This window comes from Pseudochaenichthys georgianus, unplaced genomic scaffold (genome assembly GCF_902827115.2).
Source record: "Pseudochaenichthys georgianus unplaced genomic scaffold, fPseGeo1.2 scaffold_615_arrow_ctg1, whole genome shotgun sequence".
NCBI classification, from domain to species: Eukaryota; Metazoa; Chordata; class Actinopteri; order Perciformes; family Channichthyidae; genus Pseudochaenichthys; species Pseudochaenichthys georgianus.
Window position 1 is genome coordinate 58,069 of NW_027263173.1, and position 72,089 is coordinate 130,157.

The following is a 72,089-nucleotide window of genomic DNA, read 5'->3' on the forward strand; positions in this document are numbered from 1 at the left end:
TGCATTTTGCATGATAGGTCCCCTTTAAGGGACTCTCTGAGGGTTTAGATAGCTCACTTTAGTCTAAGTCAGGGGTGGCCAACCCGCGGCTCTCGAGCCGCATGCGGCTCTTTGCCTAGTTTCATGTGGCTTTTCAGTTCATATCGAATTTTATGTGTGAGTTTGGGGGAGAGACACTGACTCCTGACTAGTGTTGCACGGTGTACCGATACTTGAAAGGTATACCGCGATACCCTGCCGTTAAAATCGTTACGATTCCTCCGTTTCATTAGTATCGGTACTTTAAGAATGACGGGGGAAAGTACTCCGGTGAGAAAGCGCCGTTTCAATAAGAGCCGTGTGTGTTCAGCGCTCTGCTTTCACTCCCTGCACTGCAGCTGTGCCTGCAGTCCCCTCTCAAGTCCCTCCCCTCTCTCGTGCACGCGCTAGCTGCCAGAGCATGTGAGAAAACGAGAAGCATGGCTGCAAGTGGGAGTGCAACTGCCGCTGCGCCTCGGCTTGTTGACAAAAAAAGACGCCAGAAGCGAAATTTGGAAGTATTTGAGCGATATCTCTGACAGTGAGGGCAAGCCTGCGGACACCACGAGGCCTGTGTGTGAGACATGTATTAATTTGATTTAATACGAATTCTTGTCATTTATTTTATTTATTGTTCTCATTGTTTAAAAGTTTGTGTTATGGTTCTGGTTCTGGTGTGAAATAAAGCACAATAATTACATTTAAAACTGTTTCCCTCTTTTTAAGAAAAGTATCGAAAAATAATCGGAATCGCAATTCTTGACTTGGTATCGAAACCAAAATGTTGGTATCGTATGTGTGTGTGTCAGGTGTCAGTATGAGAGGATGACAGCGCGTCTAATTTTGATGTGGCCCAAGAGCCAATCACAATAATACCTGTGATGCAGTGAACCAATCACCTTTGAGGGGGGGGGGGAACCTATCGTTGATTAAACACTACCAACCATTGTCTTGGAGGGGCGCTGCGCCCCGCCAACGGAGCCCCGCGCCCCCCCTGAAATTCAACATGTTTAAAAAAAAATATATATATATTATTTAATTTTTTTAAATATATATAGCACTAAATTGCAAATAATCTATGACTACTGTCACTTTTCACATTGAACATGTGCTCTTTTATTAAATAAACTAAACGCTTTCATTTTAAGTTGTGAGTTCAGTGTTTTTGACCCTAAGAAACACTGATGCATTAATCAATAACAGTAATCCACAGCGCCTCTGTTACGTTCCCACTTGGCGATAGGGGTACAAACGGGAAACGACCAGATTAGTATAATTATAGGTGATTTATTTATAAAGCAAGGTGTAACAAAATGGCAGGCAGGCAGCCTGAAACAAACAAAAGGGCACAGGTTGACAGATAACCAAACTAAGGGAGGACTCAAAGGAGTCTAAAGGCATAGGGAGAATACATACTACTATACTAAATACTGAACGAAACAAAACCTCACTTCAAGAGTGGTACAACTAACAAATGGAGTCTACACAAAACACACAGCTAACCTAAAGGCAACAGTCACAAATCCTAACGATACTCTAAACACTAACTAACCTACTCTACACTCTACTAACACACAATATCACACGGAGATAAACGCACCAGATTAACCACAGAATGAAGAGCAAAATGCGAGAGGCGTCTGTTCACTCAGCAGAGCCTCCAGAGTGACGATTGTCCACAGCTTTGTAGTCCTCTCCAGCAGGTGTGCGCGGGGCTTGCACAGGGATTGGAGAACGTCGGGCCCGGCGTGCTCCAATCAGTGTCCTCGGAAGTGGACCAGGAGATGACAGCCAATGATGTTGGGGCAACCACACAGCTCATTTGCATAATCCCACACACAGCTGAAAACACTCAGGCAGATTAAAGAGCAGACAAACAGTATCCGTAACAGCCTCTCTCTGCTCCAGAGGATTTAAAAAATATATATCCCAATGCCACACAAATGCATCAGTGACGTTGAAATCTCGTCTCCAGAAAACAAAAAACTGAAACAAGCGGCATCAGTGACTGTTTGATGTGGCTCTTTGCAGTAACAGAGAAAAAATGTGGCTCTTAACCTCTGGCTGGTTGGCCACCCCTGGTCTAGAACTTGTACCGGCATTTGATTTGATTGGCTGGCGCTTCCGTCGTCGCTTGAAAAGTTGAACTTTTCTCAACTTTCGAAGCGAGCAACGGAGGCAAAGCGCCGCGAAGGACCCACAATGCAGTTCGGGTCACTCCATTCAAAGTGAATGGGAAGCGTCTCCGTTGAAGCTGCCGTGTGGACGGGCCGGTAACGCCCTGAGATCTGCTGTTAAAACACTCTGGCCAGTTATCCAACACAAAAGATAGATGACGTGAATAATCTGACTTTTTTCAACACTCAGAGGATTTTGTATAAAAAAATCCCCAAAATGTATGTTATAGAAATATATTTGCACCCGTCGGCCACCGTACTTAACTTTTAAACGTACTTACAAAATAACACCATATGTCAAATGACATGTAAACACAAATAAGTCATATGCAAATTGTCTTTAGACACTCTTGAAAAATAATTAAATATACGACATACATGTTCATTATAATACATGGAGATGAAGTCCAGGGGAGGACTCTTTAAAGTAGAGACACTACATGCTGATATACACCTGAACATCAGCAGGAGAGGACTCTTTAAAGTAGAGACACTACACACTGATATACACCTGAACATCAGCAGGAGAGGACTCTTTAAAGTAGAGACACTACATACTGATATACACCTGAACATCAGCAGCAGAGGACTCTTTAAAGTAGAGACACTACATACTGATATACACCTGAACATCAGCAGGAGAGGACTCTTTAAAGTAGAGACACTACACACTGATATACACCTGAACATCAGCAGGAGAGGACTCTTTAAAGTAGAGACACTACATACTGATATACACCTGAACATCAGCAGGAGAGGACTCTTTAAAGTAGAGACACTACATACTGATATACACCTGAACATCAGCAGGAGAGGACTCTTTAAAGTAGAGACACTACATACTGATATACACTTGAACATCAGCAGGAGAGGACTCTTTAAAGTAGAGACACAACATACTGATATACACCTGAACATCAGCAGGAGAGGACTCTTTTAAAGTAGAGACACTACATACTGATATACACCTGAACATCAGCAGGAGAGGACTCTTTAAAGTAGAGACACTACGTACTGATATACACCTGAACATCAGCAGGAGAGGACTCTTTAAAGTAGAGACACTACATACTGATATACACCTGAACATCAGCAGGAGAGGACTCTTTAAAGTAGAGACACTACATATACACCTGAACATCAGCAAGAGAGGACTCTTTAAAGTAGAGACACTACATACTGATATACACCTGAACATCAGCAGGAGAGGACTCTTTAAAGTAGAGACACTACATACTGATATACACCTGAACATCAGCAGGAGAGGACTCTTTAAAGTAGAGACACTACATACTGATATACACCTGAACATCAGCAGGAGAGGACTCTTTAAAGTAGAGACACTACACACTGATATACACCTGAACATCAGCAGGAGAGGACTCTTTAAAGTAGAGACACTACGTACTGATATACACCTGAACATCAGCAGGAGAGGACTCTTTAAAGTAGAGACACTACATACTGATATACACCTGAACATCAGCAGGAGAGGACTCTTTAAAGTAGAGACACTACATATACACCTGAACATCAGCAAGAGAGGACTCTTTAAAGTAGAGACACGGGGACATCAGTAAAAGAAGAACGACACGCTGGTTTTCATTCAACTGATATTTTATTGGTTTGAATGTCGAGATGAGCGGAGAGCCAGAGCGAAGCAGCCGGAGCAGGAAGACGATCCAAACTGGATTTAAATCATAATTTAAAGGAGAATAAACTCGTTCTGCACAAACAGGAGGTGAATTAAAAAGGTGCACTGTGGAGTAAACAACAATAACAATAGTGTTGAATAATAGCTTGTAGTGCTGCACCTGATTATTTCTTTTGTTGTATTGATCGATTAACCTGCTTATTTTATCGATAAAATGTCAGAAACAGTGAAATCGAAGTCCAAACCGTGAAAACGCCTAAATACGGTCTCTTTAATGCGACGTAAGAGAACAGTGGGAAATACGAGGGTTGAAAAACATGAAAAACAGATTAATCGAGTAATGAAATGTAGCAGCTGTAGCTTGCCGTCTTCTTCTCTGCCTTGTATTCCTGCGTGTGCCATCAAATCAGCAGGAGAAGAAGAAAACAGTGTTTAAAAGAAACTCCACAGGGAACCTTTAAGTTTGTGCGTTTAATGAATAAGGCAGAATTACCATAACGGGAAAAGAAAAAGAGTTCCTTAAATGTCGTGTTTTTAGCGTTTGTGTTGCTGCAAAGGAGTGCGTTCTTTATTTTAATATCATCAGCTTTGGAACACATGGATTTTGACTGAAACTAGTTTGAAAGAAAGTAGTCCTTAAAAAACATTTCCCTAACGATTTAATTAATTTAGATTTTGTTTCCTTTCTTTTGCAACTTTTCCTTCTAGTATTTGTTGTTCCGGCAAATTAAAAATAAAGAATTGAAGCAGAAATACAGCAAAAAATAATGCATGAAATGCAGAATTCGGGCGCTAATTTCTCGCCTATTCAATTGAAACTCGTCTTGTGATTAAACCTCGAGTCCATCGAACCCGTAAAGCGTGCGTCTTCCTGCTCTGATCACACGTCGCTTTCGTCATGTTACATTCTGTTCCTTTGAGAGAGGAAGAACAGCGACCGGCAGAAAGTAATAATAATATTTATAACTCTATGTTCGGTAAATAAGTGGTGATGTTCTGCAGTGAGACTGATCTGAGGTCAGTCTCACTGCTCTCTGTAAACACTGCAGAGAGCAGAGAGACTGATCTGAGGTCAGCGCTCGGGCCTCTTTTATTGAGAGAACATTTAAATAACACAGGTCTCCTCGTTATTTACACTGAAGGGAAGACAACGGGATTAAAAGTTGATGGCTTTCCCAGTTGAGGCGGCGATGTTCGCTTCTCTGAAGGCCTCCGACACCGTCTGAGGAGGAGGAGGAGGAGGAGGAGGAGGAGGAGGAGGAGGAGGAGGAGGAACAAAAATGTCAGTGATTTTTAACATTTGATACCGTAAACAGATGTTAATAGCAAAATGACTGTATATCTATTATGGTGTGTGTGTGTGTGTGTGTGTGTGTGTGTGTGTGTGTGTGTGTGTGTGTGTGTGTGTGTGTGTGTGTGTGTGTGTGTGTGTGTGTGACGTACAGGATGTGCGTGGCAGACTCTGGCGATGTCCTCACAGGAAGCTCCGTACTCCATCGCCAGGCAAGCTTCATTAATAATCTCTCCTGCCCCCTGGTGGGAGCACACAGTATTACATCACATTAAAATACATTTACTGGAGCTTTTATTCACATCAACTCTAGACCTTCTGCAGATTGTGCTTCACTCTACGGTCATTCAGCCTTTAAACACTGACTAACTAGAACACAATGCTCTCACCGTCCCCACGATGTGAGCTCCCAGCATCCTGTCCGTCTCCTTGTGGCTGAGGATCTTCACCATGCCGTCAGTGTCGTTGTTGGTCTTCGCTCGGCTGTTAGCGGCGAAGGGGAATTTTCCCACTTTGTACGGGACGCCCTGAAGAGGAAGAGGAGGAAGAGATGTTAAAAAACACTGCTGGACTCAAGGCAGTAAAACCCTGGGATATATATGTAAGAGTTAAGGGGTCTTAAAAACCCTTCCTTTATAGCCCAACATTAGCCTCCTTTAGCTTAGCGGTGGTGACGTGAAGTCATGTGACCGTGCTGTAGTTCCTTTATAGCCCAACATTAGCCTCCTTTAGCTTAGCGGTGGTGACGTGAAGTCATGTGACCGTGCTGTAGTTCCTTTATAGCCCAACATTAGCCACCTTTAGCTTAGCGGTGGTGACGTGAAGTCATGTGACCGTGCTGTAGTTCCTTTATAGCCCAACATTAGCCACCTTTAGCTTAGCGGTGGTGATGTGAAGTCATGTGACCGTGCTGTAGTTCCTTTATAGCCCAACATTAGCCACCTTTAGCTTAGCGGTGGTGACGTGAAGTCATGTGACCGTGCTGTAGTTCCTTTATAGCCCAACATTAGCCGCCTTTAGCTTAGCGGTGGGGACGTGAAGTCATGTGACCGTGCTGTAGTTCCTTTATAGCCCAACATTAGCCACCTTTAGCTTAGCGGTGGTGACGTGAAGTCATGTGACCGTGCTGTAGTTGCTTTATAGCCCAACATTAGCCTCCTTTAGCTTAGCGGTGGGGACGTGAAGTCATGTGCCCGTGCTGTAGTTCCTTTATAGCCCAACATTAGCCGCCTTTAGCTTAGCGGTGGTGACGTGAAGTCATGTGACCGTGCTGTAGTTCCTTTATAGCCCAACATTAGCCTCCTTTAGCTTAGCGGTGGTGAACTGAAGTCATGTGACCGTGCTGTAGTTCCTTTATAGCCCAACATTAGCCTCCTTTAGCTTAGCGGTGGTGACGTGAAGTCATGTGACCGTGCTGTAGTTCCTTTATAGCCCAACATTAGCCACCTTTAGCTTAACGGTGGTGACATGAAGTCATGTGACCGTGCTGTAGTTCCTTTATAGCCCAACATTAGCCTCCTTTAGCTTAGCGGTGGTGACGTGAAGTCATGTGCCCGTGCTGTAGTTCCTTTATAGCCCAACATTAGCCGCCTTTAGCTTAGCGGTGGTGACGTGAAGTCATGTGACCGTGCTGTAGTTCCTTTATAGCCCAACATTAGCCTCCTTTAGCTTAGCGGTGGTGAACTGAAGTCATGTGACCGTGCTGTAGTTCCTTTATAGCCCAACATTAGCCTCCTTTAGCTTAGCGGTGGTGACGTGAAGTCATGTGACCGTGCTGTAGTTCCTTTATAGCCCAACATTAGCCACCTTTAGCTTAGCGGAGGTGACGTGAAGTCATGTGACCGTGCTGCAGTTCCTTTATAGCCCAACATTAGCCTCCTTTAGCTTAGCGGTGGTGACGTGAAGTCATGTGACCGTGCTGCAGTTCCTCTATAGCCGAGCATTAGCCTCCTTTAGCTTAGCGGTGGTGACGTGAAGTCATGTGACCGTGCTGTAGTTCCTTTATAGCCCAACATTAGCCTCCTTTAGCTTAGCGGTGGTGACGTGAAGTCATGTGACCGTGCTGTAGTTCCTTTATAGCCCAACATTAGCCACCTTTAGCATAGCGGTGGTGACGTGAAGTCATGTGACCGTGCTGTAGTTCCTTTATAGCCTATCGTTAGCTTTTTACTTCAGAAATCATAAAGTGGTGTTAGTATGCGGAGATTATCCTGCTAAACGTGTAAGTATCATAAACGATGCTGCCTTCAGGGTACATCACTACTGATATATCTCCCAGTTCTTCCCCCTCACCTCCTCTTTGAGCTGCTCCTCAGTCTTGCCCACCCAGGCCACCTCGGGGTGGGTGTAGATGACGGAGGGGACGCAGTTGTAGTCGATGTGCACGGCTCCGCCCGCCATGCCCTCCACGCAGATGATGCCCTCGTCCTCTGCTTTGTGGGCCAACATCGGGCCGGCGATCACATCCCCGATCGCAAAAATACTGAGAGAGAGAGAGAGAGAGAGAGAGAGAGAGAAAAAAACATTAAAATGTGCCTTTTGCATCATAGGAGACCTTTAAATAACACGTAGCTATCGGGTACCTGGGCACGCTGGTCTGGAAGCGCCCGTTGACGGGGATTCTTCCTCTGTTGTCCAGCTCGATGCCCACAGAGTCCAGGCCGAGGCTCTGAGTGAACGGCCGTCTGCCGACACACACCAGCAGCACGTCGCAGGTCAGGGTCTGGTTCTTCCCCCCAGCTGCTGCCTCCACTCTGAAACAAACACACAGGGTCACAACATGGCTGCTACCGACCTCCTGCTGCACACTACCTTATGTGTTGGTATTCTGAAATTGTTCTCAAAATCTCGAATATTTTTCACAACATTCTGACTTCTTTCTATAAATCTCACTTTTCCGAAAATCTCAAAATTCAGATGTTTTTCTAAAAATGTCAAAATTCTGACTTTTTCCTCAAAATGTCAAAATTCTGACTTTTTCTCAAAATGGAGAAATGTTTTCTGTATATTGACCTCTGTCTTCTGTCATATTATAAAATGCCCACATATCAGATTTGACTGTCATAAGTCACCCTGCAGTCACGAACCATCCCATCACCTCAGTGCAGCTTAGAATGAACCCATATACAATTCTTCACAAAAGCTGCTGGTTCTAAACCGGGAAGAACTAAGACATAAACCATGTGAACAGGAAGTGGGGAAAGGGGGCGGGGCTACAGAAGGAGTTGGACTCACGCCACGTCGATCTTGCCGTCGGGCCGGCGCGTGGCGCCCATCACTTTCGTGCTGAGTTTGAACTTCAGGCCCTGTTTCTGCAAAATCCTCTGGAAGGTCTTAGACATCTCCATATCGATCCCCATGCCGCCAACGTGGGCCAGAAACTCCACCGCCGTCACTTTAGAGCCCAGACGCTGCCACACTGACCCCTGCAGGACGGGAGGGGAACACACAGAGTCAGGGAGGGGAACGCACAGACCCTAACCCTAACACAGAGTCAGGGAGGGGAACGCACAGACCCTAACCCTAACACAGAGTCAAAACCTCAGATTTTTTGAAAAAAGTCTGATTTCTTTTGAAATGTCTGTTTGTCGTCCATTTTTTTTTTATAAGTCTGATTTTTTGAAAGAAATCTGAATCTTTGACTAAAAGTCATAATTTTGAGATTTTTAGTCAATTCTGTTTTAAAAAAGTCAGTATTTTTGTCAGTAAGTCGTTCATTAGAACAAATCAGATCGTGCATCCTTATGTCCGAAACACGAGGATTAAACGCCTGCGAGGTTATCAACTCCTTTTTTTGATGCCGCCATGTTTTTCTGACGAATTGCAAAAAGGAGCCAAAATAAGTTTTGTGCACGTTAATAATAATTGTACCTACCCCCCTTTTGTGTGGTATTCCACAAAAGCGGTCATTTCTCGTAAAATGTGCCCGACATTTGTAACATCCTGGTTTACGTTATAAAAGCACGATAAAAGCTCTAAAATACTTATAATTGTTTGTGTGTGTTTTTAGGCTCAGATTTGATGTTTTTTCTCAGTTCAAAAAGGAGACGCTAACCAGCTCCACTCCGATGACTCCGGCTCCGATCACGATCATCTCCTCGGGAACTTTGTTCAGAGACAACGCTCCCGTCGACGACACCACGGTCTCCTCATCGATCTAAAGTAAACACACAAAACTGTCAAACAGGCTTACAGTTTCTCACCTTCCTTTCTGCTTCACTTTGTATGATCGATCGAGCGTACCAGTATCCCGGGGAAAGGCGTGACCTCGGAGCCGGTGGCGATCAGGATGTTTTTGGAGTTGATGACCTGCTCGCTGCCGTCAGCCGCCACCGCCGTCACCTGGTTTTTCCCCGAAATCCGCCCATATCCGTTCACATGGGTCACCTGACGGAGAGAAGAGAACATATCAGAACATGTGTCCCCTTAAGGACACACTGGACCATCCTTTAGGAAAGGAAAGGAGGAAAAGCTGTCGCGTGTTTAAAGTGACAAAACATTTCATAGAAACCGAGAAACGCAGATCATGAAAGATACGCTGCTTATTCAGCATTTTACATCTTATTGTTATTTAATACTAAGTTTCCTTTGTCTTATGCAAGGAAGGAAAGGAGTGCAAAGTGTGCAAAGTGAGTCTGGTTAGATGATCAGACTCTTGATGAGATGAGTGAACAACAGTTGGAGGGGAATGGAGTCTGACCTTGTTCTGTTTGAAGAGATGAGCGATTCCTCCGGTCAGAGCCTTGACCGCTCCGCTCTTCTGAGCCATCATCTTCTCCAGGTTCAACGTGAGGCCTGCAACTGAACACAGCACGACACTCATCAATACATTTTCATTAGCAGTCCAGATGGTCAGTGTATCGGCTGTGGCTCTACTCTCTCATTAGTCAAATAAACCGACCATTAAAAATATAGACCGTTCATTTCTTTGTAAGGGGGTAAACCTCAGTGCTGAACCGTCAGGGCCTTCAATGTATTCAGAATACCCTGGAACACTCAAAACATCGATTTAATTATATAAATAAAATGTATATAAAACAGAATGGTATCTGTGTCGTTGATCTGTAATATCACAGTGTTACGTTGATTTGTTTGTCCTTCTCGGACCATGCTACGCATTTCAGTGGGTTTGTGTTAGAAAAGAAAGCAACCAATCAGATCTCGTTCTGGGTCTCTGGGTAGAATCTCCTTCAACAAGGTATTCTACATCCTTGATCGAAGGCCCTGGCCGTTGCACTGAATGAGAGCGCACGTTTGGACTGACAGTTTGATCAACCAATCAGATATTGATGTGTAGCCAATGGGCGTGTTCTTTCAGAGTTCCCCTCGGTTCCAGGTGCTCTAGCGCAGTGCTTCTCAAACTATGTTCAGTAATGCACCCCCTTTGAAACATTTTCTCGGCCAAGTACCCCCTGACCGACCCCGAACATTTTTGATCGAAAAACCCTATACAAATAATTCCAATATAGTGATGTTCCACTACAAAATGATATATTATGCAAAACTATACAATACACAGATTTAATATTCCTCGAACCACCCCCTCGGTGGTTCTAGGAATATTTTATATAAAATTGTGTTTTCTATTTAACTTATTGTACTAAGATTATTTTTGTAATCATGCATGGTATTTTTTTAATTCACTTTTTTTTTTTTTTTTAAATCTCACGTACCCCCTGCAGTACCCCAACGTACCCCTAGGGGTCCGCGTACCCCCATTTGAGAATCACTGCTCTAGAAGGCCCGCTAGTTAACTGGCTCGAGACAGAGGATCTAGAATGAATGCGACGAAGCAATTCATGCCGTTTTATTGTTTTTAACGTTGAAATGTGCAACAGGTGCAGATGAAGTTGTTGCGGAGTTGTTGTGAGTACCCTTTTCAAGACGACAATCAGTGAAAAGACGGACATTATAATGCCGCGGAGGGGGGGGTGGGTGTCTACAGAAGGTCCATGTGATAGCCACAGTTCGCCACTGGTAAACCTCCACAATCGGAAAGGGATCAAATACTTATTTCCTCCACTGTCGGTCGCTTTGGGAAAAAGCGTCTAACAGTCGAATGCAATCATTCTTAAAACCATTCAACATGAACGACATATATATTTACATTTGAATTAAAAGCCGCGTGTAGTTCAATGGAGAGACATGTTATTGGCTGATAATGACTGTATTTACTTAATTTAAAGAGGTCACATATTCACGATGTGCCGAGTCTTAAAATCATAATTAGTTTTCTATTCAAATGGAAAAAAATGTTTATTGGCTAATTATCAATTAGTTTTTTGTTGTGAATAATAAATATACAATTATATTACATCGTAATAAAGTCATTAAGTCATTAGTGAGAGATTTTTGTAAAACATGATCATATCGTGAAAACACAACTCCACTAGAAAAATACTGAACAATCAAATCTATCAATGAGCAGAAACCAAAACAGTGTACTGGATTACAGCTAAGTCACCCGTCTTCCTATTTAGTTATTTAATAATTGTATTCATACTTCATTCCTATTATGAAACTTATGTCACTTAAGTCGTTTATAGACTTTAGCTAAGGGAGAGTGTAAAGGACATTTTCCACACTTTTATAGCAGTGTTCATTTTAGTCTTAAGACGAAAAATGTTATTAGTTTGCATTTTAGTCCTTTTTATCCTTCATAGTTTTAGTCTAAATGTTTTCTCTCTTTAAACCAATTCAGTTCGGCAAATACAGGAATCTGAAATTGGAATCAAGGCGAAAGTCGTAAAGCAACATTTCACTCTCTTAACACTTGTGTAATATCTAGGGATGGGTATCGTTAAGGTTTTCAACGGTAATACTACTCTGTAAAATCTGTGTGCACGCCGCTGCAGCGTGTCTGTTAGGCCCCGCCCCCCAGAGAGAGGCCCCGCCCCCCACACGCAGAGAGAGAGAGGCCCCACCCCCCACACACAGAGAGAGAGAGGCCCCGCCCCCCGCACACAGAGAGAGAGAGGCCCCGCCCCCCTCACACAGAGAGAGAGAGGCCCCGCTCCCCACACACACAGAGAGAGGCCCCGCCCCCCACACGCAGAGAGAGAGAGGCTCCGCCCCCCACACACAGAGAGAGAGGCCCTGCACCCCGCACACAGAGAGAGAGGCCCCGCCCCCCGCACACAGAGAGAGAGGCCCCGCCCCCCGCACACAGAGAGAGAGAGGCCCCGCCCCCCACACACAGAGACACAGGGAGATCGCTCTCGGAATATAATGATATTGCAAGTTAGAAACGTAAGATGCATTTTGACAGACAAGACGGACCCTTGGTGGCGAAATACCCTGCATTTTGAATGTCCACCATTAACCCCTTAGTCCCGTCTCGTCAACAAAAACTAAATATGCATTTCGTCATAGTTTTCGTTATCAAGAATCTATTTTTATCTCGTCATCGCCTCGTCTCAGTCGTGTAAAAAAGATCGTTAACGAACATTTTTCGTCATATTTTCGTTGACGAAATGAACACTGTTTTACAGACAACACTATCTGAGAGCTTCCTCGGGTTAAACTGAATTATTGTAAACATGTTGGTGAGGTTTCTTACTTTCGATGCCTCTGCTCTCAAAGTCCTTGCCGTGAGCCATGTGGTACAGATAGGAGTTATTCAGCAGAGCCTGCGAACACAACACATCCGTTAAGGAACTTTTCCGTCATATTTATTCTGTCGTTCGATGCATCTCATGAGTGTGTATAACTCTTCCGGACGTGCTTTAACGGATACTTCCTGGTTTTGCTGCATCTCAGAGCACAGATTAAACATTGAATGGAAATAAAGTCAGTGGGTTACCTTGGAGGGGATGCAGCCCACGTTCAGACAGGTCCCTCCCAGCGTGGCATTTTTCTCCACACAGACCGTCTGTCAGAGGGAGAGGCGCGGTACACATGTAGACGTTTAATAGGAAGGCAGGTAGGACTGACTTGTTTGTTTTGAAGCACCAATATTCTCATTCTGACGGTAACAGACGTGGTGTTTGTTTTCTTTTTACCTTGAAGCCGAGCTGTGCCGCTTTGATGGCGGCGACGTACCCTCCGGGCCCTGAACCCACCACCGTGACGTCTGCATCGACTACAGACACACAGATACTCATCAGTAATCCGTAACATCACATGACAAAACAGGCTTTGATGTGATTGGTCAACAGCTCAGAGATGTCCCGCCCCTTAACCTATCAGGTACAATGTGTTGGAGCGCATGAGTGATGTAAGATAAGACTTACTTTAAGATATTTATTTGTGTTTAATAGATTAAAGTAAATGAAAACGACTTTATAAAGATAAAGACGTTTCCACGACTTATTCCTTTACAGAACGACTCACAGAAATTGACTATTTAGTACATTGTAGACCTTTTAAACTAGACGGATGAATAATGGACATTTCTGTTACAAAAAACGGAGTAATAGTGATTCTGATAAAGAGAAACTCCTCAGGCGCTGGCCCGTTGACAAGCAAACATGTTGACAATGTGGGAAATGTTTGCGTTGCATAAAAAGCCAAGGCATTGCACATACAACAGGGTTCATACACTTTTCCCCCATGCTTCTCCAGGACCTTTTTTCCATGACTAAAAAAAAATACTTTCTCAGCGTACGACTGACATGGTTTATTTGAACACGGAACAGGAAATCAGGTCTGAAACATGTTGCGCCTAAAACAAATCAAATAGGCGAACTAGCTTCACGCTAACGCAACTCAAATCTCTCACCAGCAAAACACCTCGTCAGCTAAAAGCCATTTCACGTTTCATTACTAGGCTGCAACAAACGACTCATTTGATAGTCGATGAATCGATCGATTAATGAAACGATTAATCGACTATTCGCACTATTACTGTACGCCTTGCACCATTTCTCAAAAGCTCTGATTTAGCCTTCATCAACTTTTAGATGTAGCTTGAGGTTGTTTTAGGCATGTGGAAACTATGAAGACAATACAGATGAATGCTTGATTCAAAAATACATATATTATTAAATTAACTTAACACATTGTTTACAAAACTAACATTGCTTTTTATTTAAATTAAATAAATAATATGTCCAATAAAAGACCAATAACGTTGGAGCTTAACGGCGCGGAAAACACACGTGATGACCTCACCAACGAATCGACGACTGACTGATTAGTTGGCAACTAATTTTAATCGATGAAGTCGATTAGTTGTTGTCCCTATTCATTACGATACAGTATTTATTATCATTATAGTATTACATATATATATATATATATATATATATTCCGTGAATAGCTGCTACTTCTTCCGAACTGTTACAGGCTGCGTACTTTTGTATTTTGTGTAATTCTTTTATCTTTAATATTTGTTTTTGATGTATACTTCTTGTTAAACATTAAACTGTTTTTGGCTCTTTGTCTGCTGGAACTAAAGTACATTCCCCCTCTGTGGGACGAATACAGGTTGATGTAGAAGAGACATGAAGAAGAGGGGACACATGTTTATGTAGAAGAGACATGAAGAAGAGGGGACACGTGTTGATGTAGAAGAGACATGAAGAAGAGGGGACACATGTTGATGTAGAAGAGACATGAAGAAGAGGGGACACATGTTGATGTAGAAGAGACATGAAGAAGAGGGGACACATGTTGATGTAGAAGAGACATGGAGAAGAGGGGACACATGTTGATGTGGAAGAGACATGGAGAAGAGGGGACACATGTTGATGTAGAAGAGACATGGAGAAGAGGGGACACATGTTGATGAAGAAGAGACATAAGGAAGAGGGGACACATGTTGATGTAGAAGAGACATGGAGAAGAGGGGACACATGTTGATGTGGAAGAGACATGGAGAAGAGGGGACACATGTTGATGAAGAAGAGACATGAGGAAGAGGGGACACATGTTGATGAAGAAGAGACATGAAGAAGAGGGGACACATGTTGATGTGGAAGAGACATGGAGAAGAGGGGACACATGTTGATGTGGAAGAGACATGGAGACGGTGAGACACTCGGTTTTCTTACTTGCAGCTTTGTCGGCGTAGCTTCTGACGGACAGCGCTGCCGCTCCGTGCAGTTTGCAGGGAAGCTGGTGGCTCCGCTGAGACGCACGAGGAAAGAAGTGAGAAAAATAACATTTCAAAGTTTGTGAAAAACACAAAACAATCCAGGGTCACGACCCGAACACGTGTTGTTCTGTTAATGGATGGTTTATTTGTCAGTTGGCAGCGTGGAGCCTCTCAGACGTGACAACAGACTGCTTTTTATTTATTTTGTGCATTTCCTTGACTTTGACTTCCTCCTGCAGCCGCCCAGAGACTTGTTTCCTCCATTACAGGGACATTAAATGGACTTGAAATGTATCATTCCTGTCTGGGACATCTCCTGATCCTCAAGCGAGTCCTCAGAAAATAAAACGTGAAACAAGCTTTTAAAAATCATGCATTTCCGTGACAGAAACGATCAGTAATCAGTGTCACCTAATGGATATCACTTCCTCACGAGGCAACAGTGAGGACAGGTGTAAAATACTATATTTATCTGTAGACTATAAGTAGAATCTGCGTGTTTAATAGATTAAAGTCAATTAAAACGACTTCATAAAGAAACAAACGTATCCACGACTTGTTCCTTTACAGAAATCGACTATTTTGTAAATGTTAGACCTTTTTATACACTGAAACTAATCCAAGACAGATAATCTGTTACAAAAATCGGATTAATAATGAGTCTGATTCAAAGAAACCTCAACCTCAAGCAAACATAAATGAAATTTAAATATTTGACAGTAATAATGAATATAGCTGACAAATACAGGAATAAAGTGTTATATTGAGGGCATGTGAGGACACAGCTTCTTCAAAGAAGGCCCAGGACCCCCGCCGACACCTCAGCCACTCTATAGACTTGATATATATTACATTAATACACTTTTTTGTTTGTATTCCTTTTATTTAAGAAGTGCCAGTTCTGCAACACCCTATATATGTTGTTATTTGTACACAAGCTACCTCTCTGAGTATCTTATAAGCTTTCATAACAACACTGCCCTTATTCTATTATTCAGGGTACTTTGTCATACTATATATTTCATGTCAATAATTGTCTACATATTAACATATAATAGGTTTTTCATTGTTTTTATTAATTTTCTTGTGTTACTTTCTTACTTGTTATCTCCTTTAACTGTGCACCATGCACACCAAGGCCAATTCCTAGTATGTGTAAACCCACTTGTCAATAAACCTGGTTCTGGTTTGAGCCTCTGACATAAGCTATCATTGGGCAACCACCAGTGCTAACTAGCTTAGCATGCTAACGTCAACGTTACATCTCTCCATATTCACCAACACAAGAAGTCATTTTTATTAAACTACGGACTATTTAAGGTCCTTTTTGCTTACGCCGAATTAAAATTAACATTTCCAGTTGTTTAAAAAACGTTTAAACCCCATATTAAATTATATATTTCGTAACCAAACACAACTACAACTCTTAAATGGCAGGTTTGTCTAGGCGAGTCTGGCGTTCATAAGACTTAACAGAGGTGAAAGCTACCAGGCCCGGGTCCGTACATCTGGAGATAGCAGTGGAAACAACAACTGGGACCATTAGTAAAGCTATCCAGACAACACATAGTGGTTAGTAGGTAAATAGAGGTGTTCTTACCGTGGCCAGAGAGCGGTAAACCTGCGTCCAGCTCTGCATGTTGACTCCGGATCTGTACCTGTAACCTACAGCGGGCCGAACAGCCAAGGACTACTCACAGTGCGCATGCGCAGTACCAGTACAGAACAAATGCCTTGACGTGTTCTTCTTCGTGCACTGTTGTGTTTATTGGCAGACCGGAAACCAACTTTAAACGGACATATCGCCACCTAGTGTATGAATAAGGAATAATGCCATTACATTATCAAGACCCCTTTATATGTACCGTAATTTGGTCAAATAACGACCCCTTACCAGAGGTGTAAAGTTACATTTACTCAATTACTTGAGTACATTTTGAGGTACTTGTACTTAACTTGAGTATTTCCATGTTATGCTACTTTTACTCTACACTATATAGCTCAGAAGTAAATGGTGTACTTTGACTCCACTACATTTAGGCCTATTTAATACCTTTAGTTACTTTACAGATGTGGATTAATGATGTGAAGAATAATCAAGTCTTAAATCAGACTTTAGTTCCACCTGGAGTAAATTCCTACAATCTGAGTAATCTACTTTTACTCAAGTAAAACATCTGAGCAGGCACGTGCACACATAAGAGGCTTCTCAATACTCTGATTTCCCCTCCTCGACTCCTCGGTCCTCCGGCAGTGACCCGGAAATGGATTTTAGCGCGCAATGTTGAAGGCAGTGGCGGCGCCAGGGTATGGCTGGGGTAGGCTACAGCCATACCAAGAAATGGCTGAGCCCCACCATGAAAAATGATGTTAAAGTAAGCTAAATAAATTAAATAATAAGCAAAATGCTAAATGCTGAGAACACGGCTTGCGAAAATATACGGGTCGTGTCCACAACACACAAACTGATCCTGCTGTAACAATAAGTGCACGTTACTGATGCGATATGTTAAGATAAGTTTTACAGTTATATAATGCACTGTTGTTGGGGGGAGAGACCGCCCCTTCCATATGAGTGTGTGCGTACGGCGGGCATGGAAAAGTCATACTCAGTGCGGTGAGTTAAATGGCTCAAAGATAATATAGCATATCCGGAGGGTGCTCTTCTCACCGTAAGACATGGAGTTAAGAACCATTCAATATGTGTTTCTCCATCTCACAATCATGAGGTAATTGGACTGTTTGGGGAATACATTAATTTAGCTTTGCATAACTGCCTCTGACAAAAAAGAAATCATACAACAGAATATTTTGAATGCTGAAAAGATGTGCACTTACAAATGATTCAAAAATACAGACGCATACACACGGTGCCCTCATGGGTAAACAAGTTGACGTAACTTCCCCTTCTGTTGTGTATCGATGTAAATTGAGGAACCTACATCACAGTGATTGTTTTTTTTATGAACATAAATCCTTTCTCTTGTTTGCTCATTCTATTGAACATACACGGCTCTCATTTAAAACCCAACAGGAACATACAGTGCTGTGGCACTCATAAGCTTCCTATGGGCATTGCGTTCCAAGAATGCAGGGTTGTTGGTTGTTCCTAGAGTCTCTAAAAGTACAATGGGAGCCAGAGCCTTTTCTTATCAAGCTCCACATTTGTGGAATCAGCTTCCAGTTTGTGTTCGAGCGGCAGACATCCTATAAGTAAGTAAGTAAGTAAAACTTTATTTATATAGCACCCTTCTCAACACGGATGTACAAAGTGCTTTACAGTACAGTACACAGGACACAATTCACAATACAACTATAACATGTAGAATAAAAGGCATAAAACGGAAGCAGGTAATACATAGGATAAAACATACGACAAAACACCAATAATAAAAAAAGAAAAAAAGAAGACAGCCACTAACTCGCCTCCTCCTCCTCCGACCCAAAGGCCTGTCGGGAGAGGTGGGTCTTTAACCGCCCCTTAAACATCTCTATTGAGGCCGAGGTTTTTATTATTTGGGGGAGTTTGTTCCAAAGCCTTGGGGCCGCCGCCTCAAAGGCACGGTCCCCCTTAGTCTTTAGCCTGGTTCGGGGCACCCTTAGGAGGCCTTGCTCAGAGGACCTCAGGGCCCGGGTTGTGATGTGAGGGTGGATCAGGTCATTGATGTAGGTTGGGGCTTGGCCATGGACAGCTCTATATGTGAAGACCAGTACTTTGAACTGGTTTCTGAGATGGACAGGGAGCCAGGGCAGGGCAGAATGGATCGGAGTGATGTGGCGTGTTTCTTTGGACGGAGTCCGTTTTTAAGAGTGCGCTTAAGACCTTCCTTTTTGATAAAGCTTATAGTTAGGGCTGATTAGATTCAGCCCCTAGTTTTGCTGATATAGGCTTAGTTTGTCAGGGGGACATCTTCCTTCTTCCTTCTCTCTGTCTGTACCTGTGTCCTCTCATGTTCCGATTAACCCTAGCTAGTGAAAGTAGCGACAGTAAAAGAAGTCATTCTGCAGATTGGTATGAAATCATAATATATAATATATGATATATTTGTCTTAATGAAACACAAAAACACACTTTTCTTTCTTTCATTTATTAATTTAAAGAAAATAGGTCATATTTATAAGGTGTTTTGTTTAGATAATTATGATCCCCATGAGGAGAAGCATGATCATTGGCTGTCCTTCCTAACATTCTTTAAAGCCACTGATTCCAATCTAAAAACACAGATGTACCAACCATTTAACAATCAGTAGCAGACGTGCAATTAAAAAGGTAATCGTAAGAAAAATGGATCCTTTTCTAAATGACATGAATTGTAAAATTGTCAATTATTTTCTTTGATTTCAAAGCAATAAGTGCATTTATAAAGAACCCTGGTTTACATTTAGTTTCTTTCACTATGATTCACAGTTCATTGTTACACACACCAACTGTCTTTAATATTCTCCTGAACGATAATGAATTCCTTCCGCCTTGCTCTGTGCATGGCTGTGCATCTGAAAACGTAAAGTGTGCACCTGTAAGTCATGAATAAATGTACATTTATAATATTGAATCATAGTGATTTTTTTATCTTGAAAGCTTTATTTTGTGTTTTCAACAGGAGTGACGATCAGAGGAAGGGAATAAACCCGAATTGATGGGTGTAAGACTTTTGTTTTGAAAGCACTGAAGTATGGGTAGAGTTTCTCTTTGAAGCAGCAGCCGGTGAAGGAGTAGATCAGAGCTGCAGCATCAAGGCACGTTTATTTATATAGCACCTTTCAACACAAGGAAATTCAAAGTGCTTTACAAAAAATGAAAGACATTAAAAAAAAGGCATTTAAAATCAGTCATTAAAAAGAAAAGCTAATAAAATAAACATTAAAAGAAAAAGTACATGGATAAAAGTTACAGTGCAGTCTAAGATATGAATAGTTCAATTAAAAGCAGCGACAAAAAGAAAAGTCTTGCTGGATTTAAAAGTAGTCAGAGTTGCAGCGGACCTGCAGGTTTCTGGGAGTTTGTTCCAGATACTTGGAGCATAATAACTGAACGCTGCTTCTCCATGTTTAGTTCTGACTCTGGGGACAGAAAGCTGACCAGTCCCTGAAGACCTGAGAGATCTGGATGGTTCATCATTTAGCAGGAGGTCAGAAATGTATTTTGGGCCTAAACCATTCAGTGCTTTATAAACCAGCAGCAGTATTTTGAAATGTATTCTTTGACACACAGGAAGCCAGTGTAAAGACTTCAGAGCTGGAGTGATCCACTTTCTTAGTGTTAGTGAGGACTCGAGCAGCGGCGTTCTGAATCAGCTGCAGCTTTCTAATAGATTTTTTAGTGAGACCTGTGAAGACACCATTGCAGTAGTCGAGTCTACTGAAGATAAAAGCATGGACAAGTTTTTCCAAATCCTGCTGTGACATTAGTCTTTTAATCCTAGATATGTTCTTTAGGTGATAGTAGGCTGATTTAGTAACTGTTTTAATGTGACTGTTGAAGCTCAGGTCAGAGTCCATGACTACACCTAGATTTCTGGCTTTATCTGTTGGTTTGAACATTGCAGACTGAAGCTCAGCGCTAACTTTTAAACATCCGGCCTTGGCTCCAAAAACCATTACCTGTCTTTGTTTAATTGGAGAAAGTTCTGACACATCCAGTCATTGATTTGTTCAATGCACTTACTCAGTGTTTGAATTGGAGCATAGTCTCCTGGTGAAATTGTTACGTACATGTGTGTGTCATCTGCATAGCTATGGTAACTTATTTTGTTGTTCTTCATTATCTGAGCCAGTGGTAGCATGTAGATGTTAAAGAGAAGAGGCCCCAAGATGGAGCCTTGAGGTACCCCACATGTCATATTTGTCAACTCAGATGTGTATTTACCTATAGAAACAAAGTTGTTTCTGTCCTTTAGGTAGGATTCAAACCAATTTAGAACCGTTGATGAAAGTCCCACCCGGTTTTCCAGTCGGTCTAGTAATATGCTGTGGTCAACAGTGTCAAACGCAGCACTGAGATCTAATAATTAGAGCCGGGACTCGATTAAAAAAATTAATCTAATTAGAGGCTTTGTAATTAATTAATCGAAATTAATCGCATTTTTAATCAAATATACATATTTGACCTGAGAACAGTGAGAAGCAATTTTCACATGGATTTTACTCCAAGTGGTCTACAGTCCAAGTGCATGACATTAAGGATTTTGGGAGAATATCCTGTGGGCCATCTAAGCTAATTTACAGATGGCCCTGAGCCCAATAGAGATTGCCCTGAAAAATGCACGCGGACGAAATGGCACGAAGGGTTTGGGGGGCCTCCGTCCTCCTAGAACATTTAGATTTTTGCAGGTCTTAGATGCTGTCTGGTGCATTCTCTAGACTGAATTATAAGATGAACCACCACAATATTATATTGTACAATTTCAATTTTATTCTTCATTTCACTTGTTTGTTTGTTCTTGTTTGTGTTTGCTCGCTTCCTGCATAGCTTTAAGAAATACTTAAGTTGTTGGTCAAAACACTTTCTATCTGATGAAGGCAAATGCCTTCCCAGATGGAAACAAGTAGAAAACATTACATTCAGTTATAACTGCCAAAACAAACATTATTTACACTATTATGGCCCCTGTTAAAAACGTTTGTAATGTTAACTACTGTAAGTTGGTCGAACGAATGCCTCCTCATCCGGAAGCTGACCGAGCAGACCCGAGCAGCAGTCGAGAGGAGCCGAGCGCATCCGCGAAGCACACGTCAGAGTTCCCGTTAGCCGGCAAATCTAAATATCTTCGGTCAAAATGATTTCCCTTTAGAGCAATACCGCTTCAGTTGCGCCACTTATGTGACAGACAAGAAGAGTATGTGACAGACAAGAATAGTCAACTCTCATGTCCAACACGTAATGTGGAGAAAGAGATGTCCTGGATGGGTTGATTGTGCGTTGATCTGTTGGTAATGCCTCGGGGTTCCGGTGGGCATGTAAACAAATGCATAATGCTGCGCTATACTTTGTGGCCTCATCCGGTTGCATAGCGACACTTATTGTGTAGTTGTCTTTTAATAAGCAGGTAGTCATATCATTAGCTAGAACTAGCTGCATCTGATCGATATGGACATAAACGCGAGTGAAGTCTGATCTGACGGGAGAGAGATCAGCTGCTGCTGACGAGTCGAGACTCGACACGCAGATCTGCATAACACACACTTCAGGTTAGAATATCACACGTAGCTATTTTAATTACCTCTCAAACTACCTAAACTAGTTATAGATATGTTTAGTTTTACTGTCGGGTCACTCATTACTGGATCCGCGAGCTGCATGAGACTGGCATAATAGATTGCCCGATCGGGCAACCAGCAGGTGAGGCTTCATTGCCCGAGCTAAACACTAGATGGCCCCGGGCCATCGGGCAGTCCTTAATGTCGAGCCCATCCAGTGAGCCAGGGAGCTGGTTATTCTCTCAGACGTGGACTCACTTATCCTGGCCCTGAAACCAGTCGTCTGGTTGAGTGTGGGTTGGGTCAGGGTGTGGTTCCTTGCACTCGGAGTCGGGCTAACGTCCACGCTAGCTGCTACATGCTAGCTGCTACATGCTTTGCATTTAGGTGATACTTTAGGCTTGATGAGCTGCGGTGATATGCACATTCTTTTTTGCATAATTTGCACACCACCGTGCTTTTGTCGACGCTTCCATCCGTCCGTTTTTTAAAACAAAATGTCCCTTCCACGGGGCCGACCAAAGCGGTCTCATCAGCTTGTCCGTTCATGTTTGACTATTGTTCACCGTGGTTTGTTGTTGTTTGAAGTCCCATGCTGAAGTCACGAACGTTAGTTGGTGCTCCAGTATAATCGGTACGCCTGAAACTCATCCAGTGAGAAACGTTCCGCTGTGCAAAAATAAGTGCGATTAAAATGCGTTAATTTTTGTGTAATTAATTCATCTTAATTAACGCGTTAAAGTCCCGGCCCCTACTAATAATACTAACACTGAAGTTCTGCCACTGTCTGTGTTTAAGTGGATGTCATTAAAGACCTTTGCAAGAGCAGTCTCAGTGCTGTGGTTTGGACGAAAGCCTGACTGGAACACATCGAAACAGTCATTTAAATGCAAGAAATTACTCAACTGTTGAAAAACAACCTTTTCAATGATCTGAGGCCATGCAACGAAAAACATTTTTGAAAAACCCTGTTGGAATAATATCAAGGCAGCAGGAGGAGGACTTCAGAAGTTGAATAATGTCCTCTAGGTTTTTATCATTAATCTGATGGAATTGTGTCACTGATGTCTGAATTGAGTGTTAAGTGGACACAAAGACAACACATTTGCTGTTCCTGATGCAGAGGCACTGACTGCTTGTCTGATGTTCTGAATGTTGTCAGTGAAGAAGGCAAAATCATTGCACGCCCTGGTGGATAGAAATTCAGAGGCTACTGACACTGGGGGGTTAGTTAGTCTGTCGACGGTAGCAAACAAGGCACGTGCGTTGTTTTTGTTTTTGGTAATGATGTCAGAGAAGAACGATTGGTCGTGCGTTTTTCAATTCCAAATTATAAAGGCCAAGTCTCTCTTTATAGATTTCAAGTGAACCTGGAGATTTGTTTTCGCCACCTGCGTTCAGCTTTTTCGACATTCTCTTTTTTCTGTTCTCACGGTCATGGCCTTTCTCCATGGAGATATATTTTCTTGCAGTATTTGGGTGGTCTTTAGATATTTAGGAACAGAGCTCGAGAGGAAGCATTTCAGCTGAAGGGCCAACATATTCAAAATAATCAAAAAGTGTCCATACGATGTCTTCCTGCATTGAAGGGAATCATTGAACAGAATAGCAAACTCCACCTCCTTTCTTATGCATTCTTTCCTGGACTCATGAAACTAAAGTTGGGAGGGGTTGATTAGATAAGAACAGCTGCACTGTTATTTTGTTCAATCCAAGTTTCTGTTAAAAACATAAAATCGAGATTGTGCTCAGTGATGAAAATCATTGATTAAAAATGTTTTTTCCTGCCAAAGACCTGACATTTAATAAAGCTAGTTTAAGTTCGTTAAACACACTATCAGTCATGTTTTTTGTAACAAGCTGTGGCTGACATGGAATCACTGCTAAATTAGATAAACTCACACAAACGTTTGAGCGCTTCCTGTTTCTAAGCTGATTCACCGCTCTTAATCTGTTACCTATCAACCACAGATATCGGCAAAGCTACAGGCAGGCAGGGCCCCGGCATGTCCTGGAAAGAGTTCAGGAGTGCCATTACGCCCTTGAGCCTGGACCCAGCACATATCAGTAAGAGTTTGTTGCAATTTTGTACACACACATTCTTATCAGGCTTCGGAGACTGCAGATGCTTTCTCGATGAAGACGGGGGGAGATGGTGCGCATCTCTGCTTCAGTGATTTTGGTGGGCATCGTGAAGAAAGGGGTAAAGGACATGCTGCCAGCCCTGCGTATCGCCTTAGTTTGGTCTTTGAACTCCAGGAAGGAATCGGTGCCAACCCTCTGTATCTCCTTCGTGTGTTCAACGATCTCCAGGAGGGTGGGCGAGGGTGAAAGGGTGAACGGAGTATCCTCAAAGGCGTTGACAGGGGGGGGGTGACGGGCGGTGGAGACTCCTCCATGTGTCTCATAAGTCTCCCATAATCAGAACATCCTCAGGCGGGTGCATGATAGATCTTCAGGGTTTTCTGAGCGATGTGTTGTGTCTTTTCTCCTGTTGGATTCCTTTTGCCGCTTGTCCTTGGCAGAGGGAAACAGATGTTTGACGCAGGCAGTTGAATAGATGTCTGCGGTCCCAGAAAAAATTAAAATGGTCAATAAAATGGACAGAATGGTCAGGACAGGCAGTTGAAAGCCACGTGTTCAGTGCAAACAATCAGCTGAATCTCTCCACTCCTCTTCTGCCTGGCGGTAGAGGGCCACTGATGAACACATCTGCATTTAGAGAGCTGACAGTTTCCAACAGACATTTAAAGTCTTTTTTCAGCACTTCTGACTCTTGTTTCACAACATCATTTGTTCCAATGTGCAGTACCACATTCTTCACAGTCGGATGTTCAGCCCCAATATGCAGGATCTTCTCAGCCAAGTCAGAGACCGTATCCTTAGGAAAACAGAGTACTTTGGTGTTGTTCTTATTACACAGACCTTTTACATCTCTTACAGCAGAGTCACCCACAATCAGAGTTTCAGGCCCAGTCGTTAGCTCTCCCTCTAGCCTTTTACTTTTGGAGTAGCTATTGGTCCTTACCCTGCTGTGTGAAGAGGACGGGTTATCCAGGTCATCAGAAAGAGATCTCCAGCTCTCGGTCAGCGGAGCGTATCTGTTCTGGATTGGCACACTTGGTGGTTTAGGAGGATCTTTTGTAGTTCTCCCTTTAGCAGCTGTCTACGGCTGTTTCCTAGTAGGAATAGAAGAGGCGCTCTTCCTGGGTGATGATAACAATGCAGGCCAGCTGGTCGCATCACAGATTTCAGAGCGGAAATGATTTACTCTTAGGCTTTGCACCCAGAGAGTTCCAGGGAGGACTACCACTTGTAGATTTATTACCCGGTACACAGCCCTCCTGTTCCTTGGAATCCTTGTAGCTGCTAACTAGCTGTGAGTTAGCATACCCTTTTTCATTATTTTGCAACACTGGTAAAGTGGTGTCATTCCCACAACATAGTCCATTCACTTCCACGTTAACTTCCAACCGTTGCATTTTCATTTCCAACACGGCCATCTTCTGTAGAAGTTTGTGGAAGTCATCTTTAGAGAACGGAGGCATTTTGCTACCAACTAGCTTAAGCTAAATAGCATGCAGTAGCCTACCAGGCTTTAGCTGTTGCTATGCCACGCTACTGTAAGACTGAGGACGTCGTAAAAATGTTGAAATATGGCTGAAACCCTCCGTCTATTTACAAGATGAACTGTCCCAGTGATAAGTTAATATCCAGGAGCCGCTGCTCGAAGTGTTCACAGAATAAGAATAGGAAAATCAGCATAAAAAGTAAGCAGAGGCAGGAGCAAGCAGAAAAGCGTCTGCACTGTAAGAAAGATAAGGAGTCAACATCATGAAAGGAGACCAGACCCTCCTCATAATCCACAAACACCCCCACCTTCTTGGGCTGAGACTTCAGAGAGAGACGGACTGCAGGACCACCTTCTCACAATAACACAACCGAGAGAGATTGAGTGAAGGTTCAGCAGTGCAACCCCTGCTCTGCTTCCTCAACCGTACCATCCAGAAACCTTTCTCAGAGCTCGCTGTGATATCTCCCTTCCTGTCGATCGACTCTCTGGCCACTCCTAGAGTCCAGTCAGTCTTCCCTTTAACCTGAACCTCGTAGTAAAATCGTCCTGAAGAGAAACTCTGCTTTGCTAAGACATTAGCACACTTATTAAATGTGTCTGGATCGTCTCATACATTCTCACTATGTTTAACTAGTTTTCCATCATCAGTCAGGATGAGGTTAGGATGTGCTGTATCAGGATCAAGAGTCACATCCACCTCGTACTGCTGGACCCTCTTCAGCTCCACCTCAGCAAACAGTTTATCCACAGCGGTCCTAACTTCATACTCATAGTTAGCTAGGAACATATCGCCGTCTGTTGAGTCATGAGTGAATAGAGCAGCGTTCAGGGACGTGAAGCTTTGGAGGAGGTGGAGCTGGTCTTCAGAGCGTGAGAGCTGCTCCACCTCAGAGCTTCTCTTCTTCAGCTCAGAGACTTCCTGTTCCAGCTCTTTGATGAAGCCTTCAGCCTGTTCCTCTGTCTCTCTCTGCTTCTATTTGATGGTGTCACATTAGGAAACACTTAAGAAAGAAAAGAAAGCTGCAGGAGATGATCATTCCTAAAATACAATTGGCCATGTGATCACCAGTAAAAACAATATATAAACAATCTGCACCGAATATTTTGGGGATTTTATAATTTTTTTGTGACTTTTTCCTTTGTGCACCTTAAGGGAGTTCTCCCCTGACAGCTGGACACTACATGATAGCAGAGGACCAGACCATCATCAGTGGAAGTGTCCTGAATGTTGTCGACGCCCTGATGCTGATGCTGATGTTTGTTAGCGATCAAAACTGGGAGCTACCCTGGAGTTCTTGCAGAGGTAAGGCTTGAATTGTAATTATTAAGTCATTCCATCTTAAACCACAGAGTAGAGGATTGTGCACATTTCTGACACACGATAAGTGCTCCTGACAATACAAGATAATCGACATAAAAAGATTATTGTGCTGCATTCTGTTTCGCATTATGCTCTCGTTTTGTCTTGGGTCGTACATTCAGCGTACCCCTTTCCTTTGCAGTGGTGTGCTTTGGCTCCTCCCTAAAAGCCCAAACTCACTCTTAGCCAATCAGTGGTATGTTTACTTCAGCTCAATAATTAATAATAATTCCTTGCATTTATTATAGCGCTTTTCCAGTGCTCAAAGCGCTTTACAGATACACATTACACACATATGTTTTATACATGCAATGGTCACTGTGGACAATACCCACAGGAGCAAGTTCAGGTGAAGTGTCTTGCCCAAGGACACACCGGCTTTACAGACGCAGCGGCGGCGGGTTTCACCCCTTAATCTGATGATCAGTGCACAGCGCACTGCGCCACACCGTCCATCTTCACGCCAAGTCATCGAGGCGCTTTTACAAGTACACATTGGTATTATACATGTACTGTGGACATTACCCACAGGAGCAAATCCGGGTGAAGTGTCTTGCCCAAGGACACAACGGCCTGACGCAGTGGGGCGGGAGCGGGTTTCGAACTGGAGTTCCCCAGATGCACAGACCACTCCGCCACCCGTCCCAATGAAAATGACGGAAAGAACAAAAGAAAACCAATTCAGTTATTTGGAAAAAGGAATTGTTTTCAAGGAGTCCTATTGAATAGGGATTCAGGTAGGACTGTATGGGGGAAGGTTTCACTCGGAGTGACTTACACTTTGGGGTGTCGGTAAGAACACACACGATTCTTGGTAGCGGTTGATTTCCTTAACTTATTAATATCAACACAACAGCACAGTAATACAGCCATGGAGCAGGTTTAGTGTATGTGTGCGGTCAGAGAAACACACAAGTATAACTAGAATATTGTATTGTACTTCTACCACCAAGTAGAGGCTTAGCGTGAGTGTCGGCACCTGATGACGATGGAATCTGACGAGGAAGACGCAACTATTTCTTGCACCGAAATGGGATGGGCACCGGAACCTGGTATTATTGCAGTGAACAAACGCATTCAAACTTCTTTCGGTTAACTACGATGCTTTTACCGTTGCTGCTGACACGCACCTCATCTGCCCCAGTTACACCCAAACCTCGCAAGATGGCACTCGTAGCTACCCACATTCAAATTATCTTCAAGGGGCCGCTTGCTCCTGTTTACAGACCTGCTGCGATTCTGTCCAGTGTGATAGTGATGCCAAGTGACGACTTTATACAACACAACTCTATTCAAACCAATGCTTTAAATGTACAGATATGATCATAAGTTAATGGGAAGTACATTTAAGAGTAGCGTTGCCCTTTGACTTCAAGCTGTATAACTGTAAAGACAATGAATGGCTGTATCATCACAGGATTTGTAATTAAACACTAAATGTGAGCGGTGGCAAAATCTTTGGCATGCCAACAAATAGCCGAAGGACCTTGAGAAGGTTCATTTTCGTGTTGAATTCGTGTGTCCATGTTGCCCTTCGTAAGGCCATCGTGAGGGCATCGTGTTATCATCGGTGCCATCGGGCATTCGCCCTGATCAGAGTGAGGGCGAATGCACCGATGATAACACGAAGTTGACACGACTTGACAAGATGCCCTCACGAGTGCCTTACGAAGTTGCCGCTCACGAAGTTGCTGCCGGAGCCTGAGAAACTCCACCAGCGGTCATACGATGCTTAGATGCCTCACGAACGGCCCGATGTTGCTACGATCACAGCCGAATTTGAACATTTCCTTTATCGTGTGTCCATCGGGTTGTTTTATTGCACAACAAAATCATGTAAACATATGATGTAAATAACCCAATTTGTGTTCTGTGAAACTGAAAAGGATATATATATTATTTTGAAGGCGAGTTGACAGGAAGTTGTTGTTGCTATGGAAACAACAACATGAGGGAGAAAACGTAATATATTCTACATATAAATACGGATAAAGTAAAGAACAAAGTCTGAAAATATCAGTACAGTATAATAGTACTTTAACATAATTGTTTGTGTTACTTTTGTTGCAGTTGTATGTCTTAAATGTAATGTAAATGTTGCCTTCGTGTGTGGTTCGGGGCCATCTTCGTGCGAAATTCACAATTCAATATGCGTGTGTCCATCGGGTGTCAACTTCGGGACAGTGTGACAGGGGCTTTAGGGTATAAGGGACAACCCAGGGGACTTGATACCGTCGGTTATTTACAAAAAACACCTACATATAGCCTACTTGTTGTTATTGTGCTTCTGTCTTTCTGTATCTTCTCATCTGTAAACTCCCTCAACGGGGCCGCTCGCTCTCTTCTCTTGATCGCCCTCTCACGGGTGAACAGTTCAATGTCCCACTTCATTGTAGGACTGTACAGCAGTTACAATGGTCAAACTACATTAGAACAGAATTGTCCCCATGTTGTCTTTAATAGTTACTAACATTAGATATTTTAATGAGATATGGACCGCAAAACAAAAATGTCCCTGGTTTTCATTTTTAAAATCAAGTTACCGAATGCAAGTAGTCGCCTTCGCTTATTTTGTTATGAGATGTGAATTGCTGTTCAATTTAGTGTAATAATTGTTTGGGTTCTTTCACATTAAAAAGTTACAATTTTCAAAAGGTCTTGTGGGTTTTTTCGGGGGGAGGCCCTTTTTCAGTTTAGAGCAATAGCCCCTCCAAATGTCTGTGCACGTCCCTGTACCAGTATATATATTATATATATATAAATATATATTGTAAGAGTCGGGAGGAGCTGATAATTTATTCCGGTAAATGATCTACTAATTGACCCGACCGAAGTTATTGAGTCCATGTAAGTTTACTGCTTGGCTCAGATCCACCAACGTCAGCAAGATCTCACCTCAACTGACTCCTGAAGAACCAGGTTCAATGAACTGCTGCTTCTATTCAGACAACTCTTTTTAATGTGTTGAAGCGATCCTGAAGGATTTTGATATCAGTAATGAGGTGTGGCCCTACCTAAGTGTGAGTGTGGCAGGGTGCAGTCTTACCTTTGAAGCAGGAGAGGAGAGCACAGGTGTCTTTAAGTTGTCCCAGTCCAAAAGGTGGGATCAGTTTATTTGAAGAAAAATAGGTCCAAACTTATACAGGGTTTTTACCTTCTCTCTTTACAACATTATAATCATACTAAACATATCATGCTGGGGTTATTTAATCTAAAACCTTAATTCATAGTTCACCCATTAAAGTCTTCCGACAAAATCCAAAATAATTTCCTCGTGTGGGTGGCGAAGGTTCTCTAATTAGTTCTAAAATCCCGACACATTTATGAATGGTAGGCTTAAGAATTCCAACACATTTAAAGAATGATTGGTTTAAGAATTCCATTCAAAACTTTCATCTAAACCATTCCCTCAGCATTCAATACACAGAGATTTAAGCAATAGTTACCAAGTCTGAGAGAACCTTACAGAGAGCAAAAACCCAGCTCTGAGGGACAGAGCTTTTACCGGGAGAGAGTATACCAGGGGAAGCCCCCCCCTCTCTCTCTTTCTCCCTCTCCGCCAGTGTCTTTATGCTCAACAACAGGATATAAAACCTAAAGACACCTCCTTCATACCCATATTTGTGGAAACTGGACGTGGCCTCTGATGTACAGGACTGGACATGACCAGACATATTCTATGGCTATCTCATAAGACACACAAAAGGTCATGACCTCTACTCTGCAGGACTGAAAAATATTATTCTCGGCTTTGACATAACCACCTTTTTGGGGCCTCTGTCTTTTTCTCCTTACGTCAGGAGCCCCCCTCCCCATCCCTATGTACTGCTGTGAGGGAGAGAGGGAAGAAACTGCCTTCTCCCTTATCAGTGACACCCATAAACCATTATAGGCCTCACACTAAATTTAACAAACCACTTGTGTTTTGTTTATACTGTAAATATAGAAAAACCTAAAATATGAAGCATTTTCGTTGTGGGTTATACAAGAATATAATTGATATTTGATTATAACTAACTTTCGTTTTAATTATTCAACCTGATATGGAGATCTCAACAATATATATATATTATATATATATATATATATTAGGGCTGTCAAACGATTAAAATTTTTAATCAGATTAATCACAGCTTAAAAATTAATTAATCATGATTAATCACCATTCGAACTATGTCCAAAATATGCCATTTATTTATGTATATTGTTGTGGGAATGGAAAGATAAATGAAAGAAGGCGGATATATCCATTTAACATACAGTATGTATGTTTATTATAACATTTTTGTGTCAAAATGAAAGACAGCCCACACACCTATCAATCATCAAACCGTGGGGTCTTAATTCATTACGTGTTGATTTCTATCAACACCTAATGTTGTATCGATGTATCGGGACTTCCTGCAACAACACCACGCCGTTATCTTGATTCTGATTGGCCAGAAGACATTATCAAAGATGATCTATTGAGAAGACGATCACTACGTGACAAAAGTTTTCCAAACCGTTTCTAGTCTTCGGTATTTCCAGACAAGTGGCTGCTGAAATCAATCTTACTAACTGCTGTCTGTGCAATTTACGCCGCGTGAGTTGGCAGACTTTATTTTGCTTACTTTAACATCATCTTTTATGGTGGGGATAAGCCATTTCTTGGTATGGTAAGGTAAGCCTACCCCAGCCATACCCTGGCACTGCCACTGGTGGGACGTATGGGGCGGGCCATTCTGCACATGCGTTAAATGCGTTAAATATATGCATGAGACTGGCATAATAGATTGCCCGATCGGGCAACCAGCAGGTGAGGCTCATTGCCCGAGCTAACACTAGATGGCCCCGGGCCATCGGGCAGTCCTTAATGTCGAGCCCATCCAGTGAGCCAGGGAGCTGGTTATTCTCTCAGACGTGGACTCACTTATCCTGGCCCTGAAACCAGTCGTCTGGTTGAGTGTGGGTTGGGTCAGGGTGTGGTTCCTTGCACTCGGAGTCGGGCTAACGTCCACGCTAGCTGCTACATGCTAGCTGCTACATGCTTTGCATTTAGGTGATACTTTAGGCTTGATGAGCTGCGGTGATATGCACATTCTTTTTTGCATAATTTGCACACCACCGTGCTTTTGTCGACGCTTCCATCCGTCCGTTTTTTAAAACAAAATGTCCCTTCCACGGGGCCGACCAAAGCGGTCTCATCAGCTTGTCCGTTCATGTTTGACTATTGTTCACCGTGGTTTGTTGTTGTTTGAAGTCCCATGCTGAAGTCACGAACGTTAGTTGGTGCTCCAGTATAATCGGTACGCCTGAAACTCATCCAGTGAGAAACGTTCCGCTGTGCAAAAATAAGTGCGATTAAAATGCGTTAATTTTTGTGTAATTAATTCATCTTAATTAACGCGTTAAAGTCCCGGCCCTACTAATAATACTAACACTGAAGTTCTGCCACTGTCTGTGTTTAAGTGGATGTCATTAAAGACCTTTGCAAGAGCAGTCTCAGTGCTGTGGTTTGGACGAAAGCCTGACTGGAACACATCGAAACAGTCATTTAAATGCAAGAAATTACTCAACTGTTGAAAAACAACCTTTTCAATGATCTGAGGCCATGCAACGAAAAACATTTTTGAAAAACCCTGTTGGAATAATATCAAGGCAGCAGGAGGAGGACTTCAGAAGTTGAATAATGTCCTCTAGGTTTTTATCATTAATCTGATGGAATTGTGTCATGATGTCTGAATTGATGTTAAGTGGACACAAAGACAACACATTTGCTGTTCCTGATGCAGAGGCACTGACTGCTTGTCTGATGTTCTGAATGTTGTCAGTGAAGAAGGCAAAATCATTGCACGCCCTGGTGGATAGAAATTCAGAGGCTACTGACACTGGGGGGTTAGTTAGTCTGTCGACGGTAGCAAACAAGGCACGTGCGTTGTTTTTGTTTTTGGTAATGATGTCAGAGAAGAACGATTGTCGTGCGTTTTTCAATTCCAAATTATAAAGGCCAAGTCTCTCTTTATAGATTTCAAAGTGAACCTGGAGATTTGTTTTTCGCCACCTGCGTTCAGCTTTTCGACATTCTCTTTTTTCTGTTCTCACGGTCATGGCCTTTCTCCATGGAGATATTTTCTTGCCAGTATTTGGGTGGTCTTTAGATATTTAGGAACAGAGCTCGAGAGGAGCATTTCAGCTGAAGGGCCACATATTCAAAATAATCAAAAAGTGTCCATACGATGTCTTCCTGCATTGAAGGGAATCATTGAACAGAATAGCAACTCCACCTCCTTTCTTATGCATTCTTTCCTGACTCATGAAACTAAAGTTGGGAGGGGTTGATTCGATAAGAACAGCTGCACTGTTATTTTGTTCAATCCAAGTTTCTGTTAAAAACATAAAATCGAGATTGTGCTCAGTGATAAAATCATTGATTAAAAATGTTTTTCCTGCCAAAGACCTGACATTTAATAAAGCTAGTTTAAGTTCGTTAAACACACTATCAGTCATGTTTTTTGTAACAAGCTGTGGCTGACATGGAATCACTGCTAAATTAGATAAACTCACACAAACGTTTGAGCGCTTCCTGTTTCTAAGCTGATTCACCGCTCTTAATCTGTTACCTATCAACACAGATATCGGCAAAGCTACAGGCAGGCAGGGCCCCGGCATGTCCTGGAAAGAGTTCAGAGTGCCATACGCCCTTGAGCCTGGACCCAGCACATATCAGTAAGAGTTTGTTGCATTTTGTACACACACATTCTTATCAGGCTTCGGAGACTGCAGATGCTTTCTCGATGAAGACGGGGGAGATGGTGCGCATCTCTGCTTCAGTGATTTTGGTGGGCATCGTTGAAGAAAGGGGTAAAGGACATGCTGCCAGCCCTGCGTATCGCCTTAGTTTGGTCTTTGAACTCCAGGAAGGAATCGGTGCCAACCCTCTGTATCTCCTTCGTGTGTTCAACGATCTCCAGGAGGGTGGGCGAGGGTGAAAGGGTGAACGGAGTATCCTCAAAGGCGTTGACAGGGGGGGGGGTGACGGGCGGTGGAGACTCCTCCATGTGTCTCATAAGTCTCCCATAATCAGAACATTCCTCAGGCGGGTGCAGTGATAGATCTTCAGGGTTTTCTGAGCGATGTGTTGTGTCTTTCTCCTGTTTGGATTCCTTTTGCCGCTTGTCCTTGGCAGAGGGAACAGATTGTTGACGCAGGCAGTTGAATAGATGTCTGCGGTCCCAGAAAAAATTAAAATGGTCAATAAAATGGACAGAATGGTCAGGACAGGCAGTTGAAGCCACGTGTTCAGTGCAACAATCAGCTGAATCTCTCCACTCCTCTTCTGCCTGGCGGGTAGAAGGGCCACTGATGAACACATCTGCATTTAGAGAGCTGACAGTTTCCAACAGACATTAAAGTCTTTTTCAGCACTTCTGACTCTTGTTTCACAACATCATTGTTCCAATGTGCAGTACCACATTCTTCACAGTCGGATGTTCAGCCCCACTATGCAGGATCTTCTCAGCCAAGTCGAGACCGTATCCTTAGGAAAACAGAGTACTTTGGTGTTGTTCTTATTACACAGACCTTTACAATCTCTTACAGCAGAGTCACCCACAATCAGAGTTTCAGGCCCAGTCGTTAGCTCTCCCTCTAGCCTTTTACTTTTGGAGTAGCTATTGGTCCTTACCCTGCTGTGTGAAGAGGACGGGTTATCCAGGTCATCAGAAAGAGATCTCCAGCTCTCGGTCAGCGGAGCGTATCTGTTCTGGATTGGCACACTTGGTGGTTTAGGAGGATCTTTTGTAGTTCTCCCTTTAGCAGCTGTCTACGGCTGTTTCCTAGTAGGAATAGAAGAGGCGCTCTTCCTGGGTGATGATAACAATGCAGGCCAGCTGGTCGCATCACAGATTTCAGAGCGGAAATGATTTACTCTTAGGCTTTGCACCCAGAGAGTTCCAGGGAGGACTACCACTTGTAGATTTATTACCCGGTACACAGCCCTCCTGTTCCTTGGAATCCTTGTAGCTGCTAACTAGCTGTGAGTTAGCATACCCTTTTTCATTATTTTGCAACACTGGTAAAGTGGTGTCATTCCCACAACATAGTCCATTCACTTCCACGTTAACTTCCAACCGTTGCATTTTCATTTCCAACACGGCCATCTTCTGTAGAAGTTTGTGGAAGTCATCTTTAGAGAACGGAGGCATTTTGCTACCAACTAGCTTAAGCTAAATAGCATGCAGTAGCCTAACCAGGCTTTAGCTGTTGCTATGCCACGCTACTGTAAGACTGAGGACGTCGTAAAAATGTTGAAATATGGCTGAAACCCTCCGTCTATTTACAAGATGAACTGTCCCAGTGATAAGTTAATATCCAGGAGCCGCTGCTCGAAGTGTTCACAGAATAAGAATAGGAAAATCAGCATAAAAAGTAAGCAGAGGCAGGAGCAAGCAGAAAAGCGTCTGCACTGTAAGAAAGATAAGGAGTCAACATCATGAAAGGAGACCAGACCCTCCTCATAATCCACAAACACCCCCACCTTCTTGGGCTGAGACTTCAGAGAGAGACGGACTGCAGGACCACCTTCTCACAATAACACAACCGAGAGAGATTGAGTGAAGGTTCAGCAGTGCAACCCCTGCTCTGCTTCCTCAACCGTACCATCCAGAAACCTTTCTCAGAGCTCGCTGTGATATCTCCCTTCCTGTCGATCGACTCTCTGGCCACTCCTAGAGTCCAGTCAGTCTTCCTTTAACCTGAACCTCGTAGTAAAATCGTCCTGAAGAGAAACTCTGCTTTGCTAAGACATTAGCACACTTATTAAATGTGTCTGGATCGTCTCATACATTCTCACTATGTTTAACTAGTTTTCCATCATCAGTCAGGATGAGGTTAGGATGTGCTGTATCAGGATCAAGAGTCACATCCACCTCGTACTGCTGGACCCTCTTCAGCTCCACCTCAGCAAACAGTTTATCCACAGCGGTCCTAACTTCATACTCATAGTTAGCTAGGAACATATCGCCGTCTGTTGAGTCATGAGTGAATAGAGCAGCGTTCAGGGACGTGAAGCTTTGGAGGAGGTGGAGCTGGTCTTCAGAGCGTGAGAGCTGCTCCACCTCAGAGCTTCTCTTCTTCAGCTCAGAGACTTCCTGTTCCAGCTCTTTGATGAAGCCTTCAGCCTGTTCCTCTGTCTCTCTCTGCTTCTATTTGATGGTGTCACATTAGGAAACACTTAAGAAAGAAAAGAAAGCTGCAGGAGATGATCATTCCTAAAATACAATTGGCCATGTGATCACCAGTAAAAACAATATATAAACAATCTGCACCGAATATTTTGGGGATTTTATAATTTTTTTGTGACTTTTTCCTTTGTGCACCTTAAGGGAGTTCTCCCCTGACAGCTGGACACTACATGATAGCAGAGGACCAGACCATCATCAGTGGAAGTGTCCTGAATGTTGTCGACGCCCTGATGCTGATGCTGATGTTTGTTAGCGATCAAAACTGGGAGCTACCCTGGAGTTCTTGCAGAGGTAAGGCTTGAATTGTAATTATTAAGTCATTCCATCTTAAACCACAGAGTAGAGGATTGTGCACATTTCTGACACACGATAAGTGCTCCTGACAATACAAGATAATCGACATAAAAAGATTATTGTGCTGCATTCTGTTTCGCATTATGCTCTCGTTTTGTCTTGGGTCGTACATTCAGCGTACCCCTTTCCTTTGCAGTGGTGTGCTTTGGCTCCTCCCTAAAAGCCCAAACTCACTCTTAGCCAATCAGTGGTATGTTTACTTCAGCTCAATAATTAATAATAATTCCTTGCATTTATTATAGCGCTTTTCCAGTGCTCAAAGCGCTTTACAGATACACATTACACACATATGTTTTATACATGCAATGGTCACTGTGGACAATACCCACAGGAGCAAGTTCAGGTGAAGTGTCTTGCCCAAGGACACACCGGCTTTACAGACGCAGCGGCGGCGGGTTTCACCCCTTAATCTGATGATCAGTGCACAGCGCACTGCGCCACACCGTCCATCTTCACGCCAAGTCATCGAGGCGCTTTTACAAGTACACATTGGTATTATACATGTACTGTGGACATTACCCACAGGAGCAAATCCGGGTGAAGTGTCTTGCCCAAGGACACAACGGCCTGACGCAGTGGGGCGGGAGCGGGTTTCGAACTGGAGTTCCCCAGATGCACAGACCACTCCGCCACCCGTCCCAATGAAAATGACGGAAAGAACAAAAGAAAACCAATTCAGTTATTTGGAAAAAGGAATTGTTTTCAAGGAGTCCTATTGAATAGGGATTCAGGTAGGACTGTATGGGGGAAGGTTTCACTCGGAGTGACTTACACTTTGGGGTGTCGGTAAGAACACACACGATTCTTGGTAGCGGTTGATTTCCTTAACTTATTAATATCAACACAACAGCACAGTAATACAGCCATGGAGCAGGTTTAGTGTATGTGTGCGGTCAGAGAAACACACAAGTATAACTAGAATATTGTACTTCTACCACCAAGTAGAGGCTTAGCGTGAGTGTCGGCACCTGATGACGATGGAATCTGACGAGGAAGACGCAACTATTTCTTGCACCGAAATGGGATGGGCACCGGAACCTGGTATTATTGCAGTGAACAAACGCATTCAAACTTCTTTCGGTTAACTACGATGCTTTTACCGTTGCTGCTGACACGCACCTCATCTGCCCCAGTTACACCCAAACCTCGCAAGATGGCACTCGTAGCTACCCACATTCAAATTATCTTCAAGGGGGCCGCTTGCTCCTGTTTACAGACCTGCTGCGATTCTGTCCAGTGTGATAGTGATGCCAAGTGACGACTTTATACAACACAACTCTATTCAAACCAATGCTTTAAATGTACAGATATGATCATAAGTTAATGGGAAGTACATTTAAGAGTAGCGTTGCCCTTTGACTTCAAGCTGTATAACTGTAAAGACAATGAATGGCTGTATCATCCACAGGATTTGTAATTAAACACTAAATGTGAGCGGTGGCAAAATCTTTGGCATGCCAACAAATAGCCGAAGGACCTTGAGAAGGTTCATTTTCGTGTTGAATTCGTGTGTCCATGTTGCCCTTCGTAAGGCCATCGTGAGGGCATCGTGTTATCATCGGTGCCATCGGGCATTCGCCCTGATCAGAGTGAGGGCGAATGCACCGATGATAACACGAAGTTGACACGACTTGACAAGATGCCCTCACGAGTGCCTTACGAAGTTGCCGCTCACGAAGTTGCTGCCGGAGCCTGAGAAACTCCACCAGCGGTCATACGATGCTTAGATGCCTCACGAACGGCCCGATGTTGCTACGATCACAGCCGAATTTGAACATTTCCTTTATCGTGTGTCCATCGGGTTGTTTTATTGCACAACAAAATCATGTAAACATATGATGTAAATAACCCAATTTGTGTTCTGTGAAACTGAAAAGGATATAATATATTATTTTGAAGGCGAGTTGACAGGAAGTTGTTGTTGCTATGGAAACAACAACATGAGGGAGAAAACGTAATATATTCTACATATAAATACGGATAAAGTAAAGAACAAAGTCTGAAAATATCAGTACAGTATAATAGTACTTTAACATAATTGTTTGTGTTACTTTTGTTGCAGTTGTATGTCTTAAATGTAATGTAAATGTTGCCTTCGTGTGTGGTTCGGGGCCATCTTCGTGCGAAATTCACAATTCAATATGCGTGTGTCCATCGGGTGTCAACTTCGGGACAGTGTGACAGGGGCTTTAGGGTATAAGGGACAACCCAGGGGACTTGATACCGTCGGTTATTTACAAAAAACACCTACATATAGCCTACTTGTTGTTATTGTGCTTCTGTCTTTCTGTATCTTCTCATCTGTAAACTCCCTCAACGGGGCCGCTCGCTCTCTTCTCTTGATCGCCCTCTCACGGGTGAACAGTTCAATGTCCCACTTCATTGTAGGACTGTACAGCAGTTACAATGGTCAAACTACATTAGAACAGAATTGTCCCCATGTTGTCTTTAATAGTTACTAACATTAGATATTTTAATGAGATATGGACCGCAAAACAAAAATGTCCCTGGTTTTCATTTTTAAAATCAAGTTACCGAATGCAAGTAGTCGCCTTCGCTTATTTTGTTATGAGATGTGAATTGCTGTTCAATTTAGTGTAATAATTGTTTGGGTTCTTTCACATTAAAAAGTTACAATTTTCAAAAGGTCTTGTGGGTTTTTTCGGGGGGAGGCCCTTTTTCAGTTTAGAGCAATAGCCCCTCCAAATGTCTGTGCACGTCCCTGTACCAGTATATATATATATATATATATATAATATATATATTGTAAGAGTCGGGAGGAGCTGATAATTTATTCCGGGAAATGACTCAGACCTACTAACTGACCTGACCGAAGTTATTGAGTCTATGTAAGTTTACTGCTTGGCTCAGATCCACCAACGTCAGCAAGATCTCACCTCTACTGACTCCTGAAGAACCAGGTTCAATGAACTGCTGTTTCAATTCAGACGACTCTCTTAAATGTGTTGAAGCGATCCTGAAGGATTTTGATATCAGTAATGAGGTGTGGCCCTACCTAAGTGTGAGTGTGGCAGGGTGCAGTCTTACCTTTGAAGCAGGAGAGGAGAGCACAGGTGTCTTTAAGTTGTCCCAGTCCAAAAGGTGGGATCAGTTTATTTGAAGAAAAATAGGTCCAAACTTATACAGGGTTTTTACCTTCTCTCTTTACAACATTATAATCATACTAAACATATCATGCTGGGGTTATTTAATCTAAAACCTTAATTCATAGTTCACCCATTAAAGTCTTCCGACAAAATCCAAAAATAATTTCCTCGTGGTGGCGAAGGTTCTCTAATTAGTTCTAAAATCCCGACACATTTATGAATGGTAGGCTTAAGAATTCCAACACATTTAAAGAATGATTGGTTTAAGAATTCCATTCAAAACTTTCATCTAAACCATTCCCTCAGCATTCAATACACAGAGATTTAAGCAATAGTTACCAAGTCTGAGAGAACCTTACAGAGAGCAAAAACCCAGCTCTGAGGGACAGAGCTTTTACCGGGAGAGAGTATACCAGGGGAAGCCCCCCCCTCTCTCTCTCTTTCTCCCTCTCCGCCAGTGTCTTTATGCTCAACAACAGGATATAAAAACCTAAAGACACCTCCTTCATACCCATATTTGTGGAAACTGGACGTGGCCTCTGATGTACAGGACTGGACATGACCAGACATATTCTATGGCTATCTCATAAGACACACAAAAGGTCATGACCTCTACTCTGCAGGACTGAAAAATATTATTCTCGGCTTTGACATAACCACCTTTTTGGGGCCTCTGTCTTTTTCTCCTTACGTCAGGAGCCCCCCTCCCCATCCCTATGTACTGCTGTGAGGGAGAGAGGGAAGAAACTGCCTTCTCCCTTATCAGTGACACCCATAAACCATTATAGGCCTCACACTAAATTTAACAAACCACTTGTGTTTTGTTTATACTGTAAATATAGAAAAACCTAAAATATGAAGCATTTTCGTTGTGGGTTATACAAGAATATAATTGATTATATTTGATTATAACTAACTTTCGTTTTAATTATTCAACCTGATATGGAGATCTCAACAATATATATATATATATATATATATATATATATATTAGGGCTGTCAAACGATTAAAATTTTTAATCAGATTAATCACAGCTTAAAAATTAATTAATCATGATTAATCACCATTCGAACTATGTCCAAAATATGCCATTTATTTATGTATATTGTTGTGGGAATGGAAAGATAAATGAAAGAAGGCGGATATATCCATTTAACATACAGTATGTATGTTTATTATAACATTTTTGTGTCAAAATGAAAGACAGCCCACACACCTATCAATCATCAAACCGTGGGGTCTTAATTCATTACGTGTTGATTTCTATCAACACCTAATGTTGTATCGATGTATCGGGACTTCCTGCAACAACACCACGCCGTTATCTTGATTCTGATTGGCCAGAAGACATTATCAAAGATGATCTATTGAGAAGACGATCACTACGTGACAAAAGTTTTCCAAACCGTTTCTAGTCTTCGGTATTTCCAGACAAGTGGCTGCTGAAATCAATCTTACTAACTGCTGTCTGTGCAATTTACGCCGCGTGAGTTGGCAGACTTTATTTTGCTTACTTTAACATCATCTTTTATGGTGGGGATAAGCCATTTCTTGGTATGGTAAGGTAAGCCTACCCCAGCCATACCCTGGCACTGCCACTGGTGGGACGTATGGGGCGGGCCATTCTGCACATGCGTTAAATGCGTTAAATATATTAAAGCAATTAATTCAAAAAATTAATTACCGCCGTTAATGCGATCATTTTGACAGCATTAATATATATATATGTATTATATTAAATCATAATGAATCCCTCTGTGGAAAATCCACATTTTTTTTACTCCGTATGATCGACAGGAGTGATGATCAGAGGGTTAATATTTATATTAGATAAGGAGAACAGGCCAACGAGATTTTCTGGAATACTGAAGCATGGGTAGAGTTTCTCTTTGAAGCAGCAGCCAGTGAAGGAGTAGATCAGAGCTGCAGCATCAACATCATAAAAGGAGACCAGACCCTCCTCAAAATCCACAAAGACCCCCACCTTCTGAGGCTGAGACTTCAGAGAGAGACGGATTTCAGGGTCAGCGCAAGCGTAGAACTTGTTGCCAGCCCTCAAACCTATGGTCCAGAAACCATTCCCAGGGGTCAGTGTGATCATTCCCTTCCTCTTGATTGACTCTCTGGCCACACCTAGATTGCAGTCAGTCCCACGTTTAACCTGAACCTCGTAGTAAAATCTTCGTGAAGAGAAACTCTGCTTTGCTAACACAGATTTACAAACATTAAAGCTCTGCCGATTGCCTTTAAGAGGCATTTTTTTTTCTTTCTTTACTTTTCGCTCTCCACTATGTTTAACTTGTTTTCCATCAGCAGACAGGATGAGTTCGGGATGTGCTGTATCAGGATCAAGAGTCAGCTCCACCTCGTACTGCTGGACCCTCTTCAGCTCCACCTCAGCGAGCAGCTGACTGAGTGTCTCCTGCACTTTAATCAATACTCTCCCCACAGTCCCCGTATATGAAGGTGGACGGACCCTGACTTCTGTCCAGTTCTTGGTGGGTGGAGCAGCGTTCAGGGACGTGAAGCTTTGGAGGAGGTGGAGCTGGTCTTCATAGCGTGAGAGCTGCTCCACCTCAGATCTCCTCTTCTTCAGCTCAGAGACTTCCTGTTCCAGCTCTTTGATGAAGCCTTCAGCCTGTTCCTCTGTCTCTCTCTGCTTCTCTTTGATGGTGTCGATGAGCTCGGCCTGGCTTCTCTCAACAGACTCCTTCAGAGCGGTGAAGACCTGAACACCATCTGCTATCTCTCTGTCTGCTCCTTCCTTACTGAGCTCCACTGAGCGATTCATCTCCTGGATCTTCAGTCGTCTCTTCTGGATCATCTGCTGAGTTTCAGCCTCTGTCTTCCCCAGCTCAGCCTTCTTTCCTTCATATCCTTCTTTCAGAGGAACAACGTCATGTGTCTTGTGGTCTGAAACAAAGTAGAGCATGCAGACACACGCCTGGTCGGTCTTACAGAACAGCTCCAGCAGTTTATCGTGCTTCACACACACCCTGCTTTCCAGGTTCTCCACAGGGTCGATCAGCTGATGTTTCTTCAGGCCTGCTCTTGTCAGGTGAGGCTCCAGGTGAGTCTCACAGTAGGACTGCAGACACACCAGGCAGGACTTCAGGGCCTTCAGTCTGGTTCCAGTGCAGACGTCACAGGGAACTTCTCCTGGTTTGACAACGCGTTGCTCTGAGATGCTGCTGCTGGCTTTCTGTTGAGCTGACCGTCTGAACTGAGCAGCCATCTCAGAGATGAAAGTGTTGACCAGCAGTTCAGGTCTTGTGTGGAATAACTTTTTACAGTTGGGACACTGATAGGGGACTTTAGTGTCCCAGTGTTGAGAGATGCAGGCTTTACAGAAGTTGTGTCCACATGGTGTGCTGACTGGATCAGTGAACACATCCAGACAGATGGAGCACAGAAACTGATGTTCAGTCAGCAAACAGCTGGCAGCATACATGTCTTCACTCTGAGGACAAAAGGGAAATATTTGATTATCTGTTTCCTGAAGAAGTATGACAGGTTAAAACAAAACACATGACTGATATATTCAGCCAGTGCTTGGCTATTGTTGAAGTAGTACGACAAGGCTCCATGTTAATTCGATCAAAGCTTAATTCATGTAGGCTATGGACATAAAGTGCCTTTCTGTGTGCAAAAGAAAATGGTTCACAAATATTGATATTCATTGTTTTAATATGCTATAACTAATGGTCTAGTGACTCTAGTCAAGTGTTCTGGACAAACAGGGCAGGATTTAGGATTCAAGACAACGCCTCGTAATCCCTGACTGCCAAAAACATTCACACTAAGCAGTGACGTGAAAACGGGGGGTATTGTAGCATTAAACAGGAAACTACCTGAACTAAACTTAAGACTTTGGTTAGGTTGGCTAACCATAGCTAGCGACTATTATGTTGTTTTCAAACTACTGTTATTGCTAGTTTAATTCATAATTTTTGCATTTCGAGCAAGTTTCCAAAATCCTATGGAGAAGTCCCATTGACTGAGACGAGGGAATCGGTAGTGGTAAAAGGCCAACTCACTTCCGGATTTTAGGACTCGTCACGGCACCACTCTATGGCACAGCTCGTTAAGGGCTAGGGTGCGTGATGTCACAGCTAGAGTGGAGGAGAGCTTGAAATTTGCCTTCAACCTTTTTCTTCAACCTGCCATAACTCCCAAACCCTACACTCCTTGGACATTATTGTTCATGAAAAACGATGGAAAACCTCTCTTACGTTGAAAAATAAAATAAAGCAACACAATTCAATTAAAATGCCTTAAAAGTAATTGCAATGCATTTGAGCTGTAACCAGGGGCGGACTGGGGGGAAAAAGTGGCCCGGGGATTAATTGACAGACAGGCCCACTTAATGCGCGGCATGTATCGGCCGGCCGGCGACGAAAGTATGTTACTTAACAAAAAACCCTATGCCTTTAATGTTATTTTGGACAATTATTCATATAGTAATCACATAACCTGAACCCTTGAGTTGCCTAGAGCAAAAATAGTTATGGCATATATTTAGTGATTTTAATGTTAACAGATCATTGATGCAATAACATTTTGACCCAATTTGCCTGACTTGACACATGGAATAAAACATGGGCGACGTACGAAGCATCCTCAATGTGGGTGAGACAATTTAACAGGGGGTGTGGGCAGGTGGTGTACCTCACCTCCTCTAGGGGGGTCCGGGGGCAAGCTCCCCCGGGAAGATTTTTTTTAAATATCGAAGTTAAATGCATCAATCTGATCCATTTTGAGAGCAAAATTAGGGACTAAATCTATGGCAGTCAGTAGGGGCTTGACTGTGAGCCGTAGGGTCGCCGGTTCAAGTCCCCGACCAGACCTATTTGGAGTGTGGACTTCTACTTGGAGAGGTCCCAGTTCACCTCCTGCCCTGCCGTGGTGCCCTTGAGCAAGAAACCAGACAAGGCTGTACCTTTAGTAATGAATATTACATGTTGTGAGGAAATCTTTCCACCAATAATTCCAATAAGTAATCCAAAATGTATTCACTTCAGGTTTACGAAAGTAACTGTAATCAGATTACTCGTTTTTCAAATGTAACACGAGCTGAATACAGTTACTTGATTTTTGTATTCTGATTACGTAACGCCGTTACATGTATTCCGTTACAACCCAACCCTGGCCACACCCCACGGGGCTGGGCCGGAACACTTACAAATGTGGGCCGGTAGGATTTAGGCAAAAAAAAAAGATTTAATTTTTTATTTTTTTTAGAAACTTCTTTTTTTTTGTTGGCCCTCCGGCCCACACACAGCACCGGCCCACCGGGGAAACTCCCGGTATTCCCGATGGCCAGTCCGCCCCTGGCTGTAACCATTTTGATTCAAATCATTTCACCTTTCTTCATTTCTCCGCTAAGTTCAGCAACACACTTACTTTACGTTTCTGTAACTAAAAGCAGCTCGAGACCATTCATAAAATATTCAGCTTTTTCAGCATTTTCAGCAACAAATGTTCACAGTTTACAGAATTCACACGCATTTTCCCATAAAAATATTACACCCATTTTATTACAATGCAATAAAAAGAGGTGTGTCCTATTCAGCCAGTGTAGTTATTTGATCTATATCTGATTTTGAAGTGATTAGGTCACATGACCTGGAAGTTATTGAAGAAATATGCTAATTTCCCCATAGAAAATATTAATAGAAAAATATTTAAAGTATTCAAATGCGAAATAATTGGTGTGTGTGTAGTGCCGAGAGATAGGGAGTCGGAGGCGGTGCAATGGAGGTACAAAGCTGGCTTTAATGAGCAGCAGACATTTTGCTTTTGTCGGGTTGCAGCCTGGGACGACAAGAGAAAGAGACCAGGAGGGCACACAATATATATAGTTGGCAACACATATGTCTGTGCGGAAACAATAGCCCCAACCCGTAGTTCCATGAGTGAATTATGTACATAGAGTAAATTAGTGATCACCACACAAGCCCCCCCAGAATTCAACCATGGAGACAATCCTGGCGTCTGGGAGGAAGCACCACAGGGGCCGAGGAGGGCGGGGTTGCAGGTGAGGGCCGGGCCATGGAACGGGCTGTTGGAAGGGGGCCGCAGGAGAGGGTAGGGGCCCTAACGAGGGCGCGGGCTGGAAAGGGCCGTCGTAAGGGGGCCGCAGTAGGCCTCGTGGCGAACGAAGAACTCACCCGCCAGTCGGAGAAAGCTGGGCCGCGACGGGCGTGAATAACCCGGTGGTCCCCAGCAGGAAGGAGCACTGCGAGGGCACAGCGGCGGCAGGCACGAAGTCCTCGGGAGGAAGGAGCCGTGTCCCTGGGGGGCAGGAGCAGCATCCCCGGGAGGAAGGAGCCGTGGACAGGGGAGAGGCCAGACGGGGTCAGACGGGGCACCGTCCGAAGACGCCATCGAGGCGAACCGTGAGCCACGTTAAGAGGAGAGGCCAGGCAGGGTCCCGAAGCGCGCCACCCACGGGCCGATGAAGGCATGGGCGACGTCCTAAGCTGCCGTCGAGGTGGTGAAAAGGCGAGAGGGTCTACACTAGACCGATCAGACATGGTCGAACCTCCTCTCAGGCACCAGGGAAAAGCTCAAAAGGGTCCACGGTAAAAAAAAAAGAAAAGGTGGGCGAAATTGTGAGAGGATCCACACGAGGCCAACCAGACTAGGTCGAACCTCCTCTCCGGCACCACAAAAAAAGGGGTTAACAGTCGGATGTCAACCGATGGATCTCGATAGCTGTTAGCAGCTAGCCGTTAGCCGCTAGCTGGCAGCCATCGGTAGCTGCTTATTCTTATATTGAAAGAAAATCAGTAATATCTTTAAAAACTACAAGTCCTTTTCTATCAGCTGTGCACCGTCATGGTGTAAATACAGCCTATCTACGAATTGGATCAAATATAAAAGTCAGCCAGTGTGAAGAGAACTTGAAGATGTTGTTTAGTTGCTGATATATTTATGATCCACGTCACGTTTTCAGTTTCCGTGGCAGTTCTCCCCGTTTGTCTAGAAGTCTTCTCATCAGGGCTCTATCAATAGAGAACTACGGCAGTGTGTAATATGTAATGCAGCCGAACCGTGTATTACAATGCCGTTATGTGATGACTTTCAAAGAGAAAAGCAAGAACACTCGGAATAAGGTATTTTTTTTCTATTTTTTTTCTTACGGATTTCATATCGCATATACACCATATCCCAACGTGCATTGCGGCTAAAAAATCCAATCCCCGAGCTTCTAGCTGAGGATCTTGGGTAATCAGTTCAGTGGGTTAGTGGCTGTGTATCGCAATGATGCTCGAAATGTCCCTTATTGGCCTACGTCTGTTTCCGGTGACTTTATTTTGAAATTCAGTTCCTGAGGAGCGGCTAAAAAGCCAGAGATTATGGAACTAAACGAATAAATAAAAACAAGGATAAGTGTGTGTAATTGTTGAGTAAATAACAGTGTGTTATTTAGAAAACAATAACAAAATAGAAGGAAAAAAAGATTTCAAAAATACAGATTTCAGTATTCAGAGGCTCTGAGCTCCATTTCTTTTCCTTGCAGACGGCAAAAGAAGTCTGATATTATACGGTTTAAAATAAAAACGATAATCATGGCTTGATATTGAGTAAGAACATGTTTTTATGAGCACAGCTTCCGGTCTTCCTCGACCCGACCGGACAGAAAGACGTGGTGCAGGCACGAAACACATTACCAATAGAAATACATTGCTTTTAAAATCGTTTCTGTGTGACACGAAAAAAAGTGGAAAATCTTGATGGTGAACACGAATCAATAGATTACATGTCGTGACTATAACACGAAATGCCGTGAGACTGGGTTGTTCCATCCGATAGCTGCTATAATACAAAACGTCTGCCTGCTCTCCAATGACAGCGAACGGATGGTCAAAGTAAAGTACAAATAAACAGAATCACACGCAGCCTGGTTAGCGTTGCCTGACTTTATAAAGTGTGTTTGCGTTCCAGTCGCTTTGCTCAGCGCGACTGCTTGTTACAACTGTTATTTGCCGTACTCTCCATAAACTGTTGGCTCAGGTTCATCTCGCACCCCTCCGACGTAAGCGTGACGGATGCGGTTCTTGCTTCTAGGCCGACAATTTTTTGGTGCTTGAAACGAACCGGATTCCGGAGCTGAGAGCCGGCTCCGCTGCGGTGTGAACAGGAAAAAACGGTGCTTTGCAGGCTCTAGCTCCGAACCGGCCCTGGAACCGCGTTGGTGTGAAAGGGGCATAACTGTCAGCCCCTCCCTTTATTGTTGGCACCTGTGTCCCATTACCTCTTGTATATATAGTCCTCGTCTTTCTTTGTCCTGTGCCAGTTCATCTTGTGCCATCAAGAGAGCCAGCTTTTCATACCAAGAGACTTTTGAAGCAAGTTTTCATCGTCAAGTTTATTTAGTTCCCATGTTCGAAGTTTGCTTTTCTACGTTTTGACTCTCAGGAGTGATTTTTTGTTTGTACCTTGTCTGTATCTAAGTAAAGACCTTTTTGAACCGCAAACTTATTTTTGAGTCGTTCATTTGAGTCCAAGTGTCTGTGTCACAGGCCCGGACTGGCCATCGGGAGCACCGGGAGGTTTCCCGATGGCCTGGCCTGTTAAGTGGCCTGCTGGCCTGAGGATTTTTTTTTGTATACGTATGTATTGTGGACGCAACGCTGCGCAAATGTGGGTCTGACTCACAGAGGGTGACTGGCTGTCTACATGATGTGGCCTGCCGACATGGCCACTTTCATACAGATCATACTCGATTGGTCTCTGTGTGTCATTCAAGCTCGGGAGGGTGTGTGTTATGTGTGGCGCGAGCGAGTGAGATAAACCGCTTGCACCGGTTACGTGTATTGTTGTTGTTGTTAGCATCTGGTGCTAGCTGCGCTAACGGATATAAGGAGCTGTTTCAACAACAAGGTGGAGGAGAGTCCTCTCCTGTCAGACTGAGAGACTGATAACTACAGATCAGGTGAGGTAAAGGACTCTGAGTGTTTAGTTTAGTGTTTACTCTGTGGGTCTCAAACGGTTTGGTCACCATTTATGTAAACACATATTTCCATTTGAGGGGGGAGTGATTAGTAAAATATGCATGAATAATAATTAACAAAAACGTTAACTAGGTGAAAAAAGGTAAGATAAACAATTAAAACTTGTTGAGAGCTAAAACTAGTCTTTGCTGCTGCCTCAAAGAGGAGCAGGGGGAGAGGAGGGAGACGGGTGAGGCTGATTCAGGAGCCCAGACACACTCACAACTATAAATGAACCAAAAACAAATAAATAAGTTTCAATGTTTTTTCATATTGGATATGGGATGTTATTGGTTATGGCCATGTTCTTATGATTCTATGATTATTTAAATGTATAAAGTTATGTTTCATATGGGTGTAGTTAGGGGTGGGCGATATGACGATATATATCGTCGTGACGATATTAGGTCTCCACGATATGCTTTTTCAGAGATATCGTCCTATCGTGATAAAAAATAAATAAATAAAAATAATTTGAAACAAAAAATAGCGGGAGGGGGAGAGGCTCTCCGTGCGCGGCGCAGGGGGCTATGACAGCGGACGGAGAGCCTCTTCCCCTCCCGCTCCCCCAGCCTCACCTACTGATTTTAATTTCACCATATATCAAGCCCGATCGATTTCACAATGTCAGCGCACCTCTGCTTTCGTTCAGTCCGAGTTGTTTGACACGCTCCCAAAGTCCCCGCCCCCTTTCTTTGCAGCGAGGGAAAAGACTCTGTTGGCAGTCTGCACACACAGCAATAATGGACGGAGAGTCAGATTCTGATGTAGAAGAATTAGATTTAGTCCCCAAAAAGAACTCTACGTCTGTGGTATGGAAATATTTTGGATATAACACAACAGACACGGAGCAAACAAATGTAATTTGCAAAATGTGCAAAAAAGGAAATTTCAAAGCGACAGATGGCAACACGTCGGGTTTACGAGACCACCTCAAACGCAAGCACCAGAAAGAGCATGCAGAGACTGAGTGCAAGGTCCCCCGCATGTGAATGCACAATCTACCGCAGCGACTGCACCAAAACAAACTACCATAGGGCAGGCATTTCATCAAGGGGCTCCTGATGAAAAGACTAGCAAACGGTGGAAAGACATAACTGACGCGGTGGCGTTTTATGTTTTTCCCTTCAGTTATGCTTAAGTATTTTATTACACTTCAAGTCTACTCTAAAGTTTACATTTTAATTGTTTGGCACTGACTTTTCCTCATTGATGTTTTATGTTTTACTTAGTTGTGTTTTACCCTCCTTTTCATGTTTATTGATGTTCACTGCTCACTTGTTCATTCAGGGATTCATTTCTGAAATAAAACCAGCTTGAAATGCTATGTTGGTCTGTTACTCCTTTTAGTTTTAGTTTCTGTTACCTTGTAGGTGCTTGTTCTGTTAAGTAACTTGAAAAATAACCATAATAACCGACATGAAAAAATATCGTGATATATATCGTCTATCGTGATACTGCTTGAAAATATCGTGATAACATATTTTTCAATATCGCCCACCCTAGGTGTAGTCTCTTTATTTCCCCCTCAAAATGCACCAGATTGATGCATTTAAGTCCAACATTAAAAAAAAAATCTTACTGGGGGAGCATGCCCCCGGACCCCCCTATAGGATTTGAGGTCTACCCCCACTTAAAATATGTTCACATAGGTTCCTAAATAGATTTGCAATTTTTTTTAAATAGTAACCCATGTCCATATGTTTATTTTGGGGTAGTAGATTTAGAGCGCTATCACTATGGGCAGCAACACTGTAAAAATTGACAAATAAATCCAGCAAAATGGCACAAAAAACTGGTAGTGGCCTGGCTGGGTGTATAATTCCCGGCCTGACTTATTGTCCCAGTCCGGCCCTGCTGTGTCACGTTCCTAACAGAGAGGAAGGAAAGGAAAATCAGAGAGAGGGAGACAGCAGAGAGTCAAACGCATACTCAGAAGAAAATATGGAAGCTAAAACCAGGAACCCCCCACAGCAAACCTCAGTTAAAGAGAGGAACTTCCTGTCTGAAGTTGAGAGCAAATACTGGTTGTTGAAACGCAGTAAATATCCTCAGCTGTGCTGCCGTGCAAAGACAAGCTGCAGGAGCTCTGACAGAAAGCATGTGAGCAGGCCTGCTAGCTTTAGCACGAGTTCATCTGGAGTCGCTGTTCTCTGGATTCTAGCTGAAACTAAATGTTGAGCAGATATTCAGTCGGTGGTCTCGTCTCTGTACTCACCGGGGTTTGGCCGAGATCCTGCTGTGGTGTTCAGGAGTAGTTTGATGTTCCTTTAGGGAGAAATAGAGAGGCTTGTCTCGATGGCAGCTCTGCTCTGATAAGAAATACTTTCATACAGGAAGTGCCACATTGCAGCATTCCTCTCTGGGGGGAAATCAAAAATCAGTAAAATATCAGTAAAACATTCAAAGTCCTCTGTGGGCAGGGCTGGAAAAAGTATTCAGATTGTTTACTTGAGTAAAAGTACTAATACCACAATCTAAAAATACTCAGGTTCAAGTTAAAGTACTGCATCAAGAACTGAAGTTAAAGTATTTCAGTACAATTAGGAAAATGTACTTTGTAGTAAAAGTACTCATTGCTGAATAAACTCCAAACATATATTTTCAACTTTTATTTTATTTTATTATTCCCATATTTAATTATGCATTTATTAATGAATTGTCCTCGTATTTATATCTTCCTGTATTTATTTGCTCTATTATTTATTATTTAATAATTGTATTCCTGTTTTTATTCATTCATTAATTTATTATTTATTTATTTATACTTATGTCATGTTCCTATTCATCATATTTCACATCATTCATCCAGATATGTGTAGTAACTAAAGGTATTAAATACATTATCTCTGCACTGTAGTGGAGTAAAAGTACAAAGTAACATAACATGGAAATACTCAAGTAAAGTACAAGTACCTTTAAAGTGTACTTAAGTACAGAGTAAATCTACTTAGCTACTTCCCACCTCTCGTATTGTACACCAAAAATATACTGCTATAAGTATGTTTGTATTCTTGGTGTCGTGGCTTCCTTCCTTGTTTTTCTTTCTAGCCACTCGACGCTTTAAACAGACATTTCTAACTCGTTTTCTTTCCTTTATATTACTGACAGCTGAAGAGTTGCTTGGCCTCCGATGGTGTGGATGATATTGTGCGATGTGTTTGTTCAAAATAAAATAACAAACTCCACTACATGTATTTATACCTTCAGTTACTTTTCAGATGTGAAATATAATCAAGTGTTGAATCAGACTTTAGTTCCACCTGGAGTAAATCCACCAGCTACCCTGCAGTCTACAAAGTACTTCAGACTAGCTGCACCTCCACCAGCTACCCTGCAGTCTACAAAGTACTTCAGACTAGCTGCACCTTCACCAGCTACCCTGCAGTCTACAAAGTACTTCAGACTAGCTGCACCTTCACCAGCTACCCTGCAGTCTACAAAGTACTTCAGACTAGCTGCACCTTCACCAGCTACCCTGCAGTCTACAAAGTACTTCAGACTAGCTGCACCTTCACCAGCTACCCTGCAGTCTACAAAGTACTTCAGACTAGCTGCACCTTCACCAGCTACCATGCAGTCTACAAAGTACTTCAGACTAGCTGCACCTTCACCAGCTTTGAGAACACTTTCATGATCAATCATTATAAAACATATCATATACGATAAAGAACTTTAGCAGATACAACTGAAATCGTCTCCGTGTGGACGGGGCCTTAAACTCCACTGGAGGGCGTCCTCACAAATCACTTTCTCTGTGCAATCTGGGAGCACTGGTTTAATGTGCATGTACTCACTGGCACTCAAAGCTCAGATTGTTTAATACATTGTTAGGTATCAAGAAATACCATCATATTTTAAAACAAGGAAATTGCATAAGCAACCAAATGCAATAATAAGTATGGCTTTGCAAGATAGTACCAATAAGATCGTAGAAACAAGTTCCTATTAACTGAATTTGGTTTAGAGGCTGGATATGATTTTGATCCCGACTCCCAATGAGCAGTCCGTACTGAAGGTCTTGTTCCATCTGATTTAATCAGAAAAGAGAACAAACGATAACAGCGAGACCATAAAGTGAACAGAAGGAACCAAATCCCCCTCTTTGTCCATCACACAACAGCTGGACTAAATACCTTAAACCACACATGTGACCATTACAACGGTGTGTGGTGTAAACAAATGATGAAAACAGAAATAATCAACAATGGCTGAAAAAGCATTTTGGCTCCTGCAAAGATGATAAGAAACGAATTAGCTACCGTTACAATAAATGTATTTAGTTAACATTATTAAAGGTATAATCAAGTAATGGCATATAAAAGTCATTAAGTTCGGCTGGATTGACGGTTACACTGAAAAACTGAGACAAAAATATTAGGTTCAACTTAATATTATTGTTTAACAACTGACCTAATACAGTTATGTGAAATGTGTTGACATAATATATTTGATTAAAGTCAAAGTTTCAGTTTTTCCGTGCACTGGCCGAATATGTGCACGTCTCCCCAAAATGAGGCGCTACAATATACCAAAATGATAAAAGGAAAAAACAATGAAGCACCTTGAAAAGTGTCCAGTATAATCTTGATAACAGAAATCATTATTCAACAGTATGTGTGGTTTCAGTTGTTCTGATATCTATATCTTGATCAGAAAAAAAACACACTTTAATTTGTCTTACTTAACCTTTATTTGTGCATTTACAGGAAACAGGAGAAGCATGCTGAATCATTTATTCATGTTCATAGTGCACTTATTTTACTTTATCATCATTTACGTCATTATGATCCCCATCAGCAGTAGCATGAGCAATGGCTATTCTTCCTGAGGCCAACACAAACTGTCAAACACACATTTACACACTATAGCCTTATAATTACAACTCAACACAATAAACAAAGCAGGTCATTGAATAACACTATCAATCGACTGTGGAAATGAAACAGAATTATAATTTTTACAATAATTATCAAGCCAAAGACATCTTTTGATGATCTTAATTTGTATAATTATCAACCCTTCGCTTTCAAACATTTCACCCCAATAAAACAGGGCTTTAAAGGTCCCATGTCGTGCTTCTCTGGTTCTGACCTGTCCCCTTGTTATGAAGGTGTTTCTGCATGTGACCGGTCTGCAGAGTCACAACCCCTCAAAGTACACCCTGTAGCGAGTACAACTCTAACACAGAGAAGACCTGACTGCTGCCCCAGAACGCCTCGTTGGACACTTCTCTTTTTCCATTGTTTACTTCCTGGGTATAGTGATGTGCCCATACCCAAATGGACCCAATCCGTGGAGCTCCTCACACACAAACACTCTCTCAGTGACCGCGCTGGGGGGGTGCTAGTGGAGCCTCGAAGACGGGGGTGCTGCAGCCCCCTCAGCGACCCCCCCCCCCCTTCCGGCGTCGATTCGCGATGTCTCGCTGTCTCGCAGACCCCACGCAGCAACCAGGAAATGAACCCAGCTCACACTGTCCGCTCCTCGCAGCAGCGAGCCGCGCAACGTCCCCTCAACACGGCCCCCAGACCCCACGCAGCATTCTCATCTGTTTGTCATCACTGGTCTCACTTCCTGGTTGCTAACAAACGCCATGGTAACACATAATCACTGATGTTCCGCTGTAACGGTGGTGGACTCATCAGAACAGAGTGGGCGAGCTGACCAATCAGAGCACAGTGGGCTCACAGGGAGGGGGGGGGGGGGGCAGGAGCTCCAACAAGCCGTGTAGGACAGAGAGTGAATACACAGACTATCAGAGACGCTGAAACCAATGTGAGTTTGGAACATTGAACAATGTGAATCTATTCTAGACGACCTCAACACTGGAACTATGATCAGTAGAAATGGCCGTGACATGGAGCCTTTAAAGTAGTAGGACATATGTGAAACATCAAAGACATTTTAACAGAAAGAAAAGAAGCATCTGAGAGATCAATGAAAACCCTGTACATCACCAGTATATATATATATATATATATATATATATATACACATATACACATGTATTATATTAAATCATAACGAATCCCTCTGTGGAAAATCCACATTTATTTTACTCTGTGATCGACAGGAGTGATGATCAGAGGGTCAACCTTTATATTCCCTAAGATGCACCCAAACCGGAATAAGACATTTCTCCTAGTACTGAAGCATGGGTAGAGTTTCTCTTTGAAGCAGCAGCCAGTGAAGGAGTAGATCAGAGCTGCAGAACGAACATCATGAAAGGAGACCAGACCCTCCTCATAATCCACAAACACCCCCACCTTCTGAGGCTGAGACTTCAGAGAGAGACGGATTTCAGGGTCAGCGCAAGCGTAGAACTTGTTGGCATCGCTCAAACATATGGTCCAGAAACCATTCCCAGGGGTCAGTGTGATCTTTCCCTTCCTGTTGATCGACTCTCTGGCCACTCCTAGAGTCCAGTCAGTCTTCCCTTTAACCTGAACCTCGTAATAAAATCTGCCTGAAGAGAAACTCTGCTTTGCTAAGACAGAGGGAGAAGCATCAAATCTCTCTGGATTGTCTTGGACATTGGTCCTCCCACTAAATTTAACTTGTTTTCCATCAGCAGACAGGATGAGTTCGGGATGTGCTGTATCAGGATCAAGAGTCAGCTCCACCTCGTACTGCTGGACCCTCTTCAGCTCCACCTCACCAAACAGCTGACTGAGTGTCTCCTGCACTTTAATCAATGCTCTCCTCACAGTCCTCTCATATGAAGGTGGACGGACCCTGACTTCTGTCCAGTTCTTGGTGGGGGGAGCAGCGCTCAGGGACGTGAAGCTTTGGAGGAAGTGGAGCTGGTCTTCAGAGCGTGAGAGCTGCTCCACCTCAGAGCTTCTCTTCTTCAGCTCAGAGACTTCCTGTTCCAGCTCTTTGATGAAGCCTTCAGCCTGTTCCTCTGTCTCTCTCTGCTTCTCTTTGATGGTGTCCATGAGCTCGGCCTGGCTTCTCTCAACAGACTCCTTCAGAGCGGTGAAGACCTGAACACCATCTGCTATCTCTCTGTCTGCTCCTTCCTTACTGAGCTCCACTGAGCGATTCATCTCCTGGATCTTCAGTCGTCTCTTCTGGATCATCTGCTGAATTTTAGCGTCTGTCTTCCCCAGCTCAGCCTTCTTTCCTTCATATCCTTCTTTCAGAGGAACGACGTCATGTGTCTTGTGCTCTGAAACAGTGCAGAGCATGCAGACACACACCTGGTCAGTCTTACAGAACAGCTCCAGCTGTTTATCGTGCTTCACACACATCCTGTCTTCCAGGTTCTCCACAGGGTCGATCAGCTGATGTTTCTTCAGGCCTGCTCTTGTCAGGTGAGGCTCCAGGTGAGTCTCACAGTAGGACTCCAGACACACCAGGCAGGACTTCAGGGCCTTCAGTCTGGTTCCAGTGCAGACGTCACAGGGAACTTCCACTGGTTTAACAACGTGTTGCTCTGAGCTGCTGCTGCTGGCTTTCTGTTGAGCTGACTGTCTGAACTGAGCAGCCATCTCAGAGATGAACGTGTTGACGCGTAGTTCAGGTCTTCTGTCGAAAACCTCTTTACAGTTAGGACACTGACACTGGACATCAACATCCCAGTGTTCAGAGATGCAGGCTTTACAGAAGTTGTGTCCACATGGTGTGCTGACTGGATCAGTGAACACATCCAGACAGATGGAGCACAGAAACTGATCTTCAGTCAGCAGACAGCTGGCAGCAGACATGTCTTCACTCTGAGGACAAAAAGGAAAATGTAATTACATATCTTTTGTTTATCTGTTTCCTGAAAAAGTATGACAGGTTAAAACAAAACTAAATACTGTGATATATTCAGACTCTGCTTGGCTGTTGTTGAAGTAGTACGACAAGGCTCCATGTTAATTTGATTAAAGCTTAATTCCTGTAGGCTATGGACATAAAGGGCCTTTCTGTGTGCAAAAGAAAATGGTTCACAAATATTGGTATTCATTGTTTTGTCTGGTCCAGGGGTCGGCAAGTAAGTTTGGCCCTTTTTTTCGGAACCACTAAATGGCGGCCCAGCTAGTGGATTGTCAACGGGGGGGGGGGGAGCCTTGCTGCGGTTCCGGCCGTCTGTGATTCTACAGATTCTACAGTTGGTCAGTCCGCCCCTGCTCACAAACTTCTTAAGATCCAAAGCTTTAGTGCGTTTTGAATCGATGCTGACAGTCTCTTCTCGGTCATTGTAGACGGAATGCTTCTCGTTTTGCGCCGTCCCGTTCAAATGAAAATCACATTTCCATGCTCGCGCCAGGTCCGGGGGAGGGGTTACAAGGCTCGCGTCTTGTGCTACATTCACTTGCACTCGGACATTAGGGATTTTCTCTCATAAATGTCCGATGAGCCAAAACTTTTCAAATATTATTGCTGGCGGGCCAACAATGGCCCACGTGGGCCGCCTGTTGCCGACCCATGGTCTAGTCCAGGGGTGCCCAACCTTTTTTGAACCGAGGGATACTTTTAAAGCTGCCAGTCTGCCGAGAGCTACCAGTCCAAATAGAGAGGCATAGCCATTACTGACAGTCTACTACCAGGTGAATACACACTTCTACTTGTATAAAACTGACCTTTGTACGATTTAATACTCCATAAAATACTGCAGATCCTTTATCTTACCTCTTTCTAATCTACACATACAAGTATTTAACTGAAGCTACACAACAGTGTTGTTGATACAGAGTTGGAGTTTATTCACACGTCACTATAGTGGGTAATGTTTTCAAGAAACATTGAACAGTGCTGCCACATATGTTGAAATGCTACTGTTATTTGTACTGTCCCCAAAAAGCGCGTCGGCAGCCTCCAGGAATGCTTCTTTCACAACTTCGCTGTCTTTGAAAGACTTCATGTGTTTCGCAAGAACTCATCATCATCATCATCATCATCATCATCATCATCATCATCATCATCATCATCATCATCATCATCATCATCATCATCATCTTTATTTAAAGAGACTCTTGGTCCATTATTACAAAACATACAACACTCAAATACAAACTAAAAAAAGGCAGCCATACCAATGTTTCCACAGAGGTGACTGGTATCGTACAGCACTGAGACACGGATTTGAATGACAGAGTTATGAGAAACATTCAATCGACAGATGAATTTGTATCAGACCTCTCAAAAGAGCATGGAACGTGTTGACTCGTGCATTACAGAACATTTCACTTGCACTGCACCACCTTGGTTTTCTAAGCAGTATACGCAAACAGTCATTATATGCAACCTGGAGCTTCCGGAGGCTCGCCTTCTTATACTTGACCCACAAGGGGGCAGTATAGAGAGGAGTGCAATACGCTCTAAAGAGGTTCACCTTAACCTCATCTGAACACCAAGAGAATTTTCTAGCCAACATGTTGGCTTGTATATATAAGACACGCCGCTGTCTATACATGTCATCATCATCAGCCATTTCATCTGTGATGATGTGTCCCAGATACTTCGTGTTACAGCAAACAGACAGCACCTGTCCTGACAGATAGAATGTTGGAAAACAAAGGTTCTTATCCCCTGTTGCTCTACAGATCATTACAGCGCTCTTCTTAGCATTGTATTTAACGTCAAATTTGACTCCGTAATCAGAACAAACATTTAGCAACTGTTGAAAACCAGCACTGCTAGGAGAAACAATTGCCAGATCATCGGCATACATAAGATGGTTTACAATCACATGACCAATCACACACCCTGTTTTACAGACACTTAAATCATCTGATAGATCATTCATATAGATATTAAAAAGGCTCGGTGAGAGGAGCCCCCCCTGGCAGACTCCATTACCAACACCACATGGCGCCGAGACTGCATTCCCCCATTTGATCCGCATGCTCTGGTTGGCATACCAATAAGCCAGGATCCTAATTATACTGTTGGGCACACCTCTTTGTCTCAATTTTAAAAACAGTTTATGATGGTTAACTCGGTCAAAAGCCTTCGAGGCATCAATGAAACCAATCAGAACAGTGGAATTCTGTCTTCTATATGTTTCTACCATTTCCTTCAAAGCATAGATGCATAGCTCAGTACCATGCTTAGCCTTGAAGCCAAACTGGTTATCTGAGGTACATAAATAAGAACATAGTCTATCCAACAAAATTCTTTCCAGGACTTTGGATAACACACTGGCCAGAGCAATTGGTCTATAGTTATCCAAGCTCCCTACCTTGCCCGCTTTGTCCTTAATGACAGGGACCAAGGTAACCGTCAACATGGAGTCTGGCAACATACCATGAGTCATGAGGCCGGTAAAACAAATGGCAAGAAGAACTGCAACCTTCGGGCTTGCCAGTTTAAGGTGCTCTGCAGTGATTCGGTCAGAGCCGCATGCTTTGTTATCAGCTAGCTGTTCAATTGCTCGATAACTGAAAGAACTGTCACGGTCTGTGTTGTGTTTGGTCTGTCTCTGGTTTCCTGTTTTTATTTTGAAAAGTGTTCACCCCCGGTCTTATCTGTTGATTCCTGTCTCTGTGTTTGCCCTCCTGTGTCTGATTGTCTGATTGTGTTCACCTGTTGCCCTTGTGTTTCTGCCCCCCCCTGCCCAGCTGTGTCTTGTCCTGTGATTACCCTTCTTTGTATTTAGTCTTGTCTTCCCCTGTGCTCCATGTCGGTTCATTGTTTGTTTTTCCTGTCTCCCTCCATGTCAGTCACGGTCAGTCTTTCGGTAATGTTTTTTCCTTGTGCTTTCGTTGTGTTTCATGTCATGTTTTTTGTCATCGTCTTTTGTAATAAAGCTTGCTTTTGTTTATAGACCTTTACCCATTTTGTAGTCTGCATTTGGGTCCTACCTTTTCCACAATTTCCATAATCCTGACAGAATGGACCGACCAGCTTTGGACTCAGCAGATTCCGATTTTTTGATTCTGCAGGCGGAACGTCTTGGTTACTCTCTGGAGTACATTTTGTATACCTGGTATGACGCCTCATCTAGACGAGGGTAGAGTGGCTGCTTTGAAGGAAGCACATCAGGAGGTTGCTCGCAAGCCGTGGCTCAGGAGTTTGTTGCCTGAGTGGCTACAACTTTTTACCAGTAGTCCTGGAAACTTTTCTCAAGCCTTTCCTGGGATCCAACTACTGTCCTGTTGGAGGTCCACGGAGTCTCCAAAAGGCCTCTAGGAGACGCAGGGCCAGGATTCCAGCCCATGCCCCAGCAGCCATGGTTCCAGCCCCAGTTCTGGCCCCAGCAGCCATGGTTCCGGCCCCAGTTTCGGCCCCAGCTGCCTTGGTTCTGGCCCCAGTTTCGGCCCCTGCTGCCATGTTTCTGGCTCCAGTACTGGCTCCCCAGTTGACACCAGACCCCCGTGTCATGTCGACGTACCGGCCGACGCCAGCTCCCCGTGTCCTGTCGGCGTTCCGGCCGACTCCAGCTCCCCGTGTCCTGTCGGCGTTCCGGCCGACGCCAGCTCCCCGTGTCCTGTCGGCGTTCCGGCCGACTCCAGCTCCCCGTGTCCTGTCGGCGTTCCGGCCGACTCCAGCTCCCCGTCGGCGTACCGACCGACACAATTCCCCTCTCGAGTCCCTTTCCAAGTCCCTTCTCAAGTCCCCTCTCGAGTCTCCTCTCGAGTCCCCTCTCAAGTTCCTTCTCAGGTCCCCTCTCGAGTCCCCTCTCAAGTTCCTTCTCAGGTCCCCTCTCGAGTCCCCTCTCGAGTCTCCTCTCAAGTCCCCTCTCGAGTCCCCTCTCCAGTCCCTACTCTAGTCCCTACTCAAGTCCCTACTCAAGTCCCTACTCAAGTTCCTTCTCTATGTCCTGTGCCGTTGGGGGTCCAGCAGACACCTGTTTCGTCGGGGGTCCTGCCAACCCAATGTCCTGTTCCGTTGGGGGTCCCACTGACATCTGTCTCACTGGGGGTCCTGCCAACTCTATGTCCTATCCCGTTGGGGGTCCCGCCGACTATTGTTCTGCCGGGGGTGCTGCCAACCCAATATCCTGGTCCGTTGGGGGTTCCGCTGGGGGTCCTGCCAACTCTGTGTCCTGTTCCGTTGGGGGTCCCGCCGACTACTGTTCTGCCGGGGGTGCTGCCAACCCAATATCCTGGTCTGTTGGGGGTTCCGCTGGGGGTCCTGCCAACTCTGTGTCCTGTTCCGTTGGGGGTCCCGCCGACTACTGTTCTGCCGGGGGTCCTGCCAACCCCATGCCCTGTTTTGTTGGAGGCCCCGCCGACTACTGTTCTGCCGAGGGTCCTGCCGACCCTATGTCCTGTGCCGTTGGGGGTCCAGCCGACTACTGTTCTGTCGGGGGTCCTGCCAACTAGTGTTAATTTCGTCAGCTATTTTTTTATTTAGTTTTAGTCTTAGTCCTGTGTTAAATTTCCTTTTTAGTTTTAGTCATATTTAGTCACCTTCATCCTGTTTTTATTTAGTCAAGTTTTAGTCAACTAAAAGTCTGAGCATTTTAGTCTTATTTTAGTCAAAGAAAACTAATTATTTTAGTCTACTTTTTGTCAATGAAAACTGTTGAGTCTTTTTTAGTCATCAGATTATATAGAACATTTCAGTCAAACTAGTCTAGCCAAAACCAATAATTTGTCATTTTAGTATATAAATAAATAAGATTATCCTTATTTGATGAAACACAGGTTGAATGATTGAGAAGCTTTGCAGAGAGTATCTGGTCAGGTTTGTGGTGTTTGTACCAGCTGTGTTGTGGCCACATTGCTTCCCTTCTGATGAAACAATGGATTCGCTTTTTTTCTCCGCCTCATTGTAGCGAAAATGGGCTCAAATATCACATCGTTTCTTTCTCCCAAGCAGTGGTGGCTTTAGACTTTTTAGTTGTCAGTCATTTTGACGGACAGGATCGTAACATTTCCGTCATAATCCATTATTATCCGTCGAGTGCACAATGTATCACTCACTCGCGCTGACGGGGGGGGTTTCGGTTAACGCGACCACTGCTCCGAAGCCCTGTTGTTGCCATTTTATTTTCTGTTAAATAAGGTTAGTTAGACCCGAGTCTTCCTGACAGTTCATATTGTGCCGCTGCCCGGTGTAATTCAAATGTACCGCCGCACGCAGCACAGAAACAGCTGCTGCTCTGCCGCAGCACCGGAAATGGAACTGCTGGGAGAAAAATTGACTATCAGAGATGTAACGTTATCTTTGATAATATTTCGTCTCCTCATTTTTCGTCAACGAAAGTAAAGAGAGATTTTGTCATCGTTTTTATTTAGTAAACTACATTTTCGTCTCGTCACTTTTCGTCAACGATATTGCATGATGATTTCGTTACAGTTATTGTTTACTGCCGTCGGTGCCGTCTCGTCATCGTCTCGTTTTCGTCATGGAAAAAAAGGTCGTTGACGAACATATTTCGTCATAGTTTTAGTCAACGAAATTAACACTACTGCCAACCCCATGACCTGTGCCGTTGGAGGTCCAGTCGACACCTGTCTCGCCGCTAGCATTCATTAACATTAGCAAATGTATTCACCTTGTGCTTTGCTAGCTGTAGTGCACTTCCAAATTGCCTTATAATTCCAGCATTACTGTTATTAACTATAACACTTATGCAGCTTGAAAATAACCATTGAGATTAGGATATGTGATTCGTTTACCAATATCATTTTGAGAATGTACGGCTGTATGAAGAGGCCAGTCAGCTTTAAAAAAGCACGTCAACAATGTTTTTATAATTAATCTCACTGCCAGCTTGATAGTTAAACCATATGGTGTTAAATAATATAGATAGCTAGATGGATACTGTAGATCAGGGGTGGGCAAACTTTTTGGCTCTGGGGCCACGATGAGTTTTAAAATTGGACAGACGGGCCAGGCCAGTAGCAGATCGGGGAAAAAATATTTAGCTGTCCACTCCTCATTAAACACTCTGCCCTCAATGTCGACTTTTCTTTTCTTTGGTCCACTCATTGTTACAGATGCAGGTTCAAAGGTGAATTATTGCGTCATCGTTTGTGTCATGACGTAACCGTTTACGTGCCTTCTTATGACCCACACAGCGTTTTATGTCGCTGATTTTCTCCGCAACACCGCTCACAACAACATCAATAGAGGACTGCGTTGGGTAGTTTTTAATTATACGAAGCCAGATTAAATTAAAGAACTACTTCTCCAACCTTGTACCTTGCTCCAGAGTGCCGTGGTGTATTGTTTATTAATGTGGTTCAGCTGCATTACCGCCCGCTGCAGTGCTGCTCGTCTACCGGAGTTTATTCTCCCGTTAACTCGCGGCAGCGGCCGCTGGAAAGTATTCATTGTCTGACTGTCACACAAGCAGCTGATAAATATCCCCCATCCCCATAAGTGAATGTGTTTTAGTCTGAAAGCTGTTTGGCATCACAACGCTGTTATGAACGTTTCTCTGGCATTCTACAGGTGATGTTAGCATAGCAACCGAAGCTAATCAGACTATCTTGACTACTTGTTGCAATCATATTGTGGTATAAGCCGTTTTCTACACGCATATTTTACCGGCGTAGTTTTTGTCCATTTTGCCCATGTATTGATTCCATTCGATTGCTGCAATAATACAAAACAAAAGGAAAACGTCTGCCTCTTCACAATGGTCAATAACAGTGAACGGATGGTTATTGAAGTAAGGTCAAATAAACAGAATCACACTAAGCTGGTTAGTGTTGCCTGACTTTATATAAGTGTTTGGTCGCGTTCTAGTGACTTTGCTCAGCGCTACTGCTTGTTACAACTTGTATTCGCCGTACTCGCCATGAACTGTTATTGCTCAGAGGCCTGTACTACGAGGCAGGATTTTCGCTTAGCGGCTAACTTCAGGGAAAACTCGGGTTTCCGGTCCTACGAAGCTGGTTCTCTTTTTAGCAGGCTAGATCTCCATGGTAACTTATGCTGTGCGGCTAACCTGCCCCGGAGCAGGTTAGGTTGCAGGCTAAGAGCTCAACTCAGTGAAAGCACCGCCTGCTGACCAGTGGCGGTTTTACAGGGTGGCAGCTGCCACCTCAGAAAAATACCTTGCCACCCCAGCTGCCACCCCAGTTGGCAGTTTTGTTTTGAAAGAAAAGTTGTGGTTCATCGGACATTTATGAGAGGAAATCTCTAATGTCCGAGTGCAAGTGAATGCAGCACAAGACGCGAGCCTTGTAACCCCTCCCCCCCTGGCGAGAGCTTGGAAATATGATTGGCGGCGATTTCCTTTGAACGGGGGGACAGCTCAAAACGAGAAGCATTTCGGATCCAAGTAGACGGAAGGAATGAGGTATTTGCGGTCAGGGTATGGCTGGGGTAGGCTACAGCCATACCAAGAAATGGCTTAGCCCCACCATGAACAATGATCTTAAAGAAAGCAAAATAAAGTCCGCCAACTCGCGGAGTAAACTGCACAGACAGCAGTTAGTAAGATTGATTTCAGCCACTTGTCTGGAAATACCGAAGACTAGAAACAGTTTTGGAAACTTTTGTCACGTAGTGATCATCTTCTCAATAGAACATCTTTGATAATGTCTTCTGGCCAATCAGAATCAAGATAACGGCGTGGTGTTGTTGCAGGAAGTCCCGACGGAGAATATTTTTGCTGTAGTACATCTCTATATACATCGATACAACATTACGTGTTGATAGAAATCAACACGTAATGAAATAAGACCCCACGGTTTGATGATTGATGTGTGGGCTGTCTTTCATGTTGACACACAGAACAATGGGGGCTATCCACCCTTATCCACCATGTAAAGTAACTCACAGCCTCTTCCCTCTTCTCTCAGTGAGGAGCAGCAGATTCAGCTTTCAGAACAAAGTAAACAACAAACTAAAATGGTATTCATTGTTTAAATATGTTGTGTAGTAATAGATGTATTTATTTGTCTTCTCAAGAGAGGACCAGAATGTGTATTTTATGTTAGTATTTCGAAAAATCTCCTGGGGGAGAATCTCCCCAGACCCCCCTGCAGGGGTTGGGTTTTCAGCATGTCAGCTCTTTCACCTGTGGGGAAGTTGCAGGATTGGCTCCAGGTCGCCCTTTTTATTTACTACAAGACAAATGTGCCTTTTTGTTTCATACAGTTCAATTTGGATTGAGACAGGGAAATAATCTAAACCTCACGCGTGGCGTTTCACTGTCAAGGGGGGGCGTGTATGTAATTACATTACAAATACTGACTTGAGCCCCACCACTGTAGGGTTAGCCCCATAGATTACCCAACACAAATACTCTGGAGCCGCCACCGTTTGCGGTCTACAATGACAGAGAAGAGCCTGTCAAGTTTGGCTGTACTCAGCATTGAATCAAAACGCACCATAGCTTTAAATCGTTTGTGAGGCGTTTTGCTGATCAAGATGGTAATCGCCACATTCAGCTGTTATAGGCAACTTCACGCTCTGCTCACGGATGAGTCGATGACAATAATAAACTGTTAAGATGATGACCTTACGTGTGTATAATATTTTTTTCTTTGTGGGGTCTGCCCCCAAAAAACAGTTTAAAGTCCTGAGAAAGTCAAATAAGACGGTGTGTAAAACTACACTGCCCAGCCAACAGAAAGTAACCACTTTGATAAACACTATGATAAACACACACGCACAAAACATTTAGAAAACCCGCGAAATACACACATGTAGCTACAGCTGTGCCGCTGGCTGTCAGCCCAGCTGGCTGTGCCCGAGAATTCCTGGCCCTGCAATTCGCGGGTCTAGCTATGTACTGAGTATGTGTATTTCGCGGGTTGAAGTGATGTACAATGGCATCCCGTGGAGGAATTCTGAAATGTTTTACCATTACATCACAAAAACGCACAGCAGGAAACAGACCCTGGAGCGCCGGCCCTCTTTATTTACTTACTCCTCTTCATTCCCTGCTATGTGTAATAACTAAGGCTGAGATGAGAACTCTCCATCGTATTTAGTCCTTATATGCTGCGCATCTCCCCATGTAGGGATGGGTACCGAGCCCCGGTATTAAACGGGCCCCGGGCCGGAATTATTAAAGACAGTGGTAACGTTAAGCTCCGACGTTATCAGACTTTTTATCGGTACTGGAGACATTTAAAAAATATATGTCATATGTATTATTGCTACATACACATTATATCGCAGTTTTAGTTTCAACCAACTCGTTTCTATTATGCAATAAGACTACAACATGTATTTTCGAGCTTTCAATCCAGACGAGATCTCTCTGCCGTCTGTGTGCGAGGGGGCGGGGCCGTTTGTAAAGGTCTCCTGACTGTGTTACAGACTGTCATCCTGGTTAGTGGTTACTCTGGGTTCTGTCGTCAGGACACAGTGTTGGATTTTTTTGTTAATTGGATGGGACTTGATTGGATTCAATATTAGAGTAATTTTGTCATTTGTGTGTTTGTTTATATATATATTTGGCCTTTGTTTATGTGATTGAATCATTTACTCAAATAAAAAAGGTTGATGAATTATCATCTAATGATTTGTATGATGTTTTATTTATGGTTAAAGGTCACTTTGAATGATTTTAACTCATGATAATGTAGAAAAACTAACATTTTAAATTCGGGACGGTCCACATTAATTTCGGGACGGCTAGATTGTATTTCGGGACGGTTCCGGGAGGATGGGGAAAAAAGTTAGTCGAGAGCCCTGCACTAAGGTTCAAAAAGGTTAAACCTCGTATTATTATTAAGAGAGACATAAAACATTTTGTGGAGCAGGGGTTTTGTACATGTTGGGTTTGATTGGGGAAAATCGATCTGTGTGCTGATGTAGAAACTGCATGGCCTTATTTTATCTTGTTTTATGGAGATCATTGATAGACATGCACCCCTGCGTACATTTAGAGTAAAGGGACGAGACAATCCTTGGTTTTCTGCTAAACTGTCTAGTCTCCTGCATGAGAGAAACAAGGCCTGGGGCAAAGGCTAGGAAATCAGGCTCAGAGGTAGAATGGCTACGCTTTAGGCAGTTTAAGGAATAGCTTCACTTCAAATGTCAAAAGTGCAAAGTCAAAGTACTATTTGTCAGTTACCACAGAAAACCTAAATAATCCTAGGACATTTTGGAAAGCCATAAAATTGATATCCACCGGTGAGATCCGTAATGAGCTACCTCCTTGCTTATGTCTTGCCTTTGGCTAAAAGGAGGGGGAGGCAACTATTTTAAATAACTATAGGCCAATCTCTAAATTGTCAGTTTTGGCGAAGGTGCTCGAACGCCTAGTGAGTGAACAAGTAAAGGAGTTTTTATGTAAAAATGATATCCTGTCTAAACATCAGTCAGGCTTCAGAAAGCAACACAGCACCATCACTGCCACAATGACAGTGGTGAATGACATTACGAGTATTTTAGATAATAAGCAGAGTTGTGCAGCTCTATTTCTTGACCTTTCCAAAGCGTTTGACACCGTTGATCATCGCATTTTGAAGCAGAGGCTACTCAGTATTGCTATATTCAGCCATGCAGTGGGGTGGTTTGTGAACTACCTCTCTGAAGGTCCCAATGTGTTCACTTTGATGGGCTGTCTTCTGAGTGGTTAAACATTGCTAATGGTGTTCCTCAATGTTCTGTTTTAGGTCCACTTTTATTCTCTATATATATCAACAGGTGAAAATGTTGATGAAGCTACTTACATTTTATGCGGATGATATAGTGATGTATTGTGCATTCATTAAGGAGGCTGGTGTTAAATTACAGGCTGTTTTTAACATTATTCAGACTCAGCTCGCTGAGATTAAGCTTCTTTTAAGCTTCTTTTAAATGTTGATAAAACCAAGGTAATGCTCTTTTCTAAAGCTAAAAAGACTACAGACTAGGGCTTGAACGATATACCGTGTCATGGCGATAACGGCGGTATGCGCATGCGCGGGTATTCACACCGCAGGGACGTGCGGGTTTTATTCATTTAAAAAAAAAAAAATGCTAACGCCCTTTAGCACAGAATTCTAAATAAAGATACCCTTATTACTTATCGAAACTGCACATAAAATATATCCGATAAAGCTGAGACTCCACAGATTATTTAAGTATAGTATCTAAGCGATCCGATCTCGCAACAGGGGAAGCAAACACAAACATCACACACGTACCTTTTACGGAGCTTTTATGGGAGATCGTCTCACCGTAGCTGTCAATCTGATCAAAAGACGTGTTCAATGGCATTAAAACGAGAAAGAAAAAACGCGGCTGAATTGGTTGATCCATCGGTTGATAATGTATCTGTGGCTTTGAAGCAATTGTTTATAATCCATAATTCCATTTGTATGTAAAAATCGGCCCTGGAAGGGGAACTCGGGAATGTTGCACAGAAGGCAACAGCTGGGACGTGTTCGAGAGATAGGTTGCAGAGAAGGCAACAGCTGAACACGTTTACTCTCCGGGAGTGATGGACGGTCTGATTTGGATGTTTATTTTGTTTTGTTTAAGTTGTGCTGGTTCGTTATTTTTATGTTTTGCTGCTGTTATTAAAGTTTTGGAGCTTAAATCATCCGACTCAGCCTATGTTTTGAACGGAGAAATAGAACCCCGTCACAGTTAGACTCATGTTGTTAGACTGCGCTGGACTGCCGCATAGCCAAGACCGGAAGCAAGCAGCCACTCTGGGGGCTACCATTAGCAGCTAACTTTTGCTCTGCGATATTTACATACGAATGGAATTATGGATTATAAATTAAATCAATTTTTTTATACAGAGACGTATTAAAAACCTATGGATTAACCTAATTCAGCCGCGTTTTTTTCTTTCTCGTTTTAATGCCATTGAACACGTCTTTTGATCAGATTGACAGCTACGGTGAGACATCTCCCCTAGAAGCTACGTAAAGGTACGTGTTGTGATGTCTGTGTTTGCTTCCCCTGTCCGAGTTCAGATCACTGTGATGATACTATATACCTAAATAATCTGTGGAACCTCAGCTTAATCGGATATCTTGTAAATGCAGCTGCGATAAGTAATAATAAGGGTACTTTTATCTTGAGTTCTGTGCCAAAGTGCGTTAGCATTTTTCGCTCAGGGTTCATTTAGATGCTTCTTATGAGACTTGTGTTTTGTTTTGGGTAAAAATGGTTTGTATCGTCAGTTAGCTGAGATTATTTACGTTAATCTGGTATTAACACATTAATAGGTTCTTAAATATTAAGATCCCCTGAGACACTGTTGTGAAAAAAAAAGTAAAGTACCCGCCGGGACTTTGGGGTTAACAGGTTAAAAAAAACGCAATATATACCGCAGGGGCGGACAAAATCGCGATGTCAGTTGTTTTCAATACCGTGCAGCCCTACTACAGACACTGCTTTGGATATCGTTACTATGCAAGGACAAGTACTCAAAGTGGTTACCTGTTATAAATACCTTGGTATCTGGCTTGATGATTGTCTTACTTTTAAACTTCAGGTCACTAATCTGCTTAAAAAGCTGAGGGTTAGACTAGGTTTCTTTTTCAGAAGCAAGTCCTGTTTCACATTTTGAAGCCAGGAAAAGCTAGTCACTGTGACCTTTTACCTGTGCTGGACTATGGTGATTTGATCTATATGAATGCACCTGCCCATTGCCTGGAAAAGTTAGATGCTGCCTATCACAGTGCTCTGAGATTTGTTACTAACTGTAAAGCACTTACTCATCACTGTACCCTGTATGCCAAGGAAGGTCTGCCTTCACTAACTGTACGAGGCTCAGTCATTGGTACTGTTCATTTATAAAGCCATGTTGGGTAAATTACCTTTTTATATCTGCTCTCTGATCTCTCGACGAATTGAAAGTACGTATTGCCTGAGATCTCATGATGTTGTTTTATTAAATGTGCTAGGACTGTCTTAGTGAACAAAGCTTTTAGTGTTGTGCAGCTCTACTAATTGGAACAGTCTGCAAACATGTTTAAAACTGAGCACTTTGGTTCCCCTGCATCATTTTAAAACTCGGCTGGGTGACATGCTGTTTGATACTCATGGTACCTGTCACGTAAATAGAGTTTGTAAACTGTACCCTGTACATTATAGTTGTATGCCATCCTTATTGTTGTTCTGTTGTTTTTATGTTACATGTGTAACTAATGTCCTGCAGGTCACCTTGAAAAAGAGATCTTTTGATCTCAAGGGCTTTTCACCTGGTTAAATAAAGGCTACAAACAAACAAATGACATCACTTACGCGACTCTGGGATTGTAGGTTTTCTAGTTGCGTATTTTTCACAGTCTTATATTTCAGTTTTAAGACAAACTGTGACTTTTTACATGGAAATTATTTTTTAAGATTGACAAACATCATATGTGTAATTCCTGGCACAATTCAAACGGGATCGAAAGCTAAGTTTTCTCTCTCCATTGACTTCAATACATAATTTTTCAGAAATAAGGTCCCATGGACCGGAAGTAGATGGGCGTGACTTTGCCACTCTATAAGAACTGGATACAGCGTGGGAGGCGGGGCCTCATTCATTCCTATGAGAGCTGCTCATAGAGAACCGTAGTGACGCTCCTAAAACCCGGAAGTAAGTTAGCATTTTTAGCACTTCCGGTTCCTTCGTCAAAAAGCGATGCATTTTCTCAATAGGGTTTTGGAAAATAGCTCGAAATAAGGTCTGTGGTTGACACAAATTTAAGAGACGGATCACGTTTTGTTCTACGACATTAAATATATCAGCAGTGACCCCACTGGTGATTATGATGTTTTTACCGAGTGGCCTGAATAGGACTACAGATATAGTCGAGGCCGTTGTACGTCATTACGCCGAACACGTAACACTCCCACTAAAAAAAAATTCCCCCGTGTTCTGCTTGAAAGCAAGTACCTGCCTATCTTTATCTGTAGTATCTTTAATATCTGTATATCTATATCTGACCATTAGAATCTGTATTTTTAAATTGTCATTTTTAACACTGTAGTTTTACAAAATTATAGAATAATTAATTACCCAGTGTTTTTCCAATTTTACTCTGCAGTTCATTTCATTAGCTAACGTTAGCTAAAGCTAGCGCTACTAGTTAGCTACGCAATGGTTTTTGCTTTGCTCCGGGTGCAGCCACAGGTCTTCGCTTGAAACGTGCTCGTTCTATCATTTCCCGGCCAATGTTTTACCAAGGAGAGTCCTGGATTCGTGCCATGAGGTAAGCTGACGTTAAATTTGTGTCCATGTCATGGTGAAATTTAAATGATGGGAAGTGACTGTATCGCCTTCATATGGAGGGGACAGAACATGACATAAGTATAAAAAATAAATGTGTAAATACATGTATGAAGAAATACAGGAATAAATAAATAAATACAGGAATAATTAAATGAGGAAATCAATAAATAAATGTGGAAATAAATACACAAATAAATAAATAAATAATAAATGCATAAATAAATATGGAAAGAAATACATGAATGTATAAATAAATAAAAGTCAAAAATAAAACGGAACACACGTTATTATATATCTTTAATATATTTCTACATTTACGGTCACTTACATTATTTATTTTATGTATTTCTGTGTCCATATGCTAATGAAGTGGTGCGGCTCCTAACCCTCAGTCTGAAAGCATGATTGGTTACAGGAGTGTATATGATAAGTCTAATTAGTACAAGCAGCATAACTGCATCATGTAACTAAGATTGTAGTCAGGGAAATCAGTTTGATATATTGAACTAATAACAAATCACCTCTGGCTGGCAGAGAACTCTCTGCTCCATAGCTTCTCTTGGACGTAAATCACATGTACATTTTACATTTATATTCAATTTAATATTCCATCCCTCACATACTTTTGTATATATAATGACTTATATTTAGTTTTTTCTTGTTATGCTGCTGCAACACAAACATTTCTCAAATTGGGATCAATACAGTAATATCTTATCTTAATTAATTAAGAAATATAACTATTATAATTAGTGTAGCAGCTGACACCTACTGTGTGTATATATAATGTATCAAAGTAGATATGTTTTTATATATTACCAAGTGGTTTCATGTACAACCCACAAAAGTATCATGCTAAATGAAACTCTGTTGCTGGATATATCTAGATCCTGTTACAGCGTAATATAAAGTACATAACGATTGATATGTAAATTAGCATAATTACTAGCTAGCCGCTAGCTGCTAACTGCCGCGGCCGCCTCGTTAATATCAAAATCCATCATATAACAATCCAGTACCAATGCTGTCATGAACGTGCGGTGCTGTTACGTGTACAAATTGACGTGCTTAATGTGAACGAG

At 43.0% G+C, this 72,089-nt stretch overlaps 4 protein-coding genes and 1 pseudogene across 4 annotated transcripts; all 5 read right to left on the minus strand.

The window, feature by feature from the left end:
- Nucleotides 1-3,794: 3,794 nt before the first annotated feature.
- Nucleotides 3,795-16,887, minus strand: dldh (dihydrolipoamide dehydrogenase). Its single transcript, XM_034079431.2, has 14 exons — nucleotides 16,777-16,887; nucleotides 15,133-15,208; nucleotides 13,141-13,220; nucleotides 12,942-13,010; nucleotides 12,699-12,768; nucleotides 9,840-9,940; nucleotides 9,383-9,526; nucleotides 9,195-9,296; nucleotides 8,375-8,565; nucleotides 7,723-7,893; nucleotides 7,433-7,622; nucleotides 5,530-5,667; nucleotides 5,293-5,382; nucleotides 3,795-5,071 (listed from the first exon to the last, which is right to left on the minus strand). Exons 1-14 carry the CDS (start codon nucleotides 16,813-16,815, stop codon nucleotides 5,006-5,008), a joined length of 1,527 nt encoding a protein of 508 aa, XP_033935322.1. The 5' UTR covers nucleotides 16,816-16,887; the 3' UTR covers nucleotides 3,795-5,005.
- A 9,382-nt stretch (nucleotides 16,888-26,269) lies between these two features.
- Nucleotides 26,270-34,136, minus strand: LOC139433554 (butyrophilin subfamily 2 member A2-like). Its single transcript, XM_071202602.1, is given in 2 exon segments — nucleotides 26,270-26,920; nucleotides 34,068-34,136. Coding segments are annotated over 2 exon segments (720 nt in total).
- Nucleotides 34,137-34,600: 464 nt separating this feature from the next.
- On the minus strand, nucleotides 34,601-41,617 carry LOC139433555 (E3 ubiquitin-protein ligase TRIM39-like; annotated as a pseudogene).
- LOC117443448 (E3 ubiquitin-protein ligase TRIM39-like) lies at nucleotides 39,961-51,335 on the minus strand. Its single transcript, XM_034079433.2, has 2 exons — nucleotides 51,211-51,335; nucleotides 39,961-43,453 (listed from the first exon to the last, which is right to left on the minus strand). The coding sequence occupies exon 2, from the start codon at nucleotides 43,442-43,444 to the stop codon at nucleotides 41,771-41,773; it is 1,674 nt and encodes a 557-aa protein (XP_033935324.1). The 5' UTR covers nucleotides 43,445-43,453; nucleotides 51,211-51,335; the 3' UTR covers nucleotides 39,961-41,770.
- A 2,340-nt stretch (nucleotides 51,336-53,675) lies between these two features.
- LOC117443449 (E3 ubiquitin-protein ligase TRIM39-like) lies at nucleotides 53,676-59,293 on the minus strand. Its single transcript, XM_034079434.2, has 2 exons — nucleotides 59,232-59,293; nucleotides 53,676-56,713 (listed from the first exon to the last, which is right to left on the minus strand). Exons 1-2 carry the CDS (start codon nucleotides 59,232-59,234, stop codon nucleotides 55,046-55,048), a joined length of 1,671 nt encoding a protein of 556 aa, XP_033935325.2. The 5' UTR covers nucleotides 59,235-59,293; the 3' UTR covers nucleotides 53,676-55,045.
- Between the last annotated feature and the right edge of the window lie 12,796 nt (nucleotides 59,294-72,089).

Excerpts from the sequence above, each read along its gene's own strand:
- dldh (XM_034079431.2), bottom strand. The coding sequence starts at position 16,815 with ATGCAGAGCTGGACGCAGGTTTACCGCTCTCTGGCCACG. Across the intron at positions 9,297-9,382 it reads CGCCTTTCCCCGGGATACTG|ATCGATGAGGAGACCGTGGT; the intron begins GTACGCTCGATC and ends TGTTTACTTTAG. Across the intron at positions 5,383-5,529 it reads GAGCTCACATCGTGGGGACG|GGGGCAGGAGAGATTATTAA; the intron begins GTGAGAGCATTG and ends TGCTCCCACCAG.
- LOC117443448 (XM_034079433.2), bottom strand. The coding sequence starts at position 43,444 with ATGTATGCTGCCAGCTGTTTGCTGACTGAACATCAGTTTCTGTGCTCC.